Source organism: Galeopterus variegatus, unplaced genomic scaffold, assembly GCF_000696425.1.
Source record: "Galeopterus variegatus unplaced genomic scaffold, G_variegatus-3.0.2 Scaffold60, whole genome shotgun sequence".
Classification (NCBI taxonomy): domain Eukaryota; kingdom Metazoa; phylum Chordata; class Mammalia; order Dermoptera; family Cynocephalidae; genus Galeopterus; species Galeopterus variegatus.
In genome coordinates, this window is record NW_007726171.1 from 336,012 (window position 1) to 386,987 (window position 50,976).

Here is a 50,976-nt window from a genome sequence, read left to right on the forward strand (position 1 = left end):
AAAAAAAAAAAAAAAAAAAAAAAAAAAAAAAAAAAAAAAAAAAAAAAAAGAAAAACAAATCTATCATCTTCACTTAGAAATTTCAAAAACTGCCCAGATTTGTCTTTCTCTCTGCTCCAGTGATATCCTCCTCCAATAGCCCCCAGGAGGCAGTGTGATATATTGCAAGGAGCTTTGGTCAAGGGTTCCTTCCTATTCTGTTCTCACTTCTTACCTAGATAACCTTGAGAACCAAGTCATGATTCTTGAAACTGAGTCTTGGTTTTTTCATCTATTAAAAGAAAAAGAAAAAGAAAAAGAAAAAAAAGAACCTATTTCACACAAATGAAAGAGCTTTAGTAAAAGAGCATGGCACACAATTTCTGTTTAAATGTCTTTCCTTGTTTAGCATTCATGAGTTAGATTAGATTCAATGAAGTTAGGAGGCAAAGGATAAGTCAACTTCTGGAGTTTCCTTTCAATTCAAGATTTAGATGAAACTCTATTCCTTTTATTGCAGACTGAAATGTTGCACTTGTATTAGCTTCCTATTACTACATAAAAAATTACCACAAACTAAGCAATTTAAAATAACATCGATTTATAATCTTACTGTTCCGTATAGAACATAAATTCAGGCAGTCTTGACTGGGTTCTTTGCTTAGAGGCTCACAAAGCAAAAGTCAAGGTGTTGTCTTGGCTGGGCTCTCATGTGGAGATTCTGGGGAAGAATCATTTCCAAGCTCATTCAGGTAACTGGCAGAATTCAGATCCTTGTAGTTATAGGAATGAGGTCCCATTTCCTTGCTGGCTGCTGGCTAGAGGGGCACTCAGCTCTTAGAGACCACTTTTTGGTCCATGCATATGGTCCTCTCTACAATCATAACTAGCAGTGGTGCATTAAATTCTTTCTTCAAATTTCTCTGATTTCCTCTTCTGCCACCAGCCTGGGAAAGCTCCCTGCTTTTAAGAGCTCATGCAATTACATCAGGCCCATCCAGATAATCTCCCTATCTTAAAGTCAACAGTACCATGTAACATAACCCGGGGAGTGATATCAAATTCACAGGTTCTGGGGATTAAAGCAGGACATCTTTTTTTTTTTTTGCAGCTGGCCAGTATGGGGATCCAAACCCTTGACCTCAGCTTTATCAGCACCATCCTCTCCCAAGTGAGCAACCTGCCAGTCCATCCTTAAGGGGTCATTTAAAAAATTCTGCCTACCATTGCATTTATTCAAAAGATGAGAGGAAATGATTTCTTTTGGGGATAAGGTGGGGGAACAAAGTGGGAATAAACCATCTCTAACCAACCATTTACATTAATGAGAGAAGCCTAGCATTTGAGAGAACCTCATGCTTGGTATTCTACTTATATTTTGCAATTTCTAAAGTGGCTACTTTGACAACAATGTACTAATACCCAGTACCCTGAAGTAAATGCTCAAAAATAAAGAAATTTTAAGGAATGCACGGGAACTAAAAGATCTTCCCATGTTTTAGTTTTTCTGCATCACATAGTGAGAACACCAAGCTGTGCATGAGTGTGTCCTGAGAATACATGTTGGAAAATACATGGTATTTTGAGATACGGTTTAATAGAGAAAGTTTCATTGCTTAAAACTTGGGGGACTAGGACAATATTCTCTACTCGCCAGTGTTATGCTACTGCTCTTCCTTTTTCTAATTCAAAATCATTCTATTCATTTCTCTTGAGTAGTGAGAAACAGAGATGCCCTAGATTCCTGGACACCAACTCAAGCTAAATCACTAGTGTTGTACCTGGTTCAGCCTTCTCATCCTGATGACCTTGAGAAGGCCTAAGACTAACAAATCCATCCAGAAAAGGAGGCTGGAGCAGGGCTCCTCATTACTGCTGTTTAGCATTTCAGTGATTTTCAAAGGATACCATTTACTTCTAATTAGGATGGCACAAACCTATTGACACTCCTCCCCTGAAGAAACATAACTGACTCTTGAAGAAAGCAAGGAGTAAGAAGTGGGAAGCAGGTCTCACTGCCTTCAGCATCCCTGGATTCTATCTCCACATGCTTTCTGGCCACAATTTAACCATTTTGAGAGTTCTAGCACAGTGTTTGGCTAGTTTGAAGGTAGTGAGTTATTCCAATTAATTGTTCAGTCAGTTACAGATCGTTGTTTTACTCTTTCCTCCCTTCTCACTACTGCACTAGTCTAAAAAAATTTTTTTTGAATGGTCAGCTCCCTTCTTATGCCAAGAGGGAGAAGCTATCTATAAAATGGGTATAATATGCTCTCAGTGCCATGAAGAATAAGAAAGCAAATTATAATCAATACCCATTGAATTTTGATGGCATTATCCTTTCCAAATGCTCAAGGTACCTTTGTGTGCACTTGCATAATCCCTGGGATGAGTATTATTACCCCTATTCAGGAGATGGGGAGAAACAGAGGTCCTAGAAAGTTACTAGTTAGTGATCTGCCCAACATCACAGTGGCCAGTGCTAGAAAAGAGATTAGAACTAAAGTCTCCTGATTTCAAATTGTGCTATTTCAAAAACTACAAGGACAAGTAGAAAGATTTCACAACCATAATGTTATCAAAGCTGGAGAGAGCTTCATAAAATCTGCTCTTGGACCTGCTGTTCTACTAAAACATAGTACTCCTCTATCCCAAGTTGTTGGCAACTTGAGTAACGATCTCTTGGGGCCTGAAGCTATGAGGATCCAGGTTGCCTTGACTCCTCCTGAAGATATTTGCTTTGAAGCTTCTTGCAGAACCATCTCATCATTCACCTCAGGGAGAAAAAACACACAGGTAGGGCCGGCCTGTGGCTCACTTGGGAGAGCGTGGTGCTGACACCACAAAGTCAAGGGTTAAGATCCCCTTACCGGTCATCTTTTAAAAACAAAAAAACCCAAAAAACAAAAAACACAGGCCACCAAGCTTTGCTCTCTCCAAGCACTCAGTTGTTAAGGGGTTAGCTGAACTCAGTCCCAAAGAAAGGACCAAGGAGAGAAAGAAAATACAGATACCTGATGACTTGTGAAGGGGATGGGGCAACAGAGCCTTTTACCAGAGGCTCAAATTCAAGTGACCAAAACAGAGAGAGGACTATTCCTCATCTCCAAATATGTAGGTAAGATACCTCCCACCAACTTGGCTTAAGGAGAAATTAGGATCTGTTCTTGTGAGGTCCATAGCTCAGAAAAGAGTTATTTGAGGATATTATAGTAATATGTAAGCAAACTGGATAGGATCCCTCTCGACCCTGGATCACAAAAGCAAAAGGGCAAGGGTGAATGACTTGGAGTGATCTGCTTCCTGAGCATCAGTTTACTCTGGGGTCAAGTCCCCACCTTGGGCTTTAATTTTAGCCACTGACTGAACTGAAAGTAAAACCACTGTGGTTATTCACATTATCATTTCAGAAAGGATGTTAATTTACACAGTTATTTCAAGCATGTATAAGATAAGGCTTATTCAAAGTTCATCTAGCCTTTAAAAAATATACGTAATTTCTTACCTTTATACTGACTCCCCAGTCCAAAGTCCCTCTTGAGGCATTTTTAAGGGAAAAGGTTTTATATTTGCTTACTCTACACTTTCCTCCCAACTTGGGAAAATGTTATACCAGTCACCAGCAACATTATGCTTGAAGAGAGTCCCCCAAGACCAATTATGTGGTAGTCTTACACCCTGAACTGCAAGAGATGACCCTGGCTCTAGTTCCATCTCTGCCAGTGAATGACCTCTCTAAGTCTGTTTTCCTTACTTGTGAATCGAGGGGGTTGAATTAGATGATTAAATAAAACAACTGACTAAGCACTTGCTGAGATATATCATGCTAGATACTTTTAGGGATAGAAAGATGAATATGACACAGTATCTGCTTCAAGAAACTGACGGCCTAACTTGGAAGATAAAGTGCCCACATGCACACACACACACACACACGAATGCGTCATCACAGAAAATAAGTATTACAAAAGAGATACAACATGCTTTACAGCCTTTTATAGGGTGTATGGAATTGAGGGTGGATAAGAAATCAGAAAACAGCTTCATGAGAAAGAGGAAGCATTTAAGCAAAACTTTAAGGATAACTGAGAAAGAATTTGACAAAGAGGAAAGTGAGCAAAGATTCAGGAAAAGCAAGCAGAGATGGACAGAAAAAGAGAAAGGCTGGAAGATATGGTAAAGACAGAAAAGCATTTGAAAAATGACAAATAGTCCACTTTTGGTACAGTGTATAGGAATAATAAAAGATAAAGCTGAGAAGGTCGAGGTCAGACTGTTTTTGAGTTGGTAAACAACAAAACCAATCCTACACTTAAGGAGGAATCACCTGGCAGTGGTGGGCAGAAGTAAATGCTAGAGGGAAGAGACTGGAGATAGAAGGCCAGTTAAGAGGTTATTGCAATAGACCAGGTAGGTGACAATGAGGACCTGATAGGGCAGTGGAAACAAAAAGCCAACCTTTAAGCCAGTAAGTTGCTACTGACCCCAATCCTCCAAGGCAAGCAGCAAGCCATGCCAGGTGAAAACTATTAAAAAGGAGCACTACTTTGAAGCTTCCCTGAAACAGAATTAAGAACTGAGCCCAGCCAGACCCATGTTAAGCTTAGAACCATCACCATCTTCCAGTCCTCATAGTCTCACCAAGGCACACAGCCAACTGTGGAAAATAAATATACACAGGAGACTCAAGAAACATCTTATTAATACAGTATTTATTTGTCTTCTCTCTGTCAAACTCTGAGCCAACCACTTTCCCCGGGCTGCCTGGGGAGGTATAGGAGAAGGAACATACAGGGCAGATGGAACACAGGAGAAAGAACTATGGGAGGTGGAGACAGCTCCTTCACATGGCGAAGAGGATGAGAAAGGCCACCATCAGGCAAAAGAGTCCCATGGCCTCCGAGAGGGCAAAGCCCAGAATGGCGTAGGAGAAGAGCTGTTGCTTCAGAGAAGGGTTCCTGGGAGAAGGGGAGGAGAAAAGACAGAATTTCTAGTCCACCCAAAGAAAAGGACAAACATTAAGGTGGGCTCAGGGAGAACTTCCCTCTTCAAGCTCATCTTATGTAATGTGACTTTCAGGATGACACCATTATGTCCAAATTCTTGCCTTGATGTACCAAGGCTGTACAGGGATTGAATGAGCGGAAAGTGGACAATCTAAAATATTGTGTCACAGCCTAGATACAAATATTACGTTTTCTAGTGGGTCACCCATATCATCAACGTATCTTAAGACCTCTAGGCCTGGACACTTAATATCCAGGGCCCAAATAGGATGGAAGAGGCATCTGGAGTGGCAGGGTCTATTTACAGCAGTTGTTTTCAAATTTTAAGCAGCAGAACTCCCAAACAGGAAACATATAAAAACCAAACTGTGGGCTGGCCAGTTAGCTCAGTTAGTTAGAGTGTGGTGTTGATAACACCAAGGTCCAGGGTTCGATCCCTGTACCAGCCAGCCACCAAAACCCAAAACAGAAGAAAAACTGCAATGGTATGAAGGTACTTCAAAAAGGTCATGGAAAAATAAAGAGATAATAGGAATCTTTCCATGAACTTTTTAAAGGCCCCTTATACAAAAGAAGCGGGTTACACAAATAGTGATAGTTAACTCTCTACGCCATAAATATGTATTTAAAAAATAAAAAATAAAAAAATTAAGGGGGGTATTTTAAGGGTTTGTTTTGTCTTCCCTTCATTCTCTAAGACAGTCTCTGGGGTTTATCCTCAGAATCCTAGGGCTTTATGGAACACAATTAGAAAAACACTGTTCTAAAGGACTAGAGTGTCACAGGGACAAACTACCTTCTTTCATTTCAAAGCAGTGAAAAGATTTTGGGCTTTAAGAGGCTACAAATGGTCTGTGGGGATTGTGATATGAGTCAATAGGATAGATAAAGGACCCCCAACTCTGCAAGTCAATATATAATTTGTATTTCCCTTACTCCGATACCTCTGGAAGTCTTGATGGGTAAGATGAATCAACACCAGTTTTTAACAGAATTGTGGACACAGAAGCAGTCAGGCTTCTTGTTCAATACGAATCCCAAAAAATAACCCTATTTCCCCGAAGACATTAAGAGAACTTGCTAGTCTCTAGAGGATTAATTTAGTTCTAATAGTGAGTTGTCCAGAGCTGGTGGGGACCAAACAGTCCCAGGTGTCAGGGACCAGTAAAGCTGACTGCAGAGGCAGTTTTCCCAGGAGTGACAGGGGAATTCCCAGACATGGGGAAAATTAGCAGTAAAGGCACTATGCTGACCGAGGCTCTAGACCAGGGATAGCAAACTTTTTCTGTGAAGGGCCAGATAGTAAGAATGTTAGGCTTTGTGGGCCACATATATCCCGTTACCTTTTTTTTTTAAATAACCTTTTAAAAATGTAAAAACATTTCTTAGCCCAATCATATAAAACCAGGATGTGGTTCAAATTTGGCTCTCTGGCCTTAGTTTGCCAACCCCTGCTTTAGACCAAAGCTATTCAATAGAACTTTCTTTGATGATGTAAATGTTCTATATCTGCACTGTCAAATATGGTAGTCTCTCACCACATGTGGCTACTGGATCCTAAGCACTTAAAATATGGTTAGTGTGACTGAGGAAATGAAAACCTAAACTTTATGTATTTTTAACCAATTAGAATTTAAGTTCTAAATAGTAACATGTAGCTAGTGGCTACCAAATAGGATAGTGCAGCTCTAGACTCCCAAACACTTCTGCCCAGACCTTTGGAAAGTATATTAGAGAGCCAGCGGAAGGCCCAACTTTTCTTACCTGGCATAACCAATGATGAGGCTCCCAAACACAGTCCCAATCCCAGCCCCAGAACCAGCCACCCCAACTGTGGCAGCCCCAGCCCCAATGAACTTGGCTGCTGTGTCGATGTCCCTTGAAATGGCGCTGGTTTGGAAGTTGCGGCTAGGGGTAAGTGAGGTCAGGGGACGCGGGACTGCCAAGCTGCTGAGGCTCTGTGAAGAAGAGGCAGGTAGAAGGTAAAGTTTTTTGGAGACTCCTTTTTTGCTTTGGAAACTTTTGTACCATTTAAATCCTTTACATAGGCTGGCCAGTTAGCTCAGTTGTTAGAGTGCAGTCTTATAACACCAAGGTCAAGGGTTCGGATCCCAATACTGGCCAGTCACCAAAACCAAACAAACAAAAAAATAAACACTTTATACTGTCAAATTCCATGGTTTCTCCCTCGAATGGAAAAGCATTTAACTCTTAGAAAACTCCCTAAAATGCTTGCAAGTAGAACCTTTTAATGTAGCAAGTGGGCTTCAAAAATGCCTTTAAGATTCATGTGTAGTCTAAACTTGTAAGACTGAGGCCCTAGCCTATTTTTGGTGCCCTTAGATCATCTTCCTGAGACTAGATTCTCCCAACTGAAGTCAGTAGACTAGGCTGAGTAATGAGAGTTAGCAGCAGCACCATGGGCATGTGCTGCCAATGGCAAAAATGGGAGCACTAGAGCATATATCCTATTAACTGTCCTCCATCTCTACCTAAAGCCAATGGCCCTAATCCTTCACTAATTTTAGTCTGTGATTACTGCCCTCAGCACTCTCCCTCTCCACCCCACACCCCCAAACCACAGTCCCAACTCCACCTGTAAGATACCTCATCTGTCAGTGTCTCTGGTCGTTTCAACCCCAATGCAGACAGTGGTCGGCTCAGCAGCTGAGAGGTGCTCCTGACCAAGGAGGAGATGGAGACAAACTTGGAGCAAGTGTACATTTTCAGGGGGTGAGGGGCTGTGTGAAGAAGAGGCAGGTAGAAGGTAAAGTTTTTTGGAGACTCCTTTTTTGCTTTGGAAACTTTTGTACCATTTAAATCCTTTACATAGGCTGGCCAGTTAGCTCAGTTGTTAGAGTGCAGTCTTATAACACCAAGGTCAAGGGTTCGGATCCCAATACTGGCCAGTCACCAAAACCAAACAAACAAAAAAATAAACACTTTATACTGTCAAATTCCATGGTTTCTCCCTCGAATGGAAAAGCATTTAACTCTTAGAAAACTCCCTAAAATGCTTGCAAGTAGAACCTTTTAATGTAGCAAGTGGGCTTCAAAAATGCCTTTAAGATTCATGTGTAGTCTAAACTTGTAAGACTGAGGCCCTAGCCTATTTTTGGTGCCCTTAGATCATCTTCCTGAGACTAGATTCTCCCAACTGAAGTCAGTAGACTAGGCTGAGTAATGAGAGTTAGCAGCAGCACCATGGGCATGTGCTGCCAATGGCAAAAATGGGAGCACTAGAGCATATATCCTATTAACTGTCCTCCATCTCTACCTAAAGCCAATGGCCCTAATCCTTCACTAATTTTAGTCTGTGATTACTGCCCTCAGCACTCTCCCTCTCCACCCCACACCCCCAAACCACAGTCCCAACTCCACCTGTAAGATACCTCATCTGTCAGTGTCTCTGGTCGTTTCAACCCCAATGCAGACAGTGGTCGGCTCAGCAGCTGAGAGGTGCTCCTGACCTAGTAGGAATGACATAAGGGCAGAAGGGTCAAGAAAGGATGTGGAGGAGTTTCAGAACCATGCCAAGCTGTTTGTATCATCAGATAGGATCTTCTCTCCTCTGTTGCCCCTTCCATTCTCTCACACTTAAATCAGAATGTTGGATCATTCTTTCTCACTCTTAGGAAATTCTGGATTCAAGAACCACAGCATTTCTCTTGATTCTTAGGCTTTGCTTTAAGGAAAGAAAGTCTACTTCCTTTTGGGCCACAAGGGATTATTCACTCTTGCTGTACCCCTTTACAGACCTTCAGAATGAGAAGAAATCTAAGTCTCAGAAGTAACTGCTTCACGCAACAAGGGGTGTACATATATATATAGGAAATGGCCAGTCCACAAGAAGGAAGCCAAGGAAATTGGGGAATCTTTCCCTGAACACATCCATCTAGAAAACAGGCACAAAGATTCATGCTCAAAATCCACCCCCCTCCTGGTAGCCTTTTCTGAATAACCCCAAGCCAGTGTCTCCAAAACAGATGACATGGTGATTAACAGCCACGGCTTTAGAGTCGAATGGATCTAGATTCAAATCTTAACGCTATGTCAGCAGTTTGATCTCAGGATAAGTCACTCAAATCTTTCTAAGACTTTTCTCATCTATCAAATGGGAATAATCTCTCTCAGGGTTGATTTGAGGAATAAATGAGATTATGTATACAAACTGGTAGACTTAATGCCAGGCACTTGGTAAGTACTCAATAAATGGTACCTACTAACAGCATCACTCCTTTTTACTTATGAACCAACTGCCTCCACCACTTAATAATTTTTAATTTCTTCCATGCTGTTGCTTCTGAGTAAAATAGTTTTCCAATGTATATTTATGTGAATTTTAGCTTCCTATCCAAATTTAAGTCCCAGAATTAACTCCTAGCTATGGCTCACTCAGGACAAGATCCTATACAAAGTGCATACTCAGTCCAAATTATTAATCTACTTTATGTTTATCACTTCTGGCTGGGTTCCAGTTTACAGGAACATATAGTTTCAGGATTAGGAATAACCTGATCTTGGTCTAGTTCTCATCTATACTTTAAGCTGTTTGGATAAGAAGAATTAATTGGCCTCCAAAGGATATGGGACAGGGAAGTGCCTGGCAAGTACTCACTCTCCCCTGTTAGGCTGCCATAGCAAAGGGCCTTCCCTTCCCAAGAATCTCATTCACCTCCCCCCAGCCCAGCTGTGAAGAATAGGGTCTGACAGGAAGGATGCCCCCTCCCCCCCTTTAAAAAAGATGACCGGTAAGGGGATCTTAACCCTTGACTTGGTGTTGTCAGCACCATGCTCTCCCAAGTGAGCTAACCGGCCATCCCTATATAGGGATCTGAACCCGTGGCCTTGGTGTTACCAGCACCACACTCTCCCAAGTGAGCCACAGGCCAGCCCCAAGATGCCCCTTTTTAAAAACTCTCCCAGAAAAAGCATGTACTCACCAAGGAGGAGATGGAGACAAACTTGGAGCAAGTGTACATTTTCAGGGGGTGAGGGGCTGTGGCAGGAGAGCTGGAATTATAGAAGCAGTATTGTAAACACTGTCCTTGCTCACTAAACTACATCCTTATTAGCAGAAAAAGTGCTCTAGAAAGCTTAATTGGCCCAGAGAGCAGAATGACTGACCGTGTCATCAGCAGAGATGGAATTAGAACACTGAAGTCATGATTTCCTCCAGAAACCCTACACAACTTCCAAGATTTCCTTATAATCAAATGGACTTCTCCAGGTCTGAAAAAGCAGTCACTTGTTATCCTTCCCATAGTCTTAGGATTTGGAATCGTCAGAGGAATTTTTCTAGTGTCCTTTGCCTAAGTTTTTCTCAGTCTTTATTCAAAAGGAACCTTTCTCAGGACTTCATTGTCTGGGCCTGAAAAAATTGCCCTTTGAAGACTAGAGTCTTTGGGGCTGGCCAGTTAGCTCAGTTGGTTAGTGTGTGGTGCTGATATTACCAAGGTCCAGCGTTCAATTCCTGTACTGGCCAGCTACCAAAAAACAAAACAACCCCCCCCCCCAAATAAAAATAAATAAATAAATAAAAGACTAGTCTTTGTACTCTTGAGAAATATTTGTTGAAGGCCAAGACACTGGAAGGTCTCCAACAATCTTTCTACTGAATTACAGTAGTTCCCCCATATCTGTGGTTTCGATTTCTACAGTCTCAGTTACCCTCAGTAGTCCAAAAATATTACAGTATTTTGCAAGACAGACCACAATCACATAACTTTTATTACAGTATGTTGTTATAATTGTTCTATTATTAGTTATTGTTAATTTCTTAATGTGCCTACTTTATAAACTAAATTTTTTTTTTCCTTTTTGTCTTTTTTACTGACTGGCAATGGGATCGCAACCCTCGGTGTTGCGTCCGCACCGCGCTCAGCCAGTGAGCGGGAACTGGTCTCCACATGGGATCCGAACCCTCGGCGGGAGCGCTGCCGCGCTCCCAAGCGGCACACTCTCCAGTGTGCCACCGGGCTCGCCCTATAAACTAAATTTTACCACTGGTATGTAAGTACAGGAAAAAACAGTATATATAGGGTTCAGTACTATTCATGGTTTCAGACATCCTCTCTAGGGGTCTTGGAACATATCCCCCATGGATAAGGGGGTACTACTGTATCTAGAAGTATTTGATTCCTCAAAACACTTCAATTTCCTACATTAATTAACAGGATGAGGCAGACCAATGAGGAACTCTGCCATCACTCTAATTAACAATGACTGTTAAAAGTATTCATTTTCACTGTCATACTAAGGGGTATTACATTTTGTATCCCAAGATCTAAAGAAGTCCTGACACAATGTAAGTGCCTGGTTGGTAGAACCGAACTTACCTGAGAGAGGGTAAGTTAAAGACCTAAAGGCAGGGTTTCTCAGAATGAAGCAGTAAAAAGCCCACCTGATCTGGAATTATCTGGGAGTGGTGAATGTATTAAAAATGCACAGTCTTGGGCCCCACCTTTGACCTTCCTGGTCAAGATCTCTGGGGATAAGGCCCAAGTGCCATATATTTCAAACAAGTTTCTCAAATGATTTTTAGGTACACTTATCTGTAAGAATACAGTTTTAAAACTAGTATTGAAATTATGGTAGTGGTAGAGGCAGGACTTGAATTAAATCTTTCCACTCTCAAGTTAACATGCTAATATACTACAGGCTGAAATATTCAGTGACTGCTTAGGCCTGTTCAACAACACTTCCTTAAATTAACTGTACTCAGACTGTCCCAAGTTATAAAACTTCAAAATCCAGAATCTTAATTACTTTAAGTTTTTTCCAGTTGGTAACACTTAACCACCATACTTTTAGATTAATGGAGGTCTTCAACTCGTCTGCCTCGAACTCTGATGTCTGCCTAACTCTAACTCAATTTTGCTGCCTGACTATTCAGATTTTCTTGGGTCAAAATCCAATACTTTTAATTTACAAATTAACATATGTAAAGAGTTTAATGTGGTGTGGGCAGGTAATAAGCCCACAACAGAGGGTGGCAATTAAGGAAAACTGCACAAAGTGTAGATTCTTCCACTGGTCACCTAACCTTGGCAAATTTGCAATTGTTAGCCTATACCTTGGACAAAGGCACCATCCAGAATCAGAGATCCTGAATCACCATGAATTTCTTCCTCAGGGAAGATGAATTCATAGAGTTACAGAAGTGCTGACTTAACCATTCCCTTCCTTAAACCTTCCTTTCTCTTGACAGCCGAATCTGGGGAGGTTAATACACTCTTCGCAGGAAAGCTGGCAGGTGTAGATTCTCATGCTGGCCCCTCCCCACCCTTGTGGTCCCGCAGCCTCTAACAGCAACGTTCACTTTTACCCCATCACTTGTGATTTCTCCAATTTCAGTGGAGTGCCGGGGAAGTAAGAGAACGGTACTGGGAAGCAACCAGTGGTTCCAAAGAAACCGGCCTCTCTCTTCTGCCCTAACTCTCCCAGGCCACAGCCTGACAGGAGGGGCTGTTTTGGCTGTTCTCTTCCACCACGTACAGGGTTTACTTTTTAAACTGAGGGGTGCTGACTAGAAGGATTGGTGGCTTTAGACCATCCCCTATTTCCACTGCTCAGAGCACCTGAGGTCCTGGGACAAAAGACTAGAGATTTCAGAATAAAGAAGGCACGAATCGGGATGAGAGAGGAGAAAGCAGGGATAGGAGGGGAGATTATGGCAGTTGAAACAACTTTGAAAGGGCAAGAGGGTGTGAAAAGACCGTTTGTAGGGACTGGGTAGGAGCAGGTGAAAATGAGCGATCCGCTTCCTTACTTTCGCCAGCTCCAAGGCACCCTCCCCCCACGAGATATCCAAGATGGCGCCAGGCCCGCGCGGTTGGAGGTCACCGGCACGCGGAAGGGGCAGCTCTAAGGCGCGGTGATATCGGGAGCCAGGGAGGGCGCGAAGACCGAGGCGGCAGCAGGTACGGTAAGGGCCTCAAAGCATCTGCGCGTGGTGGGGTGTTCCGCGCGTGTGCATGGCGCAGAGGGCACGAAGCCCCAAGGCCTTACCTGCTCCCAGTGCAGAGAAGACAGAGAGGGGCGCGGGGGCGGGAATAGCAAAAGGAAGGATCGGCGCATGCGTGGCCGGGGCCAACGAGTCGCTCCGCTACGCATAGAGTGATTGCAATGTTGAGGGTCGGTCCAGGCGCCACAGCGCCGCCTGCCCGAGCGGGGGCGGGAATAGCAAAAGGAAGGATCGGCGCATGCGTGGCCGGGGCCAACGAGTCGCTCTGCTACGCATAGAGTGATTGCAATGTTGAGGGTCGGTCCAGGCGCCACAGCGCCGCCTGCCCGCTCTGTGGCGGCATTCGGCCAGTCGCTCCACCTGGCGTTGGAGAGGAGAAAGTACAGGCGGAGCTGACTGCAGTAATGAGGCCAACTTCGTTCGCAGAGTAAGCCTGTCCGTAACGTGGCCTGCGGTTTGGACTGCACAGCTTTTGGGATCTTGGATTAGCTTCCCCTTTTCGAGCATGCGCAGTCACATTGGAAAAAAAAATCCTACTCAGATATTCAGTGTTAAAAAGCATTCGATCGGGATTGGGGTCTAAAATGTAGCAGGAGGATAATGAAATCATGGATTATTGCCCTCTGTCTTTCCAGGATGGAAACAGGTTCAATGAACAGGCTCAGTGGGCGAACAGTCAGCAAAATGCCCCAGCTGCTTCTGGTGTCTTCCCCCTTTTTTCCATTTCCCTCTTTCTTATTACGATGGTAAGCCATGAGAAAACCGACATCTGCGAGCCAGAAGATAGGGGCTATGATCCAAATAATATATTCCTGAGTCCTGGAACAGACTAGGAATAACGGGCACCTATGACCTGCAGTAATTTTGCGACGTTACAGCAGACATGCCTGAGCCTTTGCCCAGGTTTCACTTAGGCGAGTTGGGATGAGTAGTCCCCCCGATGAGATGCTCTCCTGCAAGCCCTCGTCTTCTCCCGCGTGCCCTTTCGCTCGCCCTTCCCTTGGTGGAAGGAGGTGGGCGTTTCCTGGCCCGCACCTCTTCTTCTAGGCCTCTTTGTCTCCCAGACAGGACCTGACTAGCTCTTTGGAAGAGGCGGGCGGCGAGGCCTACCCACTTCTAAACCCCAGCCGTCCGGGCACCGTGCTTGAACGCAGCGCGAGAAAGACGGGAAAAACTCACCAAACCCCCATAAAAAACAAAAAATAAAAAAGCCGCGGCTGTAAATAAAGCCAAATCCGCCACCCTCTGAGGAGCCGTTTGTCCTCCCCTCCTTGGCCCCGTCCTTCCCGCCGCCCCCTCCCGGCTCCCGGGCCCCGCGGCGCCCCGGCCCCGAGCTCCTCCATTTAATCGGATTTGGGAGAAGGGGAGGATAAATCACGGCAGCAGCTTTACGGTCCCGGAGGAGAGGCGAGCCGCAGCCAGGCACACCCCGGCCGGCGATAAAAACTGCCGCTGAAAGCCCACGGAGCAATTTCCCGGGACCCCGAGCGACGCCATTACAGGAATGTAATTTTGCCCGGATGAGGCCCCGAGTTTAATTATCCTCGCGGAGGAATTTCAATGCGGCCAATCCATCTTGCAGGCGGGCGGCAGAGGGATTTATATGGGCCCGTTATTTCACACCGATCCTCCATCTGCATTTTTATGGCCCTGAGCTCCTGAAAGGGAGGGGAAGAAGTGGGGAGAAATAGGAGAAGCGGGCGATAAAAGGAGGGTGGGGGACTTCCCGTCTTTCCTAAATCCACGATTCCAGCCCGATTAGGATTCTCACAGGTTCCCCTGAAGTTCCCAAATCTCGCTCCGGTTCCAGTTGGCTGGGGCGGGGGCGGGCGGATAGGTGAGGAATAGAACTGGGATCCTTGAGGATCAATCAACAGGTGTTTACCAAGTACCAAACGGTGCCAGGCACTGTGTAAGATGTTGTTAGGAGAAAGGGAAGACAGGCTGGCAAGAATTTAAGAGTTTATCCTCTAAGATCTCTAGACACCCCCACCCCCGCCGAAACGGAATTCCTTTTCATTCTCAGCTTCACATGCTCCGATGCAGAGAAAATCCACAGTTCTTAGGAGCTACCACTACCAAAGGGTTGTGGCTGCTGTTTGCGACAATTTAGACACTCTCAGATTTCTGACAATCCCAGAGAAGGGGCCTGTGAGGAATCTAAAGCTGGCTTCTCCCAAGAGTTGTTAGAACCTGCAGTGTTTAATACTCCCTACACAGTGTTGGGCTCTGGATTCAGACAAATCTGGGTTCCCAAACCGCTGTGTGACCTTGAGCAAGCTGTTTAACCCCTTCAACTCGATTTCCTCCTATGCAAATTGGGAATAACAATAGTGCTTACTCTGCAGCCAATGCTGGGATAATTTCATACTTGAAGCTTTTAGCAAGACGCTTGGTACCCGGTAAGAGTTCAATAATTGCAAGCATCATCATCACTACTGTTGTTGTTGTTGTTATAGTTAGCATTGCAACTCAATTTTGCACATCTCCCTAGATACTGTTTATTCCAAGGTCCTTGCGATGGTATCTCCTCAAAGAGTCTCAACTATCAAAACTTTTTCACTTACATATGTCGTGCAAAACAAGTTATTTGACATGTGGTAGGTGGAAATGTGTGGGGAAGCTGAGAATCCTGGGGGCTGTTGCTACAAGATTTGAAGCATGAAATTCGATCGGTAGAGGAGCAGCGAGACTACAAAAATTGGATGGAGTTATTTGAGGGAGGGGTGAATTTGAAGACAACCAAAGATGATCCAAGAGAAGATTAGCTAAGGGTCTAGGGATATTCTTAACCATGGGCTTGTGGAAAAGTCCTTCTTTCACTTCACTGGGGTCCAGCAAGGAAAGGGTGTGGTGCCAGAACTATTCTTTCCAATCAGTCCCTTTCATTTCCTACAGACCATGTAACAAGGTTGGCCTGATTGGCCGGTTTTTCTAATGACTACTAGTGGCAGATTCTGACTGGTTAGCAGCCTCCCTGCACAGTGGTGAGGAAGAAGTGAGATAGATTGATCTTTTCTTTCTTTGGATTGGTTAACAACCCTCAGGTGGGCCAGAGACTCATTTTAATTGACTGGATAGTGTAGGAGGGAAGTTCAGCATCTCTCATATAGAAATTCCAAGTGTTCTTTTCCACATAGGTCACCAAGAAAGAGTCTTGATTGGCTTAGGCATGTTTGCCTTTGGACGGGAAACACAGTAACTTAGAGAAGAAAAATCAAAAGAATTATGCAGGCATGTCACAGTTCAATTTGAAACCCCAAAGAAAGGGATTTACAGGGAGAAACACAAGAGGGATTAAAAGAGAGAGACAGAGACACTAGGTCACAGAGAAAGGCAAAGAAAAAAATATTGCCAGAGAGAAGAGGAAGGGTTTGAATAATCTGTTTTTCATTCCTAATGGTTTAAGCCGAGGCTACTTTATAATGTGTTTTGCTAAATGCACATGTTGTCAGCACATGGCATGAAAAGAACAGCTGTCTTGGAGGTAGGAGCCTGGGAGCCTAGTCCCAATCCTACTACTAATTAGTTGAGTAACTATGAAAGCTAACATCATCTGTCAAAGCTCCCGTTTTCTCATTTGGAAAAGTCAGGGAGAAGTGGGTGATCTCTAAGGTTCCATCCAGTGTAAACTTTCCAGGATTCTCTTTCTGCTAAATAGGCAATTTTGTAGAAGTTGAAGTGGTACCTTTGCACTGCCAATAAGTACTATTCCATGATGTTGAGCTCCACTATTTTTTTTTTTTTTTGATTGTTAATTTTAAGTTCTTGGGCTGTGATAAGCTGGTGGGCACTGATTGGTGGATTTTCTACTTACCCTTGCTAAATTGGTTCCTCAAGCCAGTAAGACTGTGAGCCATCAGTAGACCTCCCTACTCCTGGAGAATGAAAGCAATAGAGGGAGGAAGGGAAAGGATCATTGGTCTCTAGGCTTCTGAGGGATGGATCAGTAGAACCGTTGGTGACAAAAGGATAGCCAAAAAAGTATTAGCTGGGGAAGAACTTAAGTTCCTTTGAATTTGTATGAGGAATTTTTACATGTACTACATATTTATCTAGAAGGCATGATTAAAAGTCTATGTGAACAGCTTCAGTCACTGTCATTGGAAGTTCCTTCCCAAGTCAAGGAAAACACACAGACAAAATAGAAAATAAAAGTCAGCTGAGGTGGGGTGGGGAGGAAAAGAAAAAGAAGAAAATAAAAGACACTGTGATGTATTGTGAAGATCTAAGGACAGCAAGCTAGAGATACAAAGTCTTGATTTTGGGATACTGCTAATTACATGACTTTGAAAAAATCATTTTACCTTTCTGGACTTCACTTTTCTGATCTGCAAAATGTAAGAAAATACTAGATGATTACTAAGTTTTCTTTTATCTTTAAATTTATATTAAATAGCATAAATCCTACCTTCTTGGTCTGCCTTTGTCTCCTGTCACTTCAGATAATCAATATTTATTGAGCATCTAATATGTGCAAGGTATTGTGGTACCTATTGTGAATGAGTATAAAAAAGGAGAAACATAATTTCTTGTCTTTCTAAATTTGTAATCGGTAAGGAAGACACGTACATATATAAATATAATATGCAGCAGGATTTAATAGGCTATATGGGTAATCGAAGTTGAGGAACCAGTAAGACTTCCAGCTAGAATAATCAAGGGGACACCACGGTTAAAGTAGGTTTTTTCCTTCTTTGGAAAAAGTTATGAAATATCAAATCATATAAAAGAATACAAGAAATGTATATTCAATTATTCAACAGATGTTTATTGAGCATCTTCTATGTGCCAGGCACTGTTCTTGGTGTGAGGAACACAGACATGAACAAAATGAGACAAAAATCCTAGCCTTCCCAGAGCTGACATTTTATATAAATTATGAAGCATAATAAAAAAATTGCCACCCATTAAACTACCCCCCCATTTAAGAAAAGAAAAAAAAAAAACATTACCAATACCATGAAGGGCCCCATGTGCTTCTCTCTGTTAGTAACCCCTGCATTTTATGTTTATCATTTCCTGGTTTTTCTTCATGTTTTTACCACATATTATTTATTTTGTCCCCCCTCCTTTTTAAAAACCATTCTTTTTTTTTTTTTTTTTTTTGTCCTTTTTGAGATCGGCCACACCGCGCTCAGCCAGTGAGCGCTGTGAGTGCACCAGTCATCCCCATATAGGATCCGAACCCGCGGCGGGGGCGCCGCTGCGCTCCCAGCGCCGCACTCTCCCAAGTGCGCCACAGGCTCGGCCCTAAAAACCATTCTAAGAGTGATTCATTCAACACTGTTTGTAGACTTCTTTTACTTGCTCTTTTTTTTTTTTTTTTTTTTTTTTAAAGATGACCGGTAAGGGGATCTTAACCTTGACTTGGTGTGGTCAGCACCACGCTCACCCAGTGAGCTAACCGGCCATCTCTATATGGGATCCGAACCCGTGGCCTTGGTGTTATCAGCACCGCACTCTCCTGAGTGAGCCACAGGCCGGCCCCTACTTGCTCTTTTTATTCAACATTATGTTTCTAAGATTCATCCATGTTGATGTGGGTAACTGTAATTTATTCATTTCATTTGTTATAATAGCCCACCTATTTGTTGATTAATTCCCTGTTGATGAGTATTTAGGTTTGCTTCCAGCCTTTTGCTATTACAAACAGTGCTGCTTTGAACATTTTCGAACATGTGCCTTGGTATACATGGGCAAGAGTTTCTTTAGTGTATATATATAAAAGAGAATTGCTTGGTCGTAAGATATAAATATCTTCAACTTTGCTAGATAATCTCAATTTGTTTTCTAATATTTATGCTCACTAAAGTACGTAAGAGTCTTGGTTGTTACCCTATCCTTGCCAACAGTTGGTATTTTGTCAATCTATTGAGTGTAAATGGAGTTTCATTTATATTTTCCTGATTTATTAATGAGCATCTTTTCACATATTTATTGGCTATTCATATTCCCTCTTCTGTGGAATGCCTAGTCATGTATGCCTTTTGCTCATATTCCTATTGGGTAATTTGTCATCTCCCTATTGATTTTTAGGAATTAACAAATATATATATCCTAGTACTGATCCTTTGTTAGTGGCAGCTATCTACTTCCAGTTTGTAGATGGGTGGGAATTTTGGTAGAGGCTCCAAGCATGGATGATTTCAGTTCCAGCTCAGAGTCCTCATTTAGTTGGATTAATTAATTCTTAATTCATTCATCAAATATTTATTAAATGTCTAGCCAGACATCATACTAGATACTGATAATACAAATATATCCCACATTTGCTTACCCCTTACCACTTCCAAAGTCTAATTTGATCCAAACCATTGACATCTCTTGCTGGACCACTACAGTTGCCTCCTAGCTGGTTTCCTTGATACCAGTGTAGTCTCACCACAGTGTACTCTCCACATAGTAAATAGTTAAACTGATCTATTAAAATGTAGATCAGATCATGCTACTTAAAACCTTCCAACACCTTTCTAGTACTTGTGAAAAAAATTCCAGGGTCCAGCTACAATAAGCTCCTTCTGATTCTCAGACACATCAAACTTTTTCCCACTCAGGACCCTTTGCTGTTCCCTCTGTCTGGAACATTCTTCCTCCAGATCATGCCTTGGCTCACTCTCATTTCATTTAGGCCTCATCTCAAATATCGTGTCAGAAAGGCCTCTTCTGACCACCCTGTCTAAATAGTCACTGCCATCCCTTCTTTATCCCCTTATCCTCCTTTATTTTTCCTTTTAGCACTTATCATGGTTTTATTTTTTATTGCTTTATTTACCACTAGAAGATAAGCTCCACTAGGGTGAGGAGCTTGTTCATCTCTGTATCCCCAGCATTTAGAACAGTGCCTGGCACATAATAGGCTCTCAGTATAAATTTTGTAAATGGTTGAACAGTGAATAGAGTACCTGTTCTTAAAAAGTTTATAATATAAGAGGACATACATGGAATTAAAAGACAAATAATTTCAGCACAGTGCAATAGTATTATAAGAGGAGTAAGCAGTGGGGGCTATGGGAGTATTAGGAAGGATATGCATCCCAGTCCTGAGAAATGGCAGTCCAGGAAGGCTTCCAGGAGGAGGTGACTTACAAGACACCTAAAGGATCTGTATAGGGAAGGAATGGAAGGATGTTCCACAGAAAAGGAGCAATAAATACCAAAGGCTTGCAAGTGAGGGATTAAGTGATCTCTTCCACAAAGGGCAAATAATTCAGTGTGGTTAGAATGAACAGTTGTGGGTGTGGCAGGGTGCAGACAGATGAGACTAGTTGTTGGTGTCTAGATCCTGAAGGATCTTGAACATCATGCTAAGACAGTTGGATTTTTTCCAGAAAAAAGCAAGGAGTCATTTAAGCAGGAGAGTGAGAGGCTGATTTACATTTTAGAAAGATGATTCTAGCTCTAGTGTGGAGAACTGATGAGAAGCGGGCAGGACTGGGGGCTCAGAGAGCAATAAGGGAGATATTATAATCCTGGTGGGAGACAGTAGTGGCCTTAGCTCTCGGGTGATAGTGGGGATGGAAAGAAGTAGGCAGAGCTCAGAGAGGTTTAGAAGGAAGAACTGGCAGGCCTCAGTGATTGATTGTTGTGGGGGATGAAGGAGAAGGGAGGTGAAGATGGTGCTCAGTATTCTGGCCTAGGTCACTGAGCTGTGCCATTCCCTGACTCTCTCCCAAGCATAGCCCTCTTCCATTTCCACATTCTAGGAACCACCCCATAGGCTTCATAACTTAGGAGCCTTATTCTCTGAGGTGGACCTTCCACTAAACTTGGTCCTGTACTCAGTGACCCTGCATTCATCTAACCTTTTCTCTGGGATCTACTCCCTCCATTTTCTCCCCCAGTAAATGAAATTGAGCCCTCCCTGGTTCTGTTCTTATTTTCCCAACCTTGCCTGAGTCAGTAGTCCCTGATTTATGTATTTGATTGGGAGCTCATCTGAGAAAAAGGATCTTCCCAAATATCTCTCCACAGAGACTATAGACAGAGTTGTGGCTCAAGGGAGCCACTGATGAGTATTACAAACAGCCTGAAGATTCCCAGACACAAAAGACAGAATGGTAGGAAAGACAGTGCAATGACTCTGGGTATGCACTGTAAGTTAGTTACATCCTTTTTAGGTGGGGAATAGCAGAAGTCACAGCAGCTGTGAAAGAACAGGGGGGAGGAATCAGCACCTCCTTTTGCAGTAAGTTGAAAAAGTTTCAGGTGAAAGATGGATTTGGGAAGCTGTGAGAATGAAGAGAGTCTGGGAATTGCTTTGTGGGCACATCTGGGGGCTTTCTAGCCATAAAAAACAGAAGGGGAAGGGCAGAAAGAAAAACAGAGTGTTGGAGTTAGATGAACAGGCCCACCCCTAATATTTGTGAGCCCAGGGCAAGATAAAAATATGGGCCAACATACCAAATGTCTAAATATGTAAAAGTTATAAATCAAAGCTAACAAACTGTTAAATAAAACATGTTCTACTCTTATCTTGATAGATATATCTATATCAACTAGAAGATTTATATTTAGAATTCTGGGACTCTTCCAGCTCCCTGTCTGACCCTCAGGTTCTCTTTCCGTTCCTGGTTCTGTTCTACTACCTGAGGGGCCTCCCACAAAAGTGTGTGCTCAGTGCAGCCGCACATCTAAATTCCATCCACTCTCCAGGCCAACAGGACTGGGGGTATGCCTCCAGCAGCTCAGTCTGTGTTCTCAGAGGCCTTGGAAATGAGCTCCTAGCTGCTCTGCTCAGCAGGGGATTCTGGTAACTGGAGCATGGTCTAGGAGGGACAGGCATGAGCTTTGGGTAGGCACATCTGTTTGGCCTTAAGTTATCTTCACTCTGCAGGAGGAGGCCCTCTAAAACAGGTGCCTGACACCAAGGTCTAGGGTTCAGATCCCCATACTGGCTAGCTGCCAAAAAAACCCCCACAAAAAACAGGTGCCCAGGTAGAGTCCCTCTTGCCAGGTCTAAGTGCATGGACTTTGAAATCATATAGACCTGGTTCAAATTCCTGTTCTGATATTTATTTATTGTTCTTTGAACGTGGGCCAGACTCTCTGAGCCTCAGTTTCCTTACCTTGCTTACAGGTTTATTGGGGGAATTAAATAAGCTAATATGTGCAAAGCACCTGGTATTTAATAACCATTACTCAGTTCACACTGGTTTTCTTCCTACTCACTACTTCTCTCAAAGTAATCGTGGAGGCTAGGGAAAAAATATGAAGCTTTTTTTTTTTTTTAGGTAAGGCTGTCTTGCAGAAGTGGGTCTGGGAAAAAGGAGTTTATAATGGAGGCAGTGATAATCTAGGCAGTAATAATCCCAGCTCAGGATGGAACTATGTGCGAGAAAGAGGAAGACAAAGTTGTCTTTTATGCAGATAAATGAGAAATGGTAATGGCATAATTGCTTTTACAATCTGTTTGTTTAGCTGAGGGTGGCAGCTGGTTACTGTTTTGATTCTTGGTTTTCAGGTTAAGACAGAGGTAGAGAGTGTGAATAATCCAAAATAATGGAAAATCCAAACATCATTTTTCGTGACCAGGAATACAGTCAGAGAAACACGTGGTTGCAAACATACGGGTTGTCTTTCAGATACAGAGACTAACCCTCTAATTAAGTTGGTTTAGTCATTGTTCCTGAACATGTATAGATTCTTACCACATGCTGTCACTCTTGCTGCTTCTGCAGCTGGAATGCCCTTCCTCCTCAGCCATTCCAGATTCTATTCTTTTTTTAGGCCCACTCCTTCTATGAAAGCATCCCTGCCCATTGTCCCCCACCTCTTCCCTTGAACTCTTCCTAGTCTATATCACTTAGAACTTATTTACTGTCTTAATATATTCACTGTCTTATATTGTTCTCTTTCTCTTTCATGTGTGCAAGTCTCCCCAACTAGAGTTTAAGCTTATTAAGGGCAGGAACTATATTTCTAATTCTCTTTCATTTCCCATGTGTCTATGTATTCATTGAATATATGTTTATTAAGTTCCCGTGTGCCTGAACTGTGCTGGGTGCCAGGGATTCAAAGATTACACACACACACACACACACACACACACACACACACACATGTTTAAATATATACATATATATGTCACCGGAGGAGCTAATAATGTAATGGACTCATGGTTTGATAACTGCCTATAAAAGTGTTGAGCACATAATGGGACTTCAATACAGGTTTGATGGATTGATGAAGCACACTGCTTTTCCAATATGAATCCAATGAATGAATGAATGAATGAATGATATGACTGAATAATGAGCCACTGATACAGCTGTTCCTGGTGTACCCCTCCTATATGAACCTAGATGTAGCAGACATAAAGGTGTAAGACTGGTTTGAGAGGAAAAATGGTCTTTAGAGTCATCAAAGCAGAGAGCCTACTGTTTTTTCAAGGCAGCATTAACTCCTTTCCATAGAACCTCTTAATTAAGTTGCAAAGCATTTTACAGGCATTGGTGATTAACTTTTGCCAATTTTGTCATTCAGGTTGGTCGGTTATGAGAGCTATGTCCATCATCATAATAAAAACAGCTATTATTGAATACTTATGAACTAGGCATTGTGCTGATTTCTTTACATGAATTATCTAAATCCTAACCACAACCCTATGAAGTAGCTTATATATATCTATATCTATATATGTGTATATATATATTTAAAAAAATTATTTTTGGCGGCTGTCTGGTATGGGGAAGTAGGTACTAGTATTATTTTCACTTTATAGAGAGCAAGTTGAGGTAAGTGGGAGGGACAGGATTTGAATCCAGGAAGTCTGCACTGTACTATCTACACAATGAATTGGGAGAGTGGAGAACTGAGCTGGTCCTACCATTCACTCACTGTGACCTGCAGAAGTCATTTCAGCCTCTTTTGATCAAACAGTGACAGCAGTAGACTTAAAGCTAATTCCGAATTAAAGTCCAGTGCTCTTTCTATCAGCCTCAGCTGTATAAATCTGGTGGTGATGATCTCCTAAATCTCATCTTTCATCTCCCTGTGGTACCACACAGCTTATAGTATTGTAATTCATAAGATGGGTGTGCTTTTTGAGAGGTTATATATGAAGGCTTTGATGGCTTCTTGAAAGGCTTGGCTGATGGGGAGTATGGAGAGAGCTGCAGAAGAAGGCTCCCTGATCCTGCTTTCTTCCTGTGACCCCATCCCTTAATTCTTAGGTTTAAATGAGAATATTTCCCAGTATATAGAATGCTGTTGTCAAAGGTCCATTCAGAGAGCACATAACCAAAACCAGGCTGTGACTGAAAGGCAGGTGGTAAGTCCAATTCCTTTCTGAGTGTGGAGCTGGATCAGCATCGTCAAGAGACTGAGAGACCAGGTAACAAGGGTAGGCAAAGGCTGACTTCTCTGAGGAGACCCCACATAGAAACCGAAGCTGCCTAAATCCTCAACTTTGTCCCTTCATACATGGGATTTTGCCTCCCACATATGCAGACAAAGGATGATAACGATCTGAACAAGTGTGCATGGTTGGCTGGCATCAGTCAGTGTTTTAAATTCGTATGCTTAAATAAAAATTGGTTGCTGTATTCTTCCTGTTGTTATTTGACTCAGCTCTCCCTTAGTTCCCCTTGTCTGTTTATCAAGGGTAGCTGTGTGTTACATTCTCACCACAGCAGCCTCTGGCTGGGGCCTCCACAGGGGTGCCCGCTGGTGTCTTTTCCTGTGCTTCTTTACCACCAGGCAACCTGGCAGGATGGCCTTTGTGTCCCTGCCCTCACCACCATCCTTGGCCTCCAATTTCATCTTGTCAATTTTCAGAATCATTTGCGTGGTTCTCCCGTATGTTTTTATTTATTTATTTATTTAAACCTTATTCTCTATCTCTGCATAAAATTCTATAGAAACCAGGGTGTAGAAATCCTCTCTCTCCCCCTCACTCCCCTTCTACGAGATGGGTCCATTCTTTTTGGGGATCCACCTGAGGTTGCTGAAGGGCTAAACTTCTGAAGCAACTTCTACTTTGTTTTTTTTTTTTTTTGGTGGCTGGCCAGTACAGGGATGGAACCTTGGTGAAGCATCTACTTCTATGTCAGGCTGCACATGAGGGCCTGGTGACTAGGGTTTTTGGATCAGTCTGCATGTGTATGTAATGTGTTTGTAAAGGTATTTTCCTTAAGCAGAAGGTAGCTTTGATCCTAGGTTAGAATTCTAAGTGTAAAATTCTGTGTGTGTGTGTGTGTAGAGGGAGTTGGGGGGTGAGGAAGAAAAAGTCCTGCTCTAACCGTTGGGGATGGGAATTCTAAGAGAAGTTTTGGTCTCTGCCTTTCTGGGAACCCCGATCATTGGTGGAAAACATAGGGGGAGATGATGTAATCCAGAGGTTCACAAGTGGCAGGGGAAACAGGGAAAATCATTTACAAACCAGCACAGGAACGCTTGCAGATGAATTCACGCAGGGACACCTCTCAGCTTAAAAAGAGCTGAATTGGAAAGGAGTGTGTGCACAAGGGCAAACTGTATTTTTTAACTCAATTTTTGTTTTTTGGCGGCTGGTTGGTGCAAGGGACCTGAACATGTAACCTTGGGGTTATAAGGCTGCCTGCTAACCAACTGAGCTAACAGATAAGCCCCGCAAAGGTTGGACTTTAAAGCGGAGAATTTGGGAAAGGTTTCTGGAGAGAGCGATGTGTGGAGAGATGGGCTGGGAACCGTAGCTGAGGGCAAGGCACAGGCCAGCCGGGAACCGTAGCTGAGGGCAAGGCACAGGCCAGCCGCACTTTCCTGTCTCTCCTTGTAAGCCCCAAGCCGAGGCAAGCTGGATGAAGTGCCGCTGGGCAGGCCTGGCTCTCCGGGTCCCTCCACCACCTGACCCCGCGGGCTCTCGCCTCCTCCCTTGCAATCCCCATATCCCTTCCTCCACACCCACTCCTCCCGGCTCCCCCTCGATAATCTTCTGACATCCCTTCAAATCCAATTATCGAATTAATTGACGTGCGAACCGAGAGACAAACAGAAAGGGGCGGCTCAGATTTATCCTTAGGCCTCCGCAGGCCCCGGCCGGGCGAGATTTACTGGACCTCGAACACGAAGACAGTTCAACCCTTTGATTAATCATGTTTTTCTCCCGGCCCCATAATTTAGTTGCTCTTTTTTTCCTCCCTGCCTTTTTTTATCAGTGGAAACAGAGACGGAGTCCTCATCAACTTCAATTACAAATATTAAGCCCCCGGACAGCACTTTGACAGAGAGGCGGCCAGCCCCGCTCCGTCCCGCCCCTCTAAATCATCCTCGAATTAACATCACAATCAGCGGCTGGCGCGCATTCAGGTTTAAATGGTGGCATATTGTTCGCGGACGGTCTAGTTCAGCCCAGCAGGTTCGCGGCTCCGGGAGGCAGCCCCCGCCACTCCCCGCACCGTCCCCCTCCGGCCTCCGGGGAGGCTGTGACTCAGGAGCCGTGGGAGGGTCCGGGGACCTGTCTCCAGCAGGGGGGTTGCAAGCTGGGGTGCGTCGGGGTGGGGCGAGCGGGCTGGTGAGAAGGGTCGTGTGTGGAGGGCGAGTCAGGCGGAGGGAGAGGAACTGCAGATGCCGGGTGGCGGATAGGAGGGCAGGGGCTGGGGAGAGACTGGTGCGTTTGGTCGGGGGGATGGGTGTGGAAAAGGACGGCATTCATGCAAATTAGATGCAAATGAAGGCTCAGAAGCAGAGGGTTTGGGAATGTCACTACACAGACCTTTGGATTTGGGCTTCTGACCCCTCGCAGGGTCTGCGGGGCACTCTTGGGTCCTGGCTGAGTAGCTAGGAGGTAGGGAAATCTCTTGCTCTTTGAGTCATGCAGTATGAGGGGAGAATGTGGCGCAAGGTGTCTCCATTTCTCGAGCATATTAGAGAAAATTGGCCCTAAACTACAGCCACAAGGCTTGAAGAAAGGCTTCAGGAAGACCCAGGGTGACGTTGAAATACCCCTTGGGGATTTTTCGGATTATGAAGACCCTTGAAGTAGCCAGAATTCGCTGAAGGCTTTTTGGGGGGAAAAACCAAAACCCAAACCAAAAAACTATTTAGCTCTGACCCACTCAAGAGAAGGAGAAAAGGGATAGTCATTCCCCTGACGCCATCAATCCTTTAAGAATGAAGGAGCTCGGGAAAAAAATGTGTCAATCCTGAAGTCTAGGTTTCCAGATATTTTCATGTTAACCTGTCTCTTCAGTCTTGCTCGCATCAATCTCCAGGATCTGATTTCTGCCTAGCAACATCACAACCAATCAAGATGCAATTAAACCTGCCAGCTCAGCTCACCCTTATCTGGGATTGGCTGCTTGCAGTGTGTGCATCCCAAGTTTTCATTGGCTGATGGCCATCCGTATGGAAATGAGAATTACCCGGCACTCTTCAGGCCCTTCTCCGCTGTGCGGACCTGTGGCTTACTGCGCTGAAACGTGCAAGCTCAGAGCCGCAACTCCTAGGCTTGTTTCTTGCTCTTTCTCCTCTTCCCCCAGAGAGATCTCTTGAGCTTTTCCCTGTTTCTCTTTCCCTCTGCGCCCCTGCCTGGGTCCTGGTCTGAAAGAAATCTGACTAAATAACCAGAAATAATGTGGATTTGCATGTTTTGCATCTTGTTTGCATTCTCTCAGTTCAAGGTCAAGATTTTTCCCCTTGCCTCCAATGCCGCCACTGTTTCTGCCCCTTTCTCTCTTCCACGTACGTCCAAAGGGCGGCTTCTCCCTGTGTGGAGTGCCCCGTTTCCCAAATTGCTCCCTTCGGGCTCAGCTCTCCTAATTCCAGACTACCCCCTCCTTTCACTCAGGATCCAAGCATCACGCACAGCAATCTGGTTTAGGAGGGAGTTAGGGAGAGAACCACCACAACCTAACCCCCCCCAACCAAAAAAAACTCCATCCTCTCTCCCCATCCATTTTCTCCGAGGGAGCCGAGTTTGACAGCGAATTCATTCCGAGAGGGGAGGGTGATTTATTCTTCAAATATACCGACAAGTGCGGGCATGATGGAGCCCATTAAAATGTTGGGAGATTGTTTTTATGATTGAAGTCTGTATTACTCCAACCATAAAGAAAGAGAGCAAGGAGTCATTAGCATTTTCATGATGGTGTATTTCTGCTTGTCTCCGCGCCATCACTCATCTTTACTGCCCGTCCCTTTGCTCTCGCTCTGCTACAACGAGGAGAGACTGCAGCCTGAGTTGGGCTTGGGAGTGGGGGGAGGCGGGGGCCCGCCGCTCTGCCCTTCACGCCAGATCCTCACCCTCCCTGGGAGGCTGATCAGGGGTGAGAAGCCTGACACAGATGTGCCTCAGCTTCCTCCTGCCGCCTCCCCCTACCCCTGAATGGGGTCCTGCCCAAATGGTGCTTGGAGATCTGGGCAGGCTGGGGTTGGGGGAGGGGTGCACCCATTTCTTTCTTTGGCTCTTCCCTTCCTGACCTACACACCACGTAGAGCTCTCCAGAGCTATCCGCATAGAAGTAAATTCAGGAATTCCTGGCCGAGTGCCTTGGGCTGGAGACATCAGAGTAGTAGAGGACAAGAGGGAGATCCCAAATCCCTGAGTTTGAGGACTGTGTTGGCAGGTAGTTGGGAGCCTAGACATTTGGCTTCTGTCTCTGCCACTCCCTACAGGTTCTTTGGCCTTGCACTGGGATGAGTTGAAGCCTCCTATCTCCACTCCATTTCCCCAGCTCCTGCTCCCTCCTCATTTCTTAAATTCTTGATTATTTCTATTCAATCATTTACAACCAGATCCCAAGGAACAAATTCACACCCTCCATGAAAATAACAGAGATCAAAAATAATCATTACAAGGTGGGAGTTTGGAGAAAGTTGGCTATGGGTGAAACACTGCCTCCAGGTGCCCACGGATTGTCAGAGTCACCTGTCCTCACCCTTGTCTTCTAATAAAACTCAAAGAAACATTCACTCCAGGTTGGGCACAGCCCGTCTGCATATCCTGTTGCCCCAAAGCATGATAGTGCTTGAGTGAGGTTGGTTGGGTCAGAAGCTAGGTTATGGGATGATGGGGGAGAGGAGGTAGAAGTAGTGGTGGGGAGGTGGAAGTGTTAGCTAGGAAGATATTAATAACAATGATTAGTGGAACACTTTGCTGTTGGTCCAGTGCTTTCTCCTTGATGTCTCAAACAACCTGAGAGAGAGGTTTCATGACTTCCATTTCACAGATAAGGACACGAAGGCTCAGGATTGGAGGGTACCCAAGGTCACTTAGCTAGTAAATAAAAGTATCAAGATCTGAATCTGGACTGACTTCACTATCTGATACTGCCTGGGAGGAGTTCAGAGTCTCTAAAAAAGAAGCCAGGGTGACTGATTGCCCTCTATTCTTCATCTGCGTTCATGAGAAAGTGGGAAAAACTGTCTGGTAAGAGCTTAAAGATTTTGAGAGAAATTTTGCTAGGAATATTCATCCTTTGGTCATTGGGTCTGGGTTGTTGGATAGTGGTTAGTATTGCTGAGATTCACCCCTCTCTAATCATTTAGTGAACATTTATTGAGCACCTACTATGTGTCTTCTTTTGATTGATGACATTCTTCCTTTTCATACCCCTGCTCCTGGAAGGAGCTCAGGTCCTGGGCAGAGGTAGAAACTCAGGATCAAAGGGGGGTATGGAGAGCCCCCCCTCCCCATAGCCTGCCCAGTGCCCAGAGGCGGCTGTAGTGGCAGCTCCAGATTTACAGCTGCCCCGGCGCTGATGCCATAAAAGCAAACGATCCTTCTCTGTACTAATTTCTGTGTAATTAGATCTCTCCTGGCATGGAAAGTGGGGAGTGGGGGTGGCCAGGAGGGGAGGGTGCCAAGGACTTCTCACAGAGTTCTCCTTGGGAGGAGGGGCTGGGACACACAGGGTTTCACATGGGGTAGGTACAATGCGTGAATCTGAACACAATGTGACAGAGATGGGAAACGCAATACTGCACACAAGGAAGGCAAGGAGGCAAGGAGTCTTGATGTGTCAACACACCTGTGCCCATGATGTAGGATGGAGACAGACACACCTAGGGTCATGCACAAAGATCCTGAAGCCAGAAGAGTAACTCCTGGCTAGTGTTTGTATACACAGAAGGTATTGAAATCCTCAGAGGAGCTTCATACAGATTTCCCCATACCAAGCTGGATACCAAGACCCATCAGAGAGGCTTAAACAGCAAAGAATTCCTTCAGACCCATCCACATTCACATGTGCAAAACAATATTTACATACACATTTACTTGCATGAAAGCAGATAGACGCCTCTCTTAATCAAGTGCAAAAATTACAGTGACTGTGCTTAATAGGAACTCAACAAATGTTTGTTCCCTTCTCCCTCCCTCACTGCCCATCCACCTCTTAGAGGCAGGAAAGTAAAAGATAAAAAAACCTCTTTCCTTAAGTAAGGTTTTCTTTAAGTTACTTGAAGATGGATCCTCTGAAGCCAGAAAACAATGAGGATTGCAGAAGAAATCAAGAGAAACGTGAGGATGGTTAGAAAGGGAATGATCCTGGACGCTTGCCTTTTCTTGGGAAGAGTAAAGTCTCAGAGAAGAAAAGAACATGACTGTTATTATTACTACTCTCCCATTTCCACCCAATGGTTACAAACAATGGTTGTTGTGGGTATGGCAGTAATACCATTTGGAGCAACACTTCTACCGAGCTAAGTATTCACCATACACTTGAGTGTGTTTGTAGAGGGACCTCAGACAGCCTCTTATTCAATCTCCCTCTGCAGATGGCATCTCTTTCACAATAAGCCTGCCAGGGAGTCAGCCAGCTTCTGCTTCAATACTCCTGCTGAAATGGAGCTCTTTACTTCGTAAGCAGTCAGCCCCTGTCATTGGGTTAGAATATTCTTTGATGGAATTGAAATCCGTCTTTTAAATTTCAGAATATACTATTTCTAACTACCTGTCATATCGCCTTGATTTATTCTAATGTTTTAAGACCAGTTTAGTCTAAGCAATAATTGTCCCCCCCCCCCCACAATAGCAATAACAGTTAGATACCCATTTGAAAATCAGGAGATTTTGATCTCCACAGATGACTGTCATGTACTTATAATTCCTGATTAACCTGACTAATGAAAATGTATCACAATAAAGAAAGATTTGTCATGCCTTGTTATCACTTCATAAGGCCATCCTTCTAGATACCTGCCATAACATCAGGATATTTCTATCCCAATAAAACATGATCATGATGTGCTTGGCTAATAAAAAGGAAAAAAGCCATGTTATTAAAAATATGTTTAAAATGATTTGCATGAGTGTTGTAAATATAATCCACCACCATCATCATTGTCAACATCACCTCACTTTTTTGCCTTTTGAAATCCCTGCCCGACCTTGAGGGTGGAAGGTAGATAAAGGAAAAGGGAGGCAGAAAATTAGCATCTGTTAGATGCTTACTATTGTTAGGCACTGTACTGAACATTCACAATAACCCTCTGAAATAGATATTATTACACCTTTACAGGTGAGGAAATTGGGCTCAAAGAAGAGAAGTAACTTGCCTGAGGTCATACAGCTGTAACCAGAGGATCAGGATTTTAACCCATGTAAGTCTGATTCCAAAGTCTGCACTCTTTGTCTTATACCTGGACTGGTTAAACTTACTTTGACCCCAGCAGTGCCTCACTGAGTGGATTTATACTACTGACATGACACTGGTGAGGTGATATCCTGGGCTCAATGACCTCACCCTTCCTAGATACCCAGAGTCCCCAGAGGGAAGCCAGGAGTTCAGAGCCTGAACTTTGGTGCTGTTGAACTTGGTCACATTATTGTCTTCACCCAGGGTTGCCCACACATAATCATAGCAGTGCTACACACACTGTCACTGTTGTACAGTGACACACTCACATAAAACAGTGTCACATCGAACACAAACCCGCACTCATGCAGGCTGGCTGTAACTTCTCATCTCCCAGGCAGTGGTGTGCACAGCCAGCAGGGGTCGCCAGCATACCAGGAATTACTACATTCCAGGTCTGTCTCCTTCTGCCCCAACCAGAGGGAAATGTTCCTCCTCCTGTGCTCTTCTCCTAAGGTATCTTGCTAATCCCTCCCCTTCCTCCCTTCCCTTCCTACCCCCTAGATCCTGTGGGTTACTTACAGTGAGCTGGGTAGTGGCCCATTATGTAGTACCCTAAGCTGCTGAAGCCCAACCTAGACCAGGGACCAGGAATTCTGTCAGTCCTGCTTTAGGAATGGCCAGGGAGCTGGTCAGAATCCTGGAGTGCCCAACCTTCTGGTTCACCCTTGGCTGATTAGGACTCTTCCTCCTCTCAGTGCCTCCCAAGAACCTATCTCAGCATCCTCCACTACACTCTTTTTCTTGACCATTTTTTCTTGTCCCAACATTAACCGTCTGTCCCAGGCATCCAGGTCCTTTAGCTCTCTCATCTTGGGAGGGCCTAAGAATGAAGGAGGAGGCAAACCTCTCTGTGGCTAGTGGTTGTGGATGAGAAATCATGGTTTGGGGAATACAGGGGAGGGACACAGATACCCTCCCTCACAACAGAAAGAGGGGCCAGATGTCTGCTTTCTGCAGGAAAGGGGTCCAGACACCAGCTGCGGAGGCAGCTGTGGCTGCCTTCTAGGAGGGGCATCTCTCTGCTCTTTTCTGCTCCTCTCCCCTCCTCTTCTGTAGCAATAGTGCCCCAGCTTTTCCATCCCCCCCCATCTCTCTGCTTCCTCCTCCCCCGAACTCCTGGAGCCCAGTGATTGGCGGCTGCCTGCTGCAGGGCCGGCTAGGTTTATGGCTTTGCGGCAGCTGGGGAGAAAGCGAGGCCAGAGACAGAAAAATGGAAACCGACCAAGAAATTGAGAACGATGAAAGAGTAAAAAGAGGGAGACAGAAACAGAAGCAGAAAGACCCCCAAGAATAATTGAAACCAAGCCTCAAAATGATGAGAGGGACAGATTGAGGGAGAGTGAATACAAATAAAATTATAGAGATGCTGATAAAAGATGAAAAAAATTGTGATAGGGATGGGAGTAAAGAGGGAGAAAAGCACAGGCAGAAAAACATTTGGATAAGTCCTGAGAATAAGGATGTGCAGGGTTTTGGGGGGTCGGGAATTTCATGGGGGAGCATGAATTGCTCTCAGTAGATAGGGGGTGGAACAGACAGCTGACTCCCAGAAATTATTCTGTGATACAGAAAAGGCTGGAGGATTTTGCAGCTAATCCCAGTTCTTCCTATACCTGTGCTGTTATTCGCTCATGCCAGCCTCTTCCATGTCCACACCTTTCTGGAGTTTTAATGTACTGCAGAAATGTCCTCCTTAAAGACAACCAGTGATCTGGTGTGAAAAGGATCTTGTTCCATGTCGCATGAAATGAATGGGAAAACCAAGATCTGAGATTTGCGAGGGATTTAAATATTAGAACTACCCTTTGTTGAGCATGAATTACCTGCAAGGTTGTTAGCTTTCTGTCATGGCATCTCAATTGGCACATACTGTGCTTATGTCATAGTTATTTCTCTATATGTCTTTTTGCTAATATATAAACTCCTTAACAACAAGATCTGTGTCTGCCTTTCTTTGTGGCTCCCATAGTGCCTTGTTCTTGTTTATTGAGTGAACCAATGAATAGCCCCTGGAGATGTTTAAGCAGAGGTTGGATGACTACCAATGAGGGATGTGGTCCAGGCAATGTCTGCACTGAATGAGAAGCTGGCAATATATCTGTAACAGCCCTTTTGGTTTTGAGAGGCTATGAGTCCATATATACAAACCTGACTTTATTCTGTTTCTTTCTCTGCTTCTCCAAATATGCACGGATAAGAGGCAAAGTGGGATCCAAAATTACAAAGAACCTACTGTGTGCCAGGCTCTGTGCAAGGCATTTTGCACATCAGATTTCATTTAATCGTCATGATAACTTTTCCAGGTGAGTGTTATCCATATTTTGCAGATGAGGGCTCAGAGTGATGAAGTGTTTTGTTCCAAGACGCATGATTAGGAAATGTGACAAACCAGAGCTATGGGGCTTTAAAGCCTAGGTGATTTCCATGACACCATGTTTCTACCAGTTTGGGAGATTTCCATAGTCTCAGAAAGCAGGAAAGGCAAAGAGGGAGTTGAGAAATGGAGGAAACAGGGAGAAGCATGGTTTCTAAATTCAGGGTTGGGAGAAAGATTTTGTACTCTAAGCTGGGGAAAAATCCACTTTTGTTAGAACAGGTTATCTCTGTTCTCACCTGAGTAAAAATAGATCTGGGGAAAGAAGAAATATGAGTGACCAGTACAGGGGAACCATGGAGACGGGGTATTGAGGACTGAAATCTTTGGCCTTAGATTATGAGTTTGGGAGTATGGGATATAGAGGTAAATCAAGAATGTAGTCTCGGGGGGCTGGCCAGTTAGCTCACTTGGGAAAGTGTGGTGCTGGTAACACCAAGGTCATGGGTTTGGACCCCCATACCAGTCAGCCACCTGCTCCCGCAAAAAAGAATGCAGTCTTGGGAATTCCAGACATTTGTCTTCCTGCTAGGAGGGATATTGGGAGTTTGGGATGATTAAAGAACGTGGAGTCTAGGCATGTCCAGGATGTGAGGGTCCTGTTCTTTGGTAGGGCTTAGGTCAATGTTGTGCAGTAGAAATTTAATATAAATCACATATGTAATTTAAAATTTTCTAGTAGCTACATTTAAAAAAGTAAAGTAACTGATTGGTTAGCTGTGGAGTCTAGGCATGTCCAGGATGTGAGGGTCCTGTTCTTTGGTAGGGCTTAGGTCAATGTTGTGCAGTAGAAATTTAATATAAATCACGTATGTAATTTAAAATTTTCTAGTAGCTACATTTAAAAAAGTAAAGTAACTGATTGGTTAGCTCAGTTGGTTGCAGTGCAGCCTTGTAACACCAAGGCCAAGATTTCGGTTCCCTGGACCAGCCAGCCTCCAAAAAACAAAAAATAAAAAAGTAAAAAGAATAAGGTGAAACTAATTTTAGTAATATATTTTATTTAATCCAATATATCCATAATATTGTCATTTCAACCTGCAATTAATATAAGATTATTGAGATATGTTAATTATTATTATTTTTGTACTAAGTCTTTGAAATCTGTTATGTAATTTACCCTTACAACATCTGTTTGGACTAGTCGCATTTCTAGTGTTCAATAGTGTGGCTGGTGGCTGCCCTAGTGGACAGCACAGGTTTACGCTTTATGAGTAAATTACTTTAGAGTGTGCCCTTACACCTGGCTAGCCAGGGGCAACAGGATCTTTGATGATGGAGTCCCAGACATCTCAGTTTCTTGGTTTAAGAACTCTTGTTTTTATGTGAGTGTGATGACATATTCCCAATTCTGGCAGATCAGAAGAATTGTGTATCAATTGCAGGCTCTGTGAAGTCCAGTTGTGCAGTAACTTCCTCCTCTAACACTCTCCTCAGCTCCTCTTGATGAACCACCAGTGACCTCCTGGCTACTAGTCTGGTGGTTTCCAGGAGTCATTTTCCTGGCATCTCTGCTACTTCTGCCGCTGCAGCTTCCCTCCTTGACTCATCTCTTCTGAGTTGCTTTCTACCTACCTCTCTGACCAGTGCTTCTCAGTCTTCTCCATGACTCTGCATTCTCCATGCTTCTCCTTCATGTTGATGTTCTGGTTTCTGCCCTTGACCCTCTTACCCTCTCACTCTTCATGTGAGGACACCTGGGTAATCTTTCTTCACACTCATCACCTTCACTTTCAGGGATCTTAAATCTCTACCTCCAGCTTCAAACTCTTTTGATCTCTGGACTTAAATATTTTTCCAATTGCCTACTGGACCTCTCTCTCCTTCAGAAGATCCCAAGGACATTGGGAATCCCACAAGGTGAAATTGTACTGACCGTCTTTTCCCTCAAATGTATTTTTCCATTTGTGTTACTTATTTAGTGAATGGCATCATCAGTTATCTGGTCATTGAAACCTGAGACCTGGGATCAACTTGACTCCTTCTGTTCACTTTCCATATCTAATTACCACCAAGTCCCATTAATTATACGACCTAAATAATTCTGCCTCTTTTCCTCTCGACACTGCCTAAGTTTGGTGCTCACCATTTTGGCCTGGGTTATTGCAGTAGGTTCCTAACTGGTTTCTGTGGACTTTCATGATCTGGCAATGGCTTGTAAGCTCCATGAGGGTAGACATTCCTGTCTGTTTTGTTCCTGCTGTTTCCCCAGTGCCTAGAACAGCATCTGGCACATAGTGGGCACTCAATATTTGTTGAGTGAATGTATGAGTAACATATGTCAGTAGTCCACCTTTCCAGCCTCACTTCCCATATTGTGTATGATCCTCACTCAGCAGCCCTACCTGAGTGTTTAGACTTCTGAGCAAGCTATGTCTTTGTACATTTTGTTCCTGCTACCTGCTCGTGCTTGACTCACATCTACTCATTCTTTAAGACTCAGCCCCACATAGTCACCCATGGAAAGCTTTGTCTCTTCCCCAGTCATGGTTAAGTACCCCTCCTGAGTGGTCCCCTAGCATGCTGTGCATACCTCTGAAGTAGTGTTTATCTTGCTTCCTTGTATTTGGTGATTTACATTGACTATGAGCTTTTTGAGGGCTGGGTTTTTGACTATTCCATCTCTGTTCTCCAGCACCTGACCTGTAAAGAGCACTCCATAAACCTTCTTGAATTAACAGAAACATCTCTATCCCAACTGACATCACATTCTGTTCTTTCAGGCCACACATGGCATGTCAATGATATTGGTAGCGTTTGATTATTCAAGGCTGGTTAGTGAATCCAACGATGTTCACTTTATTATTCCTTATATATATTATTGTTTTGTATGTATGAAATATTTTATTAAAATAATTAAAAAATTATTTTTGGAGGACTGGACCTATGCGCCAGTCTCTGTACTGGGTATTGGGGACACAGAGATTGACAAACACAGAACCTACCCTCAAGTTGCTTATAATCTAGTGAGAAGAAAAACTTGTAAACATGATGTAGCATGTTTTTACAAAGTGCTATTTGTGGTATCTTGGAACATAACTGAGGGAAGTCAAGTGAGGGTTCATGGAGGAGGTGTTTTCTGAACTGAGAGGAAAGCATGTGCTCAGAGGCATGCCAAAGTGCATATTTCTTGGAACGGTCCCATTATACTGGAGTTGCTTAGGGTAGGATGGGAAATGGAGAGGCAAGTTGTGACCAGATGGTAAGACCCTGACTGGCACACTAGGTGATCTGCACTTCATGTTCTGCCTGTAACAGCCATTGAGGTCCTATAAATGGGGAGTGATGTGTTTGGATTCATTCTTCTGCCACCACATATGGACACATGAGTTCTTATTTGCTACTACTTGGTCTTTGTCCCTTTCACACTAGGTTGTCAAGCCCATTCAGGTCTGCTGAGAAGCAGGGAGGGAAAGAGATAGTCCTTTACAGAAAAGAAATAAATAGAAAGGCTGAGTTGCCAAATACCACACTGTGGGTAGGAGACAGAACTAGAATTGGAACACAGCTGTCTTCCCTCCCTGCCCATGCAATTACACTTCCCTGAGCTCCATCTGTGTCAGGGGCCGTGCCTTGGATACTGGGGTAGGTAGGTAAATCATGAGTAAGGAGGAGAAATGGCTCCAGACTTCTGCAGAACTCCCATTGTGAAAGTGTAGATTTCACACCAGAAAGACAAAGGGCAGAGAAAGGAGCAGCTGGAAACTCTAGATATATGTGTTGAGGGGTCTGGTGAGGAACTGGAAGGGCTTCATGGAGGCAGGGATATGGAGCAGGCTTGGACTGTGAAGCAGAATAGGGCTGGGGAGAAAAGGAGGAGGTGAGAAGGACACATGTAAAGTACTGGAGGTGAGAAAGAACAAAACCTGCACTGCAGTCCTCATAAGAGCTTTTAGCCCGACAGCTTCTGTGTCAGTTGGCCTGTGCAGGTAGCCATGTGGCTCCTGTGGGAGTGTGTGAGGTTTGGCAGGGGCTTTGGGATGGGAGCAGAGGGCCTGTGTCCCTGTTTCAGTCTCCCTTCCTTCCTCCTCTTTTACACTAGGGGGCGGCCTGTGCAGGTAGCCATGTGGCTCCTGTGGGAGTGTGTGAGGTTTGGCAGGGGCTTTGGGATGGAAGCAGAGGGCCTGTGTCCCTGTTTCAGTCTCCCTTCCTTCCTCCTCTTTTACACTAGGGGGCCGCCTTTCTGGAAGCAGGATGTGTGGGTCCCAGATTCTTCCCTCCCCAACCTCCCCCAGACATAAATCACAAGTGATTTCATTAAATGCACCTCCTGCTGGGGATGTTGGCTCATAATTCCTCTCTGATTAACCCCCACTACCCCGGCAAGTTTATAGGCCAAGAGAGGGAGGGGGAGAGGAGGAGGGTAAAAAGAAGGATGGGGGGAATCCCAGGCGGGTGATGGATGCCTCTGTCAGCCCAGCTCGTATTTATTAATAGTCTTAATACGGGAAGCAATAAAGGAAGAGAGGGATTCTATTAATTAAATCATTGTTATAATTAACTTTCATTAAAGGAGGATCAATAAAGAGGGGTTGAGATGGAGAAAGGAGAGATCCATTATCTCTAATTTCCTTGGAAGGGATTCAGGGAATGAGATGGGGTTGCTAGGAGACAGAGACTGAGGGAAGAAGGATGTAAGATGTCATCCAGGTGGGGCTGGAAGTGGGGGTGGACAGAGGGTTTCAGGTGGATGGAAAGAGAGAATGGTGGGGTGGTCTACCCAGGGGCCCCGAAGGGAATGGAAAGTGGCTGATAGGGAGCTACTGGGATGGAGAAAAAACGGGCTGTATGCATGTGCTCGTGCAGGGCATTGCTGAGAGCCTTGGTGAGCATGCAGTTCTTTAATAAATGCTTTACGATGCTCTGTGTGTGTGTGTCTAGCCTGTGAAGCTGGTTAGAGTGGATGGATGTGAAGTCAGAGTGTGCATACCGGTGTGCGAAGATGGTAATAAGGAGAGAGGGAGGTAGGGATGGGGAAAATAGAAAAAGTCTTCAGAAATATAGCGCTTACAGCTTTTTTTACTAAGTGGATGCTCAAAGGGGTTCTTGACAGGAGTAGTGCCTGCCCTTTGGCCCAAAGTACAGTGATGGCTGCTATGCAGGGAGAAGGTCTGAGCAGTGGAGACCTCGCCCCACTCTTCACACATGCACCCATGGGTAGAGCTGATGTAGACCCATGGGTTTGCTCCTCCCCCACTGCAGTATTCTTCAAGCCAGGCCTCCCAGTGGAGACAAAGGTTTGTCCTCCTCCTCTTCCCATGGGTGGCCAGCACACCAGAGGTACAATGGGAAATAACTGCCCAGCACCCTCCCCCACGAGGCAGAGATGAATCTCCTCCCTCCCTCTCCCCTCCTCCAAGGTTGAAAAGGGTCTGGACCCTCTTTGCCCCAGTCAACCTCATAAGAACACATTTTATGACAGCAGTTATACATATCATATAAATATATTTGTCCAAACTACAGATAGGAGGACATGGAGGGGGGAAGCTCTTATTGCTGTGGGAGGAAACTGGAGAGGAAGGGGGGGCTGGGAAATGGAGATACCTGGGACTACTTGTCCCCCCATCCCTCACAGAAGGCACAAATACATTATTTCTTTCCATGTGAGGATACGGGGTGTGTGTGTGTGTGTGTGTGTGTGCGCGTGCGTGCGTCTGCGCATGCATGCATGTGTTTACAGGGAGGGGCAGGAGACAGAGTACAGGAATCCTCAAAAATACAAATACCTCCAAACTTATCTAAGGCTATGGACAAGGCTGGAGTGGCGTGCAGAAGGCAATGGGGGAACAGAAAGGGGAAGCATTGAAGCTGAGAACTGAACAAGATCTGAAGAGGTCCTGATGTCCATGCTGCTGCCTCCATGCAGGCCCCAGAGAAAACTAAGGTAAGCAAACATAAACTTCAAACGGGAGAGGGGGGTGCCCCAGGAATTGGCTTTGGGGCATCAGAGAGGGGAGTGTGGGTGTGAGTGTGTGAGACTGTGTGAGTATCAGAAGCAATGAGGGCTGGGAGTGGATGATTCTATTCTTACAGGGGAAGGCTGCCTCTATCTCTGTTCCTCCAAAACTGCTTTTAGGGAGTAAATTCAGCCACTGCTTCCAAGAAGGAACCCTGCCTGGGACAAAACAGCCAGGTAGGAGAGGATGAAGTCAGAAAGCTTGGGATGAAAATGGGGCACACAGGAGCGGTTCTTAGGGAACAGAATATCATGGAACCCAGTGTGGTAGAAAACAGGTATGAGACCTAAGTGTGCGTCTGTGCATGAGTGTGTGTGTGTGTAGGAGCGGTTCTTAGGGAACAGAATATCATGGAACCCAGTGTGGTAGAAAACAGGTATGAGATCTAAGTGTGCGTCTGTGCATGAGTGTGTGTGTGTGTGTGTGTGTGTATTTGTGCATGTACTAGGGAGGGGTGAGATCACTCAAAGGTGAAGGGGTCCTGGGTGCTGAAAAAGAAGTGTCCATCCATATGATCCTCCAGGGCATCCTTGTCACTCTCAACAGGGAAGCGTTCCTTACAGATAGGACACTCCTTCCATGGGGGGGTTGCAGGACCCCCAGTGTTGGCCTCTGACAGGGGGCCCACTGCAAAGCCACTAAAGAGAGACAGAGGGGAAAAGGAGACGGTCAATGTGTTCCATTGCCTTCTTGACTTGTGGGCCTCAGGGAGCGGGACCCACGTACCTGAGTTCCCAGATTATCCTGTTCCAAATGCAGCTTTGTGGTAATTCCCTCTCCCAATCTCTCCTATGGCACCTTTCTCCCCACAATACTGGAAACCTTAGTTTTCCAGTTCCCCCTGTCCTCTCTTCTTTAGTCCCTGCTGGTCTCTGTAGTGCAGAGCCCAGCCCCCAACCTCCTGCTCTCCTGACTCCATCTCCGTTTGCTGCCTAATGAGGCTAAAAATGAGTCTGACATCGTCCTTCATCTTCCTGCTCCAGCTGAGAAGGATGACAGCATCACCCCCTCCCCATCCTGAGCCCATCTCACATCCAGGCAAAGCTGGGGGCTTGATGATAAAATCTCTCTTCCCTGTGCCCTGACTTCTCGCCCCAAGGAAGAAAAGAGAAGGCAGAAGGGCAATCTGATACCCGAATCCCTCACCCTGTAGGTTCCCGTCCCAAAGGGTTCCCTGGAAAGTCAGGGAAGAGAGACAGCATCTCAGGCATAGCTAGATGGATGCTGGATCCCAGTCTTCTCTCTGCTCCTATTCCTGGGGGCTTGGCTACCTCCCTTCCTCCCCTGAGGAGCCTAGGTACCTACCTGGTAGTTAGGGAAGGGGTAGGGGCAGGAGAGAGGGAATGCAGAGCAATTTGGGCTCCATGGAAGATGGTGCTAGAACAACACAAAAGCCAGTTAAAGGCAGGGCCTCTGAGTGCACTGATAAGATGGGGGAGGGACTACCTGAAGGCACCTGGGATTTGGAGTCGTGGGTAATTTTCTGTGTCAACCACACTGTATCTCCCTTTCTTGGCTGAGACCAAGAAGGGAGAGGTTGGGGGCAGGGCATGGTGACTGTTCCACCTGGATGCCCTTTTCCACTGACTTCTTCCCACCTCCCTCCTCTCCTCCCCAATTGCACTCACCTGGCCATGTCATAGAAGGCATTGCCCAGTTCAGGAAGCAACAGGTTGGCCTCCTCACCCCCACTCTGCACAGCTGCCATCAGGACTGACTTCTCATCTTCAGCTTCCTGGGCACCAAAGAGACAGGGATGGGTTTTGGGGTGGTGTCCCAAGACAAGGGAGCAGCACACTGGGACAGGTAAAGGAAGAGCAGCCAAGGCTGGGACAGTGAACAGAGGGGCTGCAGGAAGAGTGAGGCAGGAGAGGTGTTTGATGGGGGCTGGTGGATAAAAAGAGAAGGAATGTAGGGGATCAGGTGCTGGAAGCAATGAGGCTACTGGGTTGGATTGGGTTTTGGAGTTGTATCTGTTGGTGGCCTTGAAGAAAGGCTGGGCCTACCTCCCTCCCCCAGGAAAAGAAGAGAGCCCTGCATGGCTAAGAGTTCCTGCTCTGGAGGCTGGGACACTTGGGTTTGGCTCTACCCCCTCCTTACTGCTTCTGCTCCGGCTCCTCTCATTGCTCACCGAGTCAGAGCTACTGTCCTCAGCTGTCCCTGACATGTGGGGAGCAATGGGAGCTGGCTGGCTGATGACGACGAGGGGAGAAGCCTCTCGGGGCCCAGAAGGAGAGGAACCTGGATCTCCACGCTCACACAGGCCATAGGGTGGGAGTCTCATGTCTTCTGGGGACTCATCCTCTGAGTCTGTCAGTGCCGCTGGGCAGCCTGTAGGTTAAGATGTGTTGTTAGAGGGTTGGGTCAGCTCTGTCTCCTCTGGATGAGGAATACAGTTAAAATAAACAGGGGCCACGGTCTGGGAAGGAAAAAGGCAGGACACAGAGAAGGAAGAGGCAGCTCTTAGAGGGGTCACATGGAGCTTTCCTCAACAGGGGCGAGTGGGAAAGAGGCATCACAAGATTGGGGGTGTACAGACTCAGCCCTGCAGCAGTATCCTCATCCTCTGTGGCAGCGTCCTCATTCCACTTCTCATCTGCCACCTTCTCCAGGCGGGCCTCCAGTTTTCTCATGTACTCTAGTAGTTCCTGGAAGTGGGGAGGAAAGAGGCAGGTGCTAGAGGTGGGGAGATGCCAACACTGCTGGCCTACAGAGTCTTTCCTTGCATTCAGGATGAACTCTTGGCTTCTCAGGATCAGATGCCTTCACCAAAGGGTGGGACAACTTAAAGTAGACCCCTTCCCCCAGGAGCCCTCCATTACCCCTTACATCCCATCCCTCTCTTCCCCTAGCAGTCTCCTCCTGTCAGCTAATAAGAGTAGCCATGGTCCCATTTTTAGCTTCTGGGTTCTCTTAGAGATACCAATTTCTAAACTAAGAGACAAAAAGAAGATACAAAGTTTCTAGCCCTCAAGTCCTCAACTCTGACATCCAGGGGCCTGAGTTATGGGTTCTCACCTGCTTCTCCTGCTGCAACTGCTCCTTTTCCTTCTGCAGCACACGCAGGGCTGACCGCAGCTCTGTCAGCTCTCGCTTACTCTCTGACAACTGCACCTTAGGGAAAGGGTCAGATGGAATCTGGAGCCTGGAATGTACCTCTAAGAACCTGGGCTCTGGGACTTGGACCAACAATCTAGAACCAGGTCTTCTTAGGCCTTTGCTCCTCTCCTGCCCTGACACACACAGGAGAACCCCCAACACTCTTCCTCCATCAGTCCCTTATTGTGGCCACGGAGACTCAGTCATCTGAGTCCTACTTTCTGCCTCTAGAGTGTGAACCTGGATGATACCCTTTAGGCTGGGGTGCAGAGGCCTTCATCATACCAAGGTGGCACTCTGTAGTTCTCCTAAGTCACTCCTACTAGGCCCAGATGTGTGCCCTGAGAGCAGAAAGGGACATTGCACATTTCAAACCAATGAGGGCTAGGAGGAGTGCAAGTGAGATACTACCCAACACAGATGTGGGCACCTAGAACTTCTCAGCCCACATCCAGCACAGAGAGAGAAGGGGCACTGATGCTTCAGGAGGCCATAGAACAGGACCTGTGGTGGCCGGGTGCCTCACCAGGCTAGAATCCTTTTCCCGGGCCAGTTCAGTCTTGAACACTTGGTTCTGGGTCCTCTCCTCCTGAACTGCCTTCTCCAGTCTAAGTATCTCCGCACTCAGCTTCAGGATCTTATCTTTCTCAGCCTGGGAGATGGCCAAAAAAGAAAAATGGGAGAATGACGGTGAAAGAAAAGGAATGCCACTGGCAACAGTGCCTCCTCCTGAACTGCCTTCTCCAGTCTAAGTATCTCCGCACTCAGCTTCAGGATCTTATCTTTTTCAGCCTGGGAGATGGTCAAAAAAGAAAAATGGGAGAATGACGGTGAAAGAAAAGGAATGCCACTGGCAACAGTGCAATCTCTTACCGTGTCCCTTCCATTATTTAACTGAATTGTTTTTGGAGCAATTTCCCCTTCTTGCCTTCCTCATTTTCTATACCCCTCTGAATGAAGGATTGCACATGACAGCAAGGTACTGCACTGATCAGGAATGGGCATTATGGTAGGGCCTGGTGCCTAGGGTGGTAAATGTTTCTGTACCAAGGATGGTAATTAAAGAAGGTAATGTGGCAATCAGGATTAGGATACCCTGGTTAGGTATGGGTCATGCCTGGAAAGTAAAGTATACCTCCCTCAAAGCCCATTCCCACTCCTAAATCCTCTAAGGTTCTCAACCCCTCTTCTCTTCCCAGAGGGTCTGACCACATGTAGGAGTCCCCATGGAGGTGGGGGCAGTGGCCTTGAGACTGCCAGGTCCCCCTATCCCTCTACCTCCACACTCTGCAGCAGCCCTGCCCGCTCTTTGCTCCACTGGCATTTTTCCTCCTTCAAGTGCAGACTGAGCTCAGCCAGCCTGCCATTGACTTCAGCCACTTCCAAGCGGCTGCGATGTAGCTCAGCTATGGTACGGTCCCTGGCTCCTGCTGTGCTGGCCAACTCCTCCCCAAGGAGGGCGGCTTTCTGTTGGCTTGAGGCCGCAAGCTCCTGGGTTCCTCGAAGCTGCTCCTTCAGGGGCTCCAGCTCAGCCTCAGAAGAAAGGAGATGGAGATCAGGGTTCCCAGAGAATAAACTGTGAACCAGGGAGGTAACTAGGCTCCCCACACCCACACTGCATTAAGACTCAGGATTGTGTTGTTAGTCTTTAGGCATGTCTTTCCCCCTTTTCTCTGGCCACCCAGACTTCAACAACCAGCCCTTGGAGCTTTCACTGCTTCCTGTTGCCTGGGGGCCTTCACTCACCACCCGCTGCTGCGCCTGACCTAGGGTGTCCTTCATCTGGGCCACCTTGTCCTTCAGTCGCTGGGCCTGAGCACACTGCTCTTCTTGCCGGCCCTTGGCCTCCTGCAGCTCTAAATTTAAACGATAGTTCTCCTGTTGTGCCATTTGGAGCTCAGCCTGATGGAAGTGGAAAGTAGGTAAGGAAAAGGGTGTGTGTATTGGGGTGGCCAGGGAAATGAACCATTGTGATGAGACAGGTCAAGGTACCACTCTTCAGATTAACACAAACTGAAGTATTCAGCTCTTGCTAGCCTTTCCTGGGTTCTCAGCTCAAAGGGACTCATCCTGAACATCCAGTCTCCAGCATCACAGCCTGGGGTCTTACATGTAGGTATCCCATTTCCCATTTTTGTTTCTCCACTCTTCCTCTTTTACCAAAATGCAATCTGGATGTCCCATAGGCCCCTCAAACTCAGGATATTCTACCTTCCACCCCACCCAGTCTTTTCCACTCTCATTTCTGTCCATAGTACTAACCACTTCCCAGGTCACTTCAGACTGGATACTTTGGTGCCATGTCTGGCTCTGTTCTCTCCTGAGTGGCCCGCAGAAAATCCTATTGCTTCTTAATCCTCCATGTTGGCCACAGCCATTTCCTCTGTTCTGTTATAGCCACAACGTTAACTCAGGCTCTGGTCATTTCTTTCTCGGACTACTGAATAACTTCATGACTAGTTCACTTTCCACAAGGCAATCAGATTAATTTTTAAGGATGGTTCTGATTCCTTAAGGACAGTTCTTTTTTTTTTTTAAAGATGACTGGTAAGGGGATCTTAACACTTGACTTGGTGTTGTCAGCACCACGCTCTCCCAAGTGAGCCAACTGGCCATCCCTATATAGGGATCCGAACCCGTGGCCTTGATGTTATCGGCACCACACTCTCCCAAGTGAGCCAAGGGCTGGCCCTTAAGGACAGTTCTTTAAGTACATGTCATCCCTACTTTAAAATCATCCATGCCTCTCACTGCTTACAGAATAAACACTAAAGTCAAGATCCTCCGCAATTTGACCTGGGCCTCATCTCAAGCTCTTCACCCACACATTCAGCTTCCCTGACTCTCTTCTGGCCTCTAAGCCTTTGCTTATGTCTTTCTCTATTCCTACAATGACCTCCCTCTCAACTGTATCTACTCAAATTCTACCCATTCTGATTGCCAAGCAAAGAGTTTTAAAAACATCTTCCACAGAAGCCCAGGTTCTGAGGAAGAGATTTAGGGGTTCTGCAAATATTTGAACTTCTTCTAAATTATTAAAAATTATATTGAAAGACAACACACAAACTCACAAGTTAACACATTAGAGATCACCAATCCATCGACATGTGTTTCCAGGTAAATTCATTTTTGTGCAAACTTCACAATAAGGTTTCTATTGTATTTTCTATTGAAGAGTAAACTGAGATTGCAAGATGGACAGTTTAAAAACTGCTATCATTTGCACCTACTTGTGTGTGACCAAAAGTGTTCTCAATATTGTACAACCAAAGCAAAATACAGAAATACATTAGCCACTGGGGCTGGCAGAATAGTCATCCATACCCTGTAATTTCAAAGTTTGGTATCCATCAAAATTACCTTATAAATAAATGTCATACATTTGAATTTACAAAAATTAATTTATAGTTGTAAAATAATTGCTTTTTTGCCTGCCAGCCACACACACACACACACACACACACACACACACACACGCACATTTTATTTATTCAGTGAGGTTCCACATAAGATGTAAAACTTCACTGGTGTGTGGGAGGAAAGAGTTCTCCTGCTAAAAATGTTTGAAAGTACTAGGCTAGTTCATGCCCCCTTTTAAAAAGCCTTTCTAATGTCTTTAACAAGATGTGCTCTCATGGACCTCTCTGGAACCCCATAATACTTTATTGGATTTGTCAGTTATTATATCCTACTTTGACTAATACTGATTTGGGTACATGTCTTATGTTCCCTAGTAGAGTGCCCACAATGTCTTCTTTACATTTTTATCCCCTTTGGTGTCCAGCATTCAGAGGGGACTAATAAACACTGGCTGAACAACTGAGAAAGCAAACCAACTCTGAGCCTCTTACCTCACTTTGTTCCTTGTCTGCTTGTACTTCCTTCAGTTGCCCAAGGAGCTTCTCCTGTTCTCGAGTCAGGGCCTTCACTGCGTCTCTGACCCTTTGAGTTGGGGGGTGACATGTCAGATAATCTGGTCACGCAGAGAAGAAATGAAGCACTTGGACCTCTTGTCATGTGCTCTTCTAGGCCCAGACCTTCACTTTACTCTGGGATGCTTAAGTCCCCAAACCAGATGATCTAGTTCTAAGCCCCAAGAACCCAAGATCTCTGGTTCTAGAGCACAATCTAGAAATAAACAGTGCAGAAGTTGGCAGACTTTTTCTGTAAAGGGCCTGACAGTAAATATTTTAGGCTTTACAGGCCATGTGGTCTCTGTGGTCTCTGTGGCAACTACTCAACTCTGCCACTTCAATGCAGAAGCAGCTGTAGACAATGTGTAAATGAATGAGGGGTGTTCCAATAAAACTTTGTTTATGAACACTGAGATTTGAATTTCGTATAATTTTCTTTTTTTTTTTTCCTTTTTGTCTTTTTTTCGTGACCGGTAACGGGATTGCAACCCTCGGTGTCACACCCGCACCGCGCTCAACCAGTGAGCAGACCGGTCTCTATATGGGATCTGACCCCTCAGCAGGAGCGCCGCCGCGCTCCCAAGTGCCGCACTCTACCGAGTGCGCCACCGGGCCAGCCCAATTTCATATAATTTTCAAGACACAAAATACTATTCTTCTTTTGCCAAGATTCTATGATTTATACATTCTTTTGAGGGAGAAATTCTATAATGTTTCTGAAACACCAGTTTTAACCCTTCTTAATGGTGAGAATAGAGTCTTATCTTTTCTTGTGGTAAAATTTGAAGTCCATTCTCTCTTATCCTGTGCTGACTGTTCTATCCATTCTCTTCTTCCAAATCCTCCACTCTTTTTTTTTTTTTTTGTCTTTTGTCTTTTGTCTTTTTCCGTGTCCGGCAACGGATCGCAACCCTCAGTGTTGCCCCCGTACCAGACCGGGGACCGGCAACGGGACCGCAACCCTCGGTGTTGCTCCCGCGCCTCGCTCAGCCAGTGAGTGGGAACCGGTCTGTATGTGGGATCCGAACCCTCGGGCGGGAGCGCCGCCGCACTTCCCAAGCGGCGCACTATCCAGTGCGCCACCGGGCCGGCCCGAAATCCTCCACTCTTACCTCTTGCTTAGCTTTTGATGCACAATAAATGGTAACTATGATTATTTCTGAAGGTGAGGAATACAGGATAGTGTTAGAAAAGATGTAAGAGAGCTAGACAGAAAAAGCTATCCCCAGTAATTGAAATACTCTGAGTGAGAAACCATGTGAGACAGAGAGCAGGTTTGAGCCTGAAACAGGAGGCTGGAGTGCGGGGGTCACGGGGAATCAAGGGAAGTAATGGGGCTAGAGGAGGTCCCCTCACCTGTCCAGCTCCACCTCCTTTGTCAGCACTTTCTCACTGATGATCTGGATGTCATCCTCCAGCTCCAGGATGCGTGCCACATGGTCTCCCTGTTGCCGGCTCAGGATGTCCCTCTCTTCTGTGAGCTCCCCATGGGACCGGGAAATCCCCTAGAGTTAAGGTTTCCCCAGAAGAAGAGGGAAGTTGAGACTCATCTCTCAAATGGTAGAACAAAGGCTTAAGAGCACAGAGTTTGGCAGCTCCCACCCTCCCATCCCATCGCCTTCCTTGAAAAAGGAATGGTAAGGAAACATTCCCTTACTTGTGAACATAGTCACCTGCACCTTACCCTAGCATTCCTATGTTCAAAGAATTGAGTCTCATTACCAATTTGGGACATGTCTCTTGTCATATCAATTCAATCCCACCTGCTACCCCTTAAACCTATTTCCCTGGTACCAGAAACCATCTTAGAAGGCCACTAACATCTCTCCTTTACTCTCTTCACTAGGTTCAGATTTTGGACACTGGGTGAGCAGCCAGACCACATCCCCTACCTGGCCCAACTCCCACCTTGAACTGCTCTGTCAGCTCCGCGTGCTCCTGCCTGGCGGTTGCCAGAGCTGTCTCGAGCTCCTGCACTCGGCTCCTCAGCTCTGTTACCTGCCCCTCCAGCTGCAGCTTCAGCTGCATCAGATCATTCCGTTCCTGCTGGCTCTCATCCAGCTGGTTCTACAGGGACAGGGCAAGAAGGGGGTGTGCTTGTGAAGCACCCACTCTAAGGTCCCATCCCCATCACTCTTCAGATGCCTTTGGGCTTGGGAAGTACATCAGTATGGGCAGTAAAGAGGTGAATCAGGGGATGCTTGGTGTGCTGCTGAATCCTGCCCACCACCCAGTCAGACACACCAGCTCACAGTACTCTAACTGCCCAGCCCCCTCCTACCTTTTTCCACCCTAGGCTGGCCCCCTCCTCACCTAGCAACTGCAGGAATCCCTCATCTGGAACAAGTATTTCTCAATGGACACAGATAAAAGGGATGGCTCCCCTAATTTTACCCTATCTGTTCTGGAGCTGGGTAGACTTGGCTTCAAATCCCCAATACAATTTTTACTATGTATGTGACCTTGAACAAGTTATTTAAGGTCTGAGTCTCTGTGTCCTCATTTGTAAAATGATCCTTTAGTCTGGGTTGTTGTAAAGTTTAAATGAGAATAATGAATGTGAAAACAGAGCACAAAGTAGGAGCTCCCACAAAGCATCTGTTTCCTATTGTGTTGATTCCATGCCACTGTGGGCTTCAAGCACTTCAGCAACCTCAAGTTACAGCCCAGACAAACCTTTGGTGCAGGGATCCAAACAATCGTGAATTTAACAGGTGCAAAGGAGGAAGAAATTGTTAGCATTAGAGTAGTGAGATTATCCTTGAGAGCAGGGATGTTGGCCATGGCCTAAAATTCAAGAAGTTTGAAGATCAAAAAAAGGCAGGGCTCTCCAGGCCCCTCGGAGGGGTTGGGTATGTATGTACACATGTCTGTGTGCGTGTGAGCACTGTTGAAAGAGAAACCTTGAGTGGGAGTCAAAGCCCCGAACCAGGCATGCAAACTGCCATGTGAGGGAGAAATACGCATAATTCAGAACACCAAAGAAGCCAGTGGGGAGGCAGAGACCGGACAGACAGGATCTTGGCACAGGGATGAGAGGCAAGGGAGATGCAAGGCAGCACTTGACATCATTAACTTAAAACAAATCTGAGCTGCTGACAATTTCATTTCTTAGAACAATGATCTGCAACAGTGGCTACATGTTAGAGTCACTTGGCAAGCTTTAAAAAAAAAAAAAAAGAAAAGAAAAGGCATTGGTGAGACCCCACCAAAGCCACTTACCTCCGAAATTCTGAGAGGCCTGATGTTTATGAAAACAACCCAGATGCTCCTATTTTGAAGGTAGAGTTGGCAGATAGCAAAATTAAGGAGAGAAACTGCTCCTTTTGACTGATTCTGCTTCAGAAGGAAAAGTCAGTTAATTCTGTGGATGGATTAGAAGGCATGGTGACAAAGTGACTGGTCATTCTGTAGTTCACGAGTCAAGGAAAAGACAATGGATCTGGCCAAACATCTCCGCCAGCATTCTGGAAGTGTGATTCCACAGAAAGGAGCTCGTGGCACTGTACTCAAAGACCAAAGTGAAGCTGGTAAGAGAGCTGGAAAAGTCTGTCAAACTCACCAACCACAGGCCACCAGGAATACACGTGCAGCACAATTGGGTTTATATAATGACACCATGGGGAACTGGGGGGGAGGGCAGCTTTAGAAATTCAGGTTTGTGTTAGGTCTCTTTAGGGCTTATAAAAGCAGGAGTTTGCTCTGCACTGGGTCCTGTCAGGAAGTGTGGGAAATGCTATCATTGGGTATTTTGATCATTTTTATCTAGGAGGCAGGAAGAATGGAGCAGGGCTGAATCTCCATTGATGAAGAAGCAGCCAACACCCCTGTAGCTGGGAAAGCAACACCCCTGTAGCTAGGAAAGGGGGTAACTTGGTCACTTTTGTGATTTGCACAGTGTTCTTCTTGTCTGTGCTCAGCTGTGACAGCAGAGTCTCATGTCTGCCATAGTCATCTGCAGTCACTGAGCGCACTCACCCGATCGTGGTGTTTGAGAAATTGTCCAGTTGGGGAACAACATGGCTTGCGGTGCCAGATCCAGTGCCAGCTGTCAGTTGTCAGGGCTGCGTTCTTCTTTCTCACCTGATGAGACAGTCACAGCTGACCTTCCTGAAGAGCGG

General features: G+C 45.3%; 2 protein-coding genes across 4 annotated transcripts in view; both read right to left on the reverse strand.

The window, feature by feature from the left end:
* Positions 1-4,670: 4,670 nt before the first annotated feature.
* On the reverse strand, positions 4,671-13,100 carry ATP5G2 (ATP synthase, H+ transporting, mitochondrial Fo complex, subunit C2 (subunit 9)). Of its 3 annotated transcripts, XM_008575992.1 has the most exons (4): positions 12,996-13,100; positions 8,378-8,455; positions 6,750-6,943; positions 4,671-4,937 (listed from the first exon to the last, which is right to left on the reverse strand). In XM_008575992.1, exons 1-4 carry the CDS (start codon positions 13,098-13,100, stop codon positions 4,823-4,825), a joined length of 492 nt encoding a protein of 163 aa, XP_008574214.1. In that variant the 3' UTR covers positions 4,671-4,822. The 3 variants fall into 3 exon arrangements, with proteins under 3 accessions (XP_008574214.1, XP_008574225.1, XP_008574219.1); XM_008576003.1 differs by lacking the exons at positions 8,378-8,455; positions 12,996-13,100 and adding an exon at positions 7,671-7,733; XM_008575997.1 differs by lacking the exons at positions 8,378-8,455; positions 12,996-13,100 and adding an exon at positions 7,593-7,726.
* A 27,193-nt stretch (positions 13,101-40,293) lies between these two features.
* Positions 40,294-50,976, reverse strand: part of CALCOCO1 (calcium binding and coiled-coil domain 1) — a 33,969-nt gene continuing 23,286 nt past the window's right edge. Inside the window, exons 2-13 of the mRNA XM_008576251.1 lie at positions 48,764-48,922; positions 48,212-48,360; positions 46,793-46,883; positions 44,688-44,843; positions 44,220-44,474; positions 43,468-43,593; positions 42,861-42,956; positions 42,382-42,490; positions 41,974-42,173; positions 41,471-41,577; positions 41,148-41,219; positions 40,294-40,480 (exon numbers count right to left, since the gene is read on the reverse strand). Of these exons, the coding sequence (XP_008574473.1) occupies positions 40,303-40,480; positions 41,148-41,219; positions 41,471-41,577; positions 41,974-42,173; positions 42,382-42,490; positions 42,861-42,956; positions 43,468-43,593; positions 44,220-44,474; positions 44,688-44,843; positions 46,793-46,883; positions 48,212-48,360; positions 48,764-48,922 (1,698 nt within the window). The 3' untranslated portion in view covers positions 40,294-40,302. The remainder of the gene's footprint in view (positions 40,481-41,147; positions 41,220-41,470; positions 41,578-41,973; positions 42,174-42,381; positions 42,491-42,860; positions 42,957-43,467; positions 43,594-44,219; positions 44,475-44,687; positions 44,844-46,792; positions 46,884-48,211; positions 48,361-48,763; positions 48,923-50,976) is intronic.

Coding starts and splice junctions, on each gene's coding strand:
- ATP5G2 (XM_008575992.1), bottom strand. CDS start 13,100: ATGCGTAGCGGAGCGACTCGTTGGCCCCGGCCACGCATGCGCCGATCC. Junction 8,456..12,995: donor CTTCTCTGCACTGGGAGCAG/GTAAGGCCTTGG, acceptor CATTCCTACTAG/GTCAGGAGCACCTCTCAGCT. Junction 6,944..8,377: donor CAGAGACACTGACAGATGAG/GTATCTTACAGG, acceptor TCTTCTTCACAG/AGCCTCAGCAGCTTGGCAGT.